This window comes from Nyctereutes procyonoides, unplaced genomic scaffold, assembly GCF_905146905.1.
Source record: "Nyctereutes procyonoides isolate TBG_1078 unplaced genomic scaffold, NYPRO_anot_genome, whole genome shotgun sequence".
Lineage (NCBI taxonomy): Eukaryota > Metazoa > Chordata > Mammalia > Carnivora > Canidae > Nyctereutes > Nyctereutes procyonoides.
In genome coordinates this window covers 51,260,780-51,332,868 of record NW_026575133.1, presented here as the reverse complement: position 1 = coordinate 51,332,868, position 72,089 = coordinate 51,260,780, and the positions used below count along the sequence as shown (strand labels likewise).

Here is a 72,089-nt window from a genome sequence, read left to right as displayed (position 1 = left end):
CTAGACGGGCAAAGGGAGCCCCTGTCTGGCACCTTCATGAGAGCTGGCTCATCCCGTTTCCTCCTCCCCACCCACTCACCGAGCCCGCAAGGAAGCCAGGGGGCTCTCCCAGTCTAGCTTCCAGCCCTTTCTTCGCAGCCGGAGCCGAGAGGTTCCTCCTAGGAACTGACCGATCTGGGTTCCCCAAACCCAGATTCTGCTCTCTGCTGAGAAGTTTCCCGTTTAGTCTAGGCATAGGCTCCTCTACACTAGCTCCTCCGCCGCCCAGCCCCTGTTCTTTGGACTGAGGTCCCCGCCGCGCCCCCCCTCCTCCACCCCCACTCCCCCCCCCTCCGCGCCCTCTAAGACTCCAGCACGCTCCTCCAATCCCACGGGTGCCCTGCTGTCTCCACCTCAGTTTTCCTCGTTGGTAGAGTGTAGAGTCGAGCTAAGGCCGGGCGGGATGGATAGGTTCGGGTTGCAGAGCAAGGGTTCCACCCCCAAGCTCCCAAGGCCTCTAGGAGCGCCCCCTTGGGCGGGGGAGTGACCTCCAAGCTCCCGCTTGTACCGTATTCACCGAAACACGAGCTGCGCGCAGCACTCTCTCCAGTCTTCCTTGCTTTTGAGAACCGTCAACACAAACCAAACCTTTCCGGATGGTGGCTGGGGGTTGAAGAGCAATTAGAAGGGTGCTGGAAGAAAGCGCCCCGGGAGGAAGGTGCGGGTTAAGCACGTGGTTTCTGTCGGGACCAATGAGGGTCGGCGATCTCATCACTCGGCCTCGCTCACCCGGCCGGCAGGGATGGCCCAGAGGAAGGAGCAGAGCTGGGTACCGGGCTTCTGCCCCAGACCTGGGGTCTGCGGTGCTTGCAGCGACAAGACGGGAAGCTCAGGGCGCCGCGATCCAGGGGGACGGGGAGCACCCCAGCCCGGCCTCCTCCGCCTTCGGGATGCTGCTGAACCCCGTCACCTCCACCCCCTTCTCGGTCAATGACATCCTGAGGCTGGAGCGCGAGCATATTGGTTCCGAGTCCTTGCAACTCCGGGGGGCACGGAGAAGCCCTGAACGTTTTCAGTGTCAGCGACTCCTCCCAGAACCGCGAAAGGCAGCGGTTCCCGGCACCTGCAGTGGCGGCGGCGGCGGCGACAGCGGCAGAAGGCGGAACGAATCGGGGTCTCCTCCTGGTGCTCCCTGCGAGACAGTCTCGCAGATGGAGGCGGAACGCGTGGGAGAGCCACGTAAGTGGGCGCGCTCAGGTCTGGGCTCCTACTTGGAGATCATGGCTGGTGGTGGTGGTGGGGGGGTCGTTACCAGGTGGCACGGGAATAACACGCATCTCCCGGTCTCTTCTGCTCCAAGGGCCTAGTCTCATTTTTCTCTTATTTGACAATTCCAAAAGGCCAGATCTCTCAGCCGCCTCTATCATCTCCTCCAGACAGCCAGTGTGCTTCCCTAACAAAATAAGGTCCCGGATCTTAGAGGTTCATAACTTCCACAAACTGTCCCGAGTCCCGTAAACGCATCACCCTGCTCACAGCCACACATCCCAGAAACTCCAGCTTCTCTTTCTTCCAGCGAAACCCTCTACAGTATCTTAGCTGTGCTCCATCACCACCAGTCTTCCCTGCCATGTCCGAGTCTCCCTACTCTAAATCGTCTGCCAGAAGTGTAGCCATCAAAGCAGCCGAGCGCCCTGCGAGTGGAAACTCTGCCGACTCTGGGATCAATCGCAGCCCTTTCTTTGCACTTGCTACCTGGCGTGGCCACCCACCCATTCCTCCGGCCCGGGTTCCTCCTCTGGACAATGAGAGGTGGCGACCAGATCAGGTAATGTCTGAGTCCCTCGGCCTGGACGGCCCCTGAGGGCGCTGGCGACAATTCCGCCGTGTCTGGGCGCAGGGTAAGGGCAGTTCCGGTTTCGCTGCTGTGAGGGGACGGCTCCGGGGAGTCTGAGCCCTGGTCTCCGAAAGCACAGCCTCGTGCACCGCCAGCGAGGCCAGGCACCTGCGTCCAGCGGCTGGAAGGGAAGGAGCGAGCAGTGAGCTGCGTTGCATTGTCTCCTGCAACCCAGAGCGCGTCCTCAGGACAGTTTCGGACATTCGGACATTCGAAGGGATGAAAAAGCCACTCTTCCTCTCCACAAACTTCTGCGCCTCTGTCTGCAGCTTCCAGATGAGCGTTGTGCGGTCTGTGACCCCCCACGAGGCCTGGCAGGCCGGGCCTCCTCCACCAGGCTGTGCCAGGCCCATCCGTTCAAGGCATTAACGAATAAGTAAAGGGGCTAGTTCCCAGTTATTCCTCGACTGGTTATTCATCTACTCCAGAAGCAGGGAGAACATTAAACTTTTGCTGTATTCACAGAGAAGCCTGCGGGTTTTCTGCAGTGGCCTCTAAACACTAATTCCCTCAGAGCTGCTCAGCCAACTTGGCATGCGCTCTGGCTTTGCTGACAAAGGGTCACAGTCCTTGGCCCACAGCTAGCAGCCAAAAGCAGGAGTAGTGGGTCCCTCCTCCCTGGCGAACCCTGAGTGGCATCTCTCAAGAGCTGCCTGCCGTGAACACCAAGAAGGGGCCAGCGCCCAGCTCCAGGAATGAAGCCCGAGGCCACTGCAACCATCGAACATCACTAGTGGACACTGCGCCCCTCATCTGTCCCCAGTCAAACCACCTTGATCTCAAGGATGCACCGAGAGAGGGGCTCCAGCAGGTGACCAGGAGAGTGCTGGGTGCTGGCATGCACCTGGGTATAGCCTGCCTGGTCAGGGAGCCTCAAACGGGGTCCTGCTTGTTCCAAAGAGTTGCTGAAGGTCACTGGTTACTTTTCAATTTGCTAAGAATAAAGCCCCAGCCCATATTTTTTGACAGATTTCCTCAGTTTCTTTGAGCACAGGTTTCTCTGAAGGAAGTTTGTATTTCCTCAAACTTCCAAATACCAAACAGTTCCATTATCTGCCTCCTGGAGACTGTGTCAATGCGATTGGGGACTTCAAGTCGGGTTCCAACCTACACCTTCTTTAAATTTTTTTTTATTTATTTATGATAGTCACAGAGAGAGAGCGAGAGCGAGAGCGAGAGAGAGAGAGAGAGAGAGAGAGAGAGAGGCAGAGACACAGGCAGAGGGAGAAGCAGGCCCCCATGCACCAGTAGCCCGACGTGGGATTGGATCCCGGGTCTCCAGGATCACAACCTGAGCCAAAGGCAAGCGCCAAACCGCTGCGCCACCCAGGGATCCCCAACCTACACCTTCTTTAATTAGGCTGTTCTTCTCCACCTTGCCACCAGCTTGCAGCCATTCCACGTTCCTGGTTTCTCCTGGCATGCTTTCCCATGAAAACTCAGCATTTCTTCTCTACGCACCCTTGGATTAAAACAGAATTTAGCCAAGACATAAGAGAGGGGGGAAGAAGAGAAGGAAAAGCTGTGTTTCCGGGGGCTTCAAGCACGGCCATCTCGGGGTGATCGGCTAGGTACGGGGGTGGGGGTGGGGAGAGAAAGTCAGAGCAAAACCAACGCTACCTGCTTACCGAAGAGACCCCAAAAGAGAAGGAGGCTGCTTTCTAAAAAGCCAAATATGAAAATAAATAAATAAAATAAAATAATTTTTAAAAAGCCTAATATGGATCTAAACTTTGTATATACATCCAAGAGACTCTAGGTTTCTGAGCCAAAAATCAGGAGTCAGAAAAATATTTCGTTTGCCTTTATTTTGCTAACTGGAATTACAGAGCAACATATCCAAGAAAGAGGAGCCGGGTCCTTGATGCCGGTGGAGCACTTAACGACCAAAAAGACGAGGGTGGGCGCAAAGGTGGGGTGAAGGTGGGAGATACCCGGACACCCGCCCCTGCGCTTGGATCGGAACACCCCGTGATGCTCGGAGGACCACCATGGACAGATAACCAGGGAGACAGGAACCCAGACAGGAATCCGCGGACAAGCACGTCACCAAGTTTTCGCGCTCTCTCTCCCTCTCTATCTCTATCTCTCCCTCTTTCTCCGCCCCCTCCTTCCCGTCAAGGGCAGTCCAAAGTCAACCTCCATCTAACAGTCCCCCACATTCACACTTGGTCCTTGCGGCAAAAGCTCCCCCAAACTCGACCACACTTTGGAATCGAATCGCCCCCACCCCCACCCCACCCATACACAGATATTCAAAGAAAATGAAGTTGTCTTAAACTCTTGGCCAACCACTTTTTGAGAAAGGGCTGCCCACGGGAGACCCCAGGGGGTCGCAATGTACATATGGGCCTGCAGGTACCATCGCGACAGAGGCTGGCGGTAAAGGAGCCTTCAGATCGCCCTGGGACGGGGGTGAGGGGTCAACAAAGGGGACTGAAGGAGGCGCGAAGTGAAGGCTACCAGGGGAGAGGGGCGTCCCTTAAAAACGCTGTAGAACTTGCTCAGGTAACCCCGAGGCTGGGCGCTGACGCTGCTCCTTCCTGTGCTTTTAGAGCGGGGCCTCCTCGCAGCCCCTCCCCTCCGCGGCGGGACCCGGGGGCCAGAGCGCGGCGTTGGCGACGTTGGCACCGGCGCGCGCGGGGACGGCACGGAGCAGCCCAAGGCGCGGCAGCGGCGGAGGCCGCGCGTGCTCTTCTCGCAGGCGCAGGTGCTGGCGCTGGAGCGGCGCTTCAAGCAGCAGCGGTACCTGTCGGCGCCCGAGCGCGAGCACCTGGCCGGCGCGCTGCAACTCACGCCCACGCAGGTCAAGATCTGGTTCCAGAACCGACGCTACAAGTGCAAGAGACAGCGCCAGGACAAGTCCCTGGAGCTGGCGGGCCACCCCCTAGCGCCGCGCCGCGTGGCGGTGCCGGTGCTGGTGCGGGATGGCAAGCCCTGCCTGGGCCCCGGCGCGCCAGCTTTTCCCGGGCCCTACGGCGCCCCCGCGGCTCCCTACTCCTCTTACGGCGGCTACGCGGGCGCTCCTTTCGGCGCAGGCTACGGGGGTGGCTACGCCAGTGCGCCCCCGCGTCCCGCGCCGCCCGCAGCCCTGGCCGGCGCGGGGTTGGGTGGGGGTGGCCCCGGCGGCACCTCGCAGAGCCCTGTGGCCGCCGCGCTGCAGGGTGTCAGGGCCTGGTGAGGCGCCCCGGCTCCGCGCTCCGGCCCAGCCTCTCCGCCCACCGGCTCCCGCGCTGGAAGGAACGGGCGACCCGAGGGCACTTCTCCCTGAGCGATCCCCGGGACTGCGAACTGCCCCCCGCAGGTCATCGCGCTGAAGGCCCTGGGGACATTCTTCTCGCCAGGGACCTGAAGCGCACCGGGCCTTCGCCGGCCGCCCACGAAGCAGCACCGGGAGGGAGGAAAGTCTAGGGGGTGCTGACTGTTTTGGGGGTCGGAGCAGTCCTGAGGCAGGTGACTTGTCGGGGCTCAAAGCCACGGTTTGCTGATAGGCTCTTCAAGTTCTGTGCAGCGGCCCGGGGACCTGGGCCAGGGGAGGGGGTGTGCGTGAATGGGGTGGGAGGGTGCTCTAGAGCACCTCAATCCTCCGTTAAAGGCCAGAGGTTGGGGAAGAATGTGAAAAGTTAGCCGCAGGAGGTGTGGGAACCCGAGTGATGAGCCAAGGAAGGGGGAGCATCCAGGGGGTCAGGGAGAGGAACCACTGTGTGAGCCAAGCCCACCTGGGAGTTCAAACTGCCCCCAAACCCACCTCCACCAACCCCAGGCCCCTCCTGGGCCCTGTCCTCTGGGGACCAGGTTACTCTCCTGCAAGGTATCCAGTACATTCTGGTTCTCCCCTTCAGGGTCACTGCGTTTTACCCCGTGTATACACCTCAGCACCTTGAGTACATACACTTCGTATATTTCTGTGTGTGTGCATGTGTGTAGGCCATTAGAATCTACCCACCTCTCACCTCCTCAACAACTGCGAATTAAAATAAAATAAATGAAGCCCAGAAGTTCTGACTCCTCGGGACCTACAGGCTTTCCTAGGGAGACAAAGTGGATGAAGCCCTCCAGATAAGTTGGTTACCTGATGTCTCCTCTCACACCCCCTCTCCCTCTGTAGTGCTCCTTTCAGAACATAACCCTTTTGTAAATTGTGCAGCAGGAAAGCAGACCCCCCATATGGGCATAAATCCAAACACCAAGGGTAGAAAGCCTGAACTTTAGGGAAATCATGACTCTCCACCCCAAATGTGTTTGAAATTATGCAAATTGAAGTCTGAAAACAAGCTCATTTTATTAATGGGAACAAGGGATCAAATAAACATCTTTGGCAGGCACTAGTAGGGAAATCATGCTCTTTTTTTTTTTTTTCTTGGATAACATTTTTAGGCTATGAAAACTCTGGTTCTTCACCCCTCCAGCACTAACTTGCCAAAAGTTAAATTCTACTTAAATTTGAATATTTAGTGTAAATGTACTCAACCTGCATGTTCTCATTTTTTTTAATGTGTCCTGGTTGTTTTCTTTAACGTGGGAAACAAGACTTCTTGGTCCTTGTAAACTGTACCTGACTATTGATAGCTTACATGTCTTCAAGTTTGTGTTTCAGCTAAAAACAAGACTACTGTTCTTTTTTCTTACTACCATTTCCTTACATTTTCTCCCCTTTTTATTTTCATCCTTTTCTCTTTGATTTCTCTACTTTTGCTGCTAGTAAAAATACATTTAGAAATACCCCACAGTGTCATGCAGTTATAGTTAGTGCTGAGCTCCTGTGGTTAAAAAGGGCAGTATGTATACTGTAAATTTGGAACTATCAATAAATATTCCTTGGTCAATTAAGTTAAGCTAAAAAAAAAAAAAGAGGCTAAAATCTCCATCATGAGGAAATGGCCATACAGTGTTATCATCCCTCTTTCACTTTGGGGAGTATTCCTTAAAATAGGGAAATACCCATGGACACTGGCCTTATGTTCATGACAGTTGACATTAAGTTCATGCTTCTACCGAGTAACCATCCTTCATACTCTACTGAGTAACCAGTCTTTAGTTGTTAAGTGTGTTGTATTAAATTTTTCCAAGATCAGATTCTAAAGTATCACATGTTAAGTTTTAAAAATCCTTTGTTGTTATTTTTTGGGTAAGGTTCTTGCCCTAGAAATGTAGGTCATCATCACATGGATCTAGCAAAGTCCTTGGCACCCAGTAGAAAATGAGGAAATGTGAGTGCCTGGTTGGCTCAGTGGTGGAGTGTCAGGCGTGATCCCAAGTCCTGGGATCAGGAGTCCCAAATCGGCGCCCTGCGGAGCCTGCTTCTCCCTCTGCCTAAGTCTCTGTGTGTACTCTCATGAATAAATGCATGTAATCTTTTTTTTAAAAAAAGAGTTTCTTCACCCCTTTGCCTCTTCTAACAGAAAAGTAACCCAAAAGGCAGTTAGTAGACATGTGATATTCTGAATAACCTTGCTTCCCAAGCTCCCTCCACCACCACATAGAAAAGCACAGGAGGAAGAACCATGGCTTGGTTAAGGCTGTGAGTGAAGGGGAAGGGGGCTTGGTTCAATCCATCAGTAAGTCAGTCATTGCTGAACATGTCTGGAAGGGATACAAAAGGAAATAAGCTTTGGCTGCTGCCCTTCAGAAATTTATTATCTGGGGTGCCTGGGTGGTTCAACGGTGGAACATCTGCCTTTGGCTCAGGGCCTGAACCTGTAGTCCTGGGATCGAGTCTCACATCGGGCTCCCCACAGGGAGCCTGCTTCTCCCTCTGGTGTCTCTGCCTCTCTTTGTATCTCTCATGAATGAATAAAATCTTAAAAAAAAAAAAGGAAATTTATTATCTGATTGGATACCAGAAACTAACACAGAAAGGTATCTAAAAATACAAGGAGGTATATGCGGCGTGTCAAGTAGAACAGACAATGCACCCTCTCTAGAAAGAAAGGGAAGGGGTGGGGGAGGAGTTGGGGGTGCTTGCAGGAGGTGATTAAGCCTCGTGATTAGTGTGGGAATGACACTGTTTACTGGGAGAGGTTCCAGGAAAGGTCGAAGACTTAGGAATGGAGAAAAGTTAAGTGGGCACATGACAAAGCCATGCTCACATTTTACAGTAGTGTGAGATACAATTCAAGGCTAGCTTCTGGGAATTTGTAACCAGCGTTCGGTTGGCTGAAGGGACATGGGTGGCGGGAGGGAGTGTGACTCTCCAGAGGTTCCGTTGATGTGTGACATTTGTGAGATTTTTGTAGCATCCACATTTGCCGGTCTAAACAACAACAAAATAATAATAAAACCAAAACCAACTCCTAAACTAATGAAACCTTGTCCGTTTGCAGTCCAGGTGGCTTTCTCTCTAGAGCCTGAAAGTCTGAGCGATGGCTTTCCAAAAGAAAAGTGGAGGGAAGAGGAACTCTCTTCTCCCATCTCCCCACTTTCTGGCCATCAAGATCACTTAAAAAAATGATCCTTCTCTCAGATCATCAACACCCCCCGCCCCCAGCCCCTCCAGCTGCCCATCTTCCGTCCTGTAATCTCTCCTTTGCACTGAAAGCTGCCCCTTTGTGTGTGCGTCTCACCGTCCCCAGCTTATCCAAGGTGGGGCCTTCCCCGGGGAGGCGCTCTGCAAGCAATCAGCTCTTATCTGCAACGTTCTGGCCCGTCACTCCAGTCACCTCTTAATGTTCACAAGTTTCCCAAATGGGAAGTAATTGACCTCTAAACAAAACAAAAAAGCTCTCAGAGAGATAGCAGAGGTTCCTTTCCTGACTGTCCCAGGGCTAGGGGTCTCACCTAGGCCAGGTGGAGAAGTCAATAAAATTGCAGACTTCCTGGCTCCCGGTCCTTGCTCCCCCCTCCCCCAGCCCCTGCAAGCCCTTCATCCCGATACCATCTGCAAATCAGACAGAGCCTGAGTGCAGTTCTGCATTTCAGAGTTGCCAGAGATTTCTGGTATTCGGTTTTTGTAATTTTATCATTGCAGTGATGTGACTTTGGAGGGACATATTTAAATCTTTTAAAATTCCATCTCAAAAGTGTTTACAATCCTCAGAGTTTATACCAGTTCTTTATTCTATCAGCCTACTAACTCACGTTTTTTTGTTTTGTTTTGTTTTGTTTTTGTTTTGTTTCCTTTTCACAAAACAAGGAAATTCTCGGTTTAAAAAGCTGTGCCTTCCACCTTCCCCCAGAGAGGACTCTTCAGAGAGATGGAAGGCAGTAGAGGAGCGCTGAGTCAAATGTTGTTGGACCTCATTCTGGTCCCACTTCAACGGGTAACACATTCTGTGACCTAGAGCAAGCCTGTAACTTCTCTGGGCTTCTGTCTCCTTATTTATAAAATTGAGGTAGTGGATCTCTGAGGCTACTATTCTAATTTTGGGTGGTTTCCTGTTAGTTTCAGATACATTTGGATTTTTTTTAATTGAAAGATAGACCATATCCAGAAGACTGCATAAAATGCATATGTACAGTTTAAAGAATAATTTTAAAGGGAACACAGATGTAACCTCTCAGGCAAGAAACAGGGAGTGGCAGTTCCCCAGCGGACCTTCTCTGCAGCCGCTTCCAGAATGCAAACCCCTCTCGCCTCCTCCTTCCCCAAAAGAGGTACTTGCTATTCCTACTTTTGTGATGATGATTCAGAGGCTTCTCTTTGTGGATTTACCCAGGGGACTCATTCCTCAACACTGTGGTTTAGTTTTACTTGACTTTCAGGTGCCTGCGTGGCTCAGTGGTTGAGCATCTGCCTTTGGCTCAGGTCTTGATCCTGGGGTCCTGGGATCCAGTCCCGAATAGGGCTCCCTATGTCTCTGCCTTTTTCTGTGTGTCTCTCGTGAATAAATAAATAAAATCTTTTTTTTTTTTGCCTGGCTTTGAATGTTACATAAATAGAATCATACTGCATGTATTCTACTGTGACTTGCTTCATTTATTCAACTTGATGCCTGGGAGATTTATCCATGCTGTTCTGTGAAGCTTTCCTCCTCCTCCCCCTCTTCTTTTCCTCCTCCTCCTCCTTCTTCTTTCTTCTAGTTTTTTAAATTTTACTTTATTATTATTATTTTTTGTATATTTTTATTGGAGTTCGATTGGCCAACATATAGCATAACACCCAGTGCTCATCCCATCAGGTGCCCCCCTCAGTGCCTGTCACCCAGTCACCTCATCCCCCTTCCCACCTCCCTTTCCACTACCCCTTGTTCATTTCCCAGAGTTAAGAGTCTCTCATGTTATTTTTTATTATTTTTTAAAAATAAACTCTACTCCTAATGTTGGGCTCGAACTCATGACCCCAGAGCAAGAGTCCCATACTCTACTGACTAAACCAAGCACCCCAAGTTTGTTCATTTTCATTGCTACATTGTATTCCACTGAACGGTTGTACCTCAGTATATGTATGTACTGAAAAAGTAGATGGTTTCCAGCTGGGGACTGTAACCAAGAATGCTGCTGATGGCATTTTTCCCGCAGGTACAGCTGGATTCTCCAGCTGGAGTTTGTCCTGGCCACTATGAACTGATGTGCAGGGCATGGATCCATCCTTTGACACACTGCTATGTGTGTTTCATAAGTATATCAGCCTTCCGCTGATATTCCCCTTTAATTTTTATATCATTTTGTTGTGTGCTCATCACCTCCATTGGCAGCAGAGTATATTCCTGTTTCTGATTCCACAGAAAGAGTCCAAGGGCCAGAAACTCAGACCAGACCCCGGGACTCCCTGCTTTCCGGCCCTGGGTGACTCCCTCAGAATACTCCTCAGAGAGTTCAGGTCCTTACACAAATCAAGTGACTGTTGAGTGACACTGTTTTCTTTATTCCCTGAGGGGAAAATGCCTAAGAGGCATAAAAGCCCTTTGGAACGCTTCCCGAGGGACTAAATACGAAGCAAGATGCCAGAGAGAGTGGGAAGCAGATGGAGAGATACAACTCTCAAGTCACTTGTGGGCAAACAGATATTTAAAGACTCTTGTTACATCCCCTCTGCCCATTTTTTTTAAAAAGTTTATTTATTTATTTGTTTATTTATTTATTCATTCATTCATGATAGACACACGGAGAAAGGCAGAGGGAGAAGCTGCAGGGAGGGGAGCCTGATGAGGGACTTGATGCCAGGACCCAGGGAATCATGACCTGAGCCAAAGGCAGACACTCAATCACTGAGCCACCTGGGTGGCCCTCCCTTTGCCCATTTTTTCCCTACACTTTGAACCCCCAGAAATGCTGTTTCACATTCAGGTGGCCAGCTCTGCGGAGTGAAAACAATTCAGCCCCAAACTATTTTTCCTTAGGTCCACCTCCCTCCCTGAGAGAGCTTCCTGGGAAGTCACTCTGCCTTCCTTCCCGTCTCTCTGTTTAGACTCCAGCAAGTCTCCCCACTCTCACCCCAAGAGAAGGATGTGGTCTTTAGGGACACAGTCCAGATTCCACTGTAAGGAAAGCAGATATGCCCAGCAGCCTTGGCCGCAAATCACAGAGCACTTGCTACCTCAGTCCCTCTGGGGCCTCTCTTATAAACTGGTCTCAGTCAGATGTGTTTCCTTCCCATCCATACCTGATTCTTCCTGTCACCAGCCCAGCTTAACTGCTTGAAACCCTAGGGCCCAGGAAATTGGAATCTGAAGTTAAGACATCAGTGGGCCAAAGGTGAACCTTTCCTTTGATGACACTTGTCTCCAGTCCTACACTGGGCCCCCCTGTGTCTCCCCTGGACGTTCCCCCATGAGTTAGGTCTCTGGGTAGCTGCTCCTGGAGCCTTGTGGACTTCCCCATCGTGATGTATGTTCTCTCTGTGTCTTTTGTCCCTTTCCAACAAAGAGCCTCCTCTCTGTGACAGACCTCAGTGTGTTTCCAATGCACCCTGTGCCTGTCATGGAAGAGGGGCCCAACGCCATTGGTTGATTAAGTGAATGAGTGAATGGTTGCAGTCTGGCTTCCTTGCATGACTCCACAAAGTCTGCATTAAAGACCCAATTTCTGAGCTGGCTCCTTGGTAATCAGAATCCTCTAAATGAAAATTCTCCAATGTGTGGATAGGGATCTGGTTCCTAGCAGGGGTCATCTTGGGCCATGATAACGGGACTCTCAGAATTTCTGTCAGCCCTAGATTATGGCCATGGGGAAAAAAAGAATTCCTCTGTTTTATTCTACTAGCCATTTTCCTATAGGTCAGCTTAACTTTAACTGGCAAGTATTAGGGATAATTATATCTAACACTGGCGGGGGGGGGGGGGGGGGGAGCGGGAGTAATCCCTGGGTGGCTGGGTGGTTTAGTGCCTGCCTTCGGCCCAGGAAGTGATCCTGGAGTCCTGGAGTCCTGGGATCCGATCCCCCATTGGGCTCCCTGCGTGGAAACTGCTTGTCTCTCTGTGTGTGTCTCTCTCTCATGAATAAATTAAAAAAAATAAAATCTTTAAGATTGAACACTGGGAGTATGGAATAGAAGGTCAGTATCACTTAAAGGAAATATTTATAGGATCAGAAACACACCAGGATGCGTAAGACAGAGTCCTTGCTTCAAAGAGGACATTAAACTCTGGGTAAGATAAGCACCTATAAAGCCAAATACTAAAGGAAAAACCTAGAATGGCTGTGTTATGCACATATAAATTATTCACTGAATTAATGGAACATTTACACTTATAATTCCTACCCAAAATATGCTTATATGGGAAGACATAACAGAGACTTCTAGCTCTCATCCAATATCCAATTCCCCCTTTTTTCTTAAGTAATAGAATCCCAGAGGTTTAGTTAATCACACAGCCTTCCAGATAAAGATTATATTTCCCAGACTCCTTTGCAGCTAGGAGTGGCCAAGTGACTTAAATTCTAGCTAAAGAGCTGTAAGCAGAAGTGACATGTGCCACTTCCAGGACACAGCCTTACATGGAAGGGACCTTCTCTCCACTTCCCTTCTCTTCTTGCCACTGGCTGAAATGCAGAAGGAATGGTGGGAACAATAGCATTTATCTTATATTATGACACAGCAACAGATGGAAGAAGCCTAGGTCCCCAGCATCTTATCAGCTTTGCTCTGCTTACACATCAGCTACTATAGAAAAGAAAAATAAGCGTTGGTCTTGTTTAAGCCAGTTATGTTGGCTTGTTATTTGGCCACTGTTATCTGTTGCAGCTAAATGGGTATCTCATCTAACAGAGGACACAGGTAATTAGAAAGCTAGCTGACACATGTACAGAAGCTGTTTAGAGGAGAAATAAATCAAGCCAAAGTAATCTGGGAAAACTTGAGTGAAGAGAAGGAGCTTGAGATAAGCCCCTTGAAAGGGTGAAAAAATTTGGATGGAGGGTGGGGCTGGGGGTGAAGGGGGCGGCGTGGGGGGAGGCTGGGGAATCTACATGGAGGAATGTAGAAAGGGATATACAACCCAGTGTGTGGGAACGAGGACTCTGTGAGGAGGCCTGGAAGGCAGCACTCTGATTGCCCACAGTCACGGCGTTCAACTGGCCTGCCCTCTCCCCGGCTGATGCCATCTGCTCTGAAGCCTTAACTGCCGTCTCTGTGCAGGGACCTGCCAAATCTCACACTTACATATCCAGCTCTACTATTATCCAGGATTCCAGATCCAGATTGCCTGTGCCTTCCCCTGGCCACCTCTATCTGAATTTTTCCCAGACATTTTAATCTAAAACCGAGCCCATCTCTGCACCATCCTCCGGCTCGACTCTGCCTTTTGCCTCTGCTGTTCATGCTGCTCCACCCTTGATCCAGGCTGACTCTCCATTGTCCTATTTCACCCTCTGCTCCCACCAACTCTATTCTAGGTTCCCACTGCTATTACCTAATACCTAAATTCAGATTATCTGTCTCTTGGTCATGCACAATTGCCTTCTAACTGGTTTCTCTGCCTCTACTCTCTTTTATCCTGGCCATTTTTCATGCGGCTATAGAATTTTTTTTAAAAAACCAACATATGGGGACGCAGGTGTGACTCAGTGGTTGAGCATCTGCCTTTGGCTCAGGGCATAATCCTGGGGTCCTGGGATCGAATCCTGCATCAGGCTCCCTGTAGGGAGCCTGCTTCTCCCTCTGCCTATGTCTCTGCCTCTCTCCATGTGTCTCTCAGGAATAAATAAATAAAATCTTTTTTTAAAAAAAACAACATATTGTGTGTTCCTTGATGAAGAATTCACTTTTGAAACACAGTCCACATTCTATAACCCAACACATGAGAGCCTCCAGAACTTAACTCTTACTTACATTTCCAGCCTCACTTCCTGCCGGTTCTTCTACACACCTTCTGTTGTACTCAGCCAACTATTTTGGCTTTCCTAAGCACACTAGGCGTGGCTCCTCTTTTGGTCTCTGAGATCCAGCTCAGAAGCCACCTCCTGGAGGAAGTGAGGGTCTCTAGTCAGGATTTCCTGGGTTCTCACAGCTCATGGTTTATCTCATTTTAACCCTCAAATTGCACTTGGTTGTTTCTTTAATTGCTCCCCAATGAGAGCATAAGCCTCTTGAGTGAAGGAATAAATTTCATCCAATTTATTTCATTTTTATAAATTTTATTGAAGTATATAACACATACAGAGAAAAGTGCATGGATGCCATACGTACATCTTAATGAAATTTTACAAAGTGAAATTCCCATGTAATCAGCACCCAGATCATGAAACAGAACATTAACACCCCTTATCCCCTGCTCAGAGATCTCTTATTTCTTCTTGATCTCACTGATCCCAAAGGAAACTACTAGCTTGACTTCTAACTTCATAGATTAATATTGTCTGTTTTTGAGCTTTACCTAAATGGAATCATATGGTATATATTCTTTTGCCTGGTTTTCTTCACTCAACATTATGTTTGGGAGATGCATTCATATTGTTGCAGGTAGTGGCAGAGTGCTCCTTCCTATTGTTTAGTTTCCCATGGTCTGGATATACAGTATAGATTTATTTATTCTGTGAGTGGACATTTGGGCTATTTCCAATTTGTAACTACAGTTGACCCTTGAACAATGTGGGGGTTAGTGGCACTGGCTTCTCTGCATAATTAAAAATTTGTGCTTAACTTTTTTTTTTAAGATTTACTTTTTTATTTTAGAGAAGGAGAGATGAGGTAGTGGGGGAAGCGGAGGGCAGAGGGCGAGAATCCTAAGCAGGCTCCATGCCCAGTGCAGAGCCTGGCATGGAGCTCGATCCCACAACCCTGAGATCATGACCCAGGCTAAAACCAAGAGTTAGACACCTAACCAACGGAGCCAAACACAGGTGCCCCATGTGTAACTTTTGACTCCTCCTCAAACTTAACCACTGATCAGAAGCCTTCCCACTAACATAAACAGTCGATTAACATATATTTTGTATATGTAGTATACGCTGTATTCTTACAATAAAATGAGCTGGAGAAAAGAAAATGTTATAAAGAAAATCATAAGACAGGGTGGGAGTATGGGTGAAATAGGTGAAGGGGATTAAAGGTACAGTTACCTTGATGAGCACTGAGTAATGTAGAGAACTGCTGAGTCACTATATTGTACACCTGAAACTAACATAATGCTATATTTTAACTACACTGGATTTAAAATAAAAATCTAAAAACAGAAAACCATAAGGCAGGAAATGCACATTTACAGTTCTGTACTGTAAAGAATCCATGTATTAGTGGACCTGCACAGTTCAAACCCATGTTGTTCGGGGTCAACTGTACCATAGTTAGTGCTACTATGAAATTCTTGGACATGTCTTTTGGCAAATACATGGGCACATTTCTGTTGGGTATGTTCTAGATGTGAGAATTCCGGGCCATGAAGTGTGCATGTGGTCAGGTTTAGTAGAGTCTACTATTAATCCAAAGTAGTTGTACTAATTTACATTTCCACTAGGAGTGTTTCAAAGTTCTGGCTCCTCCATCCCTTCAACACCTCTTGTCAGTTTTCCTTTTACTCTACTTTTTTTCTCTTTTCTTCTATTTTTTTTTTGTCTAGCATATGGCCATCCAGGCTGGTAAGGTGTGATCCATGAATATTTGTACAGTTGTGTGGAGCCATTGGAGAAGTGGAAGGCCGTTGAAGGGGTGCCTAGTCAGTGGGCAGAGACACATACTGAATGCCCACACTAAGTGCCCACACCACATGCTTGGGAGGCCTTATATCATTATTTTTTTAAGAATTTGTTTATTTGAGGGACGCCTGAGTGGCTCAGTGGTTGGGGGTCTGCTTTTGGCTCAGGGTGTGATCTTGGAGTCCCGGGATCGAGTCCTGCATGGGCTTCCTGTAGGGAGCCTGCTTCTCCCTCTGCCTATGTCTCTGCATCTCTCTCTGTGTGTATCTCAAGACTATATAAATACAATCTTTTTAAAAAATGAATTTATTTATTTGAGACAGAGAGCGCAAACGTGAGTGGGGGAGTGGTAAGGGGAGAGCAAGAAGCAGACTCTGTGCTCAGCAGGCAGCCTGATGTGGGGCTCAGTCCCAGGACCCTGGGATCACAACCTGAGCCGAAGTCAGATGCTTCACTGACTGAGCCACCCAGGCACCCCAGGCCTTATATCATTTAACCATAATCACTCCATGAATTCTGGCCTCCCAGAAGTCCCGTAAGCTGCCAAATTCGGAAACTGAGGCTCAAAGTGATTAAGAAATGTATTCAAAATCACCGACACGAAAGATAGAGGTAGGGCTTGAAGGCCTCCGAAGGTCATTTACTTTCCATTTTATTCTGTTGCCATCCAGCTGCAAGACTGGCCCTTGCGCCTCACTGTTTTTGAACTACCTAAGCAGGCAGCTGTCTTTGCTAGTGTCTGAGCTTCCAACATGCGCTCTGACTAGTCTGGTGTCTTCCTGAGTCTGATATTTCCATCCCAACCTCAGAGAGCATCACCAGAGGGAAAAGGTCTGGCCGAATGAGCACCTTCAGATGTTGGAGATGTAAGAGATCACAGAGATTCACTCCCATGGGGTCCTGCTCTCTACTGAGGGACATTCGCATTCAAAATCGGTCCTGTAAACTTGTTACATAGAAGCATTGCATACAACCCAAGAACAGCTGGAGATGATGGCACCAGGGGAAGAATCCCCAGCCACTGCTTGCAGCACCTAAACTGACCACCAGGGGCCGCCATTGCTTCCAGTTTCCCATCTTGGGGGAAAAAGAGAATTCTCTAAATTCCTTGGGCCTCCACCCAGAGCATTTGCTTTTGGCTTTAAGCGATGTTTCAGATTTCTTTTTCAGGTCAGGCCCTTTGCCTTCCTGTTTGGATGTTGACAGCTGGGAGTGGACAGAAGGAGGCTGAATCGGTAGATTGAGGGCCCCGGAGACACCTGCTGTTGACCCCGGCTTCATTGTGACACATACTAACACTAGTGATGCTGGTGCTTGTGAGATATGTGGAGTGTTTTCCACGCACAAACGTCCTCCATAACTATCGCCTCTTGGTTAATCACCACATGTGAAAGTACTGTTCTCACACAGCTAAAGAAACTAGAGAAAGGCGAAGGACATAGTTTGTGGATTAGGGTCTGAATATAACCCTGCTGCTCCTGTTTACAAAGCCTCTGTCCTGGTTTGCACTTGAGTGTCTAGAATACAAACGTATGGGTTTGGGATACTAACTCGAAAGGGCTGGTGAAGCAGCAGGTACTGCTAGGAGATGAGCCTGCCATTCTGCCCTCCTTCCCTCCTCTCCAACTTCTGACAATTTTTGTTGAGCTCTCACTCAAAAACCCAGAAGGGAAAGTGATCTGATCGGTTCCTCCATGGTGAACCATTCTTGATCTAGAGCAGAGGTTCCTAACTCTTCCTGAGTTGAGAACTGCTTTGAGAATCCATTAAATTGATCTACTGGATCCTGGCTTAGCTCGGCCGCAGTGATGGACGGTGAAGTGCATCACCTCCCCTGGCTTCAACTTGATCTTGCATGAAATGGAGTTCGTTAAACTGATGGTTATCTGTGACTCGCTGGGTTGTAAGTGGTAGAAACCCAACTCACACCAGCATGAGCAAATAAACCCAAAAACCCAAAAACAAAACAAAAAAAATGCAAATCAAGGCCATTTCTTGGCCCACATGGCCTAATGTCAGGAAGGTTTAAGGTGAAGCTGGCTGAACCCAGGCCTTTGAGTTCATCCACAATCTCCGCCTCCCCATCCACCTCTCATCTCTGCTTCTCTCGGTGTGGTCAGCTTTGCTGTCTTCGGCTGGCTGAAACCATGACTCCTCAGAATCCTGTCCTCACCCTTCCATAACCAAGGAGGAACTGGCATTCTCCCACCAACTCCAAGTGGAGGAAGAACTAAGCACCTCTGCATCACAGCAGGTAGCGAGCACCAGGCAAGATAACAAGGACAAGAGTGCTTTAGAAAAGTCAAGCTCTGGGACACCTGGATGGCTCAGTGGTTGAGCATCTGCCTTCTGCTCAGGGCATGATCCCAGGGTCCTGAGATCGAGTCCCACATCGGGCTCCCCGCAGGGAGCCTGCGTCTCCCTCTCCCTGTGTCTCTGCCTCTCTCTGTGTGTCTCTCATGAATAGATAAATAGAATCTTAAAAAAAAAAGAAAGAAAGAAAAGAAAACTCAAGCTCCTGGGTAAGAGGCACTAAGGAGGGCACTTGATGGGATAAACACTGACTGCTATACTATATGTTGGCAAATTGAATTTAAGTTTTAAAAAATCATCAGCAAAAAAAACCAAAAACAACAAGAAGAAAAAGAACCCAAGCTCACCTGCTGAATATCTTCTCTCCAGGGTTATCTCCAGGGCAATTCCTTTGCTGGTATTCTTGAAGTGCAGATGTCAGTAGTTCCTCCCAAGAGTAGGATTTACAGGGGAGAGGGCAGACTGGCAGTGCGATGTGTGCACACCCTCTTTTCCTGGGCCTCGGCCGGCGGAGTAGGGAGGGTGCCCCCATGTGTCCACCAGCTCAGCCCAGAAAAAGACTTTGTCAACAATTCCATCGTCTGACCTCAAACCAGAGAGGGTTAAGGAGTAAGAAGGAATCTGTGAAGAAGTCAATTTCCATCTGGAGATCATCATTGCATGAGTCCTGGCTATATTGCCCCCGGGTACATGGTCATCCTAAAGGTTGGGGCTCTATTCCGTAGCCTTTGGGGCTCGGAGGTGAGGGGAGCTGCTGAGAGGGAAGGGAAGCAGACAGCTGAGGACCAGCCTTGTGTAGGCAGCGTGGAACCAAAGCAAGTCCTGGCGTGTGTGCTCCCTCCCACCACTTACAGAGAGGGGTGGTCAGGTCAAAATAAGGCTACAGCAGCCAACAGAGGACCACCAGGCCTGGAGGTTGGTGTGATTGGTCTCAGGGGGTCTCCAGCTGCCCCAGGGACAGTGGGTGTGTGACTTGCCCAGGCCTGCGGTTACTTCCTGGTGTTAATGCGCTTAAACCTCTGACAATTTTGACCTTCTTGAGTGGAGCCGTGTCCTTATCCTTTCCGGACTCTTTTTTGTCACTGCTCGGTACCCACCACCTACAGCCTAGGGACAAGCCCACGGGCGCATGCGTATCACAGCCTGGCCCACACGGGACCCCAGGCCCTGCTCCACAGTTAAGGCTATTTTGAGGTCAGGAGGATATTTCTCTATCAGTTTCATCTCTTCGCCCCTAAGGGTAAGAGCTGCTGCTTTAAAGGACTGTGATGAATAGGATCCCACGAGAGCAAGGCAGGTTAGGAGACCCATAGTCTGGAAGGATGCTGAAAGGGATGAGCTCTATCTACTTCTCCAGGACAGGTCACACAACTCCAAGGTGGCATTAGTGGTAGGACTGCTGCCTTGGGGGTGGAGGGGTGTCTCCACTGCCCCTGATTTGCATTTGCTGCCTCAGAAGTGATCATGTGACCCTCCCAGACCCAATGAAATGGTGCAAAGTGATACCTACCTCAGGGGGATCAGTCTGGGTCACTTTCCTTAGATTTATGGCTGGTGGAAGGCCTAGCCTGCTGCCTCTTCTCTCTGTCCTGATGAGGGAGGTGACCTGACCCCCTGGAGCGTCAGCGGCTATGTTGGCTGGAGCTCTCCTTGGTCTGGACACTGACCTGAGTGCTTCAAGTCCACACCCTCTATTGGATCTGCTGGACATTTCTGCATGACAGGCAGCTATTAACCATCCCTATTTGCCAGGGGAGGTAACTTAGGCCAAGAGAGGCTAAGAACCTGCACCACTAAGTGGCAGAAACTCAGCCTCTTAGAGCCCGAAGCCTACCCTATAGCCCCATACCTGCCATTCCTTTGCAATACCTCCTGCATGGGCTCTCTTCTCTTGCTTCCCTCTCGCTGGGTCGGTCTTGAAACTGGTCTCCTGATTCCCTTCCTATACTTTGTCATTGTTTCCACCAGCACTGTCTCTTTTTTAAAAAATTTTTATTTAAATTCCTGTTAGTTAACATATTGCTAACTGTTTGTTTCAGGCGTACAATATAGGGATTCACCACTTCCATACAATACCTGGTGCTCATCCCAAGTGCCCTCCATCATCCCCATCACCTCTTTCCCCCGACCCTCTCCCCCCTCCCCTCTGATAACCATCACTTTGTTTTCTAGAGTTAGAGTCTATTTCTTGGTTTGCCTCCCTCTCTCTTTTTTTCCCCTTTACGCATTTGTTTTGTTTCTTAAATTCCACATATGAGTGAAATCATATGGTATTAGTCTTTCTCTGACAGGCTTATTTACCTTAGCATTAAACTTTCTAACTCCATCCATGTCGTTGCAAATGGCAAGATTTCATTCTTTTTTTTTTTTTAGATTTCATTTTTTTTTTAGATTTCATTCTTTTTATGGCTGAGTAATATTCCATGGTTTACTACATCTTCTTTATCCATCCATCAGTTGATGGACTCTTAGGCTGTTACCATAATTTGACTATTGTAGAAAATGTTGCTATAAACATCAGGGTGCATGTATCTCTTTGACTTGGTGTTTTTGTATCCTTTGGGTAAATACCTAGTAGTGCAACTGCTGGGTCATAGAGTAGCTTTATTTTTAACTTTTTGAGGAACCTCCATACTGTTTTCCAGAGTGGCTGCACCAGCTTGCATTCCCACAACAGCGCATGAGGATTCCCCTTTGTCTGTATCCTTGCCACCATCTGTTGTTTCCCATGTTGTTAATTTTAGCCATTCTGGGAAGTGTGAGGTGATATCTCATGGTAGTTTTGATTTGCATTTCCATGATGATCAGTGATGTTCAACATCTTTTCATGTGTCTGTTGGCCATCTGTGTGACTTCTTTGAAGAAATGTCTATTCAGGTCTTCTGTCCATTTTTTTTCCTTTTTTTTTTTCCTGTCCATTTTTAAATTAGATTATTTGCTTTTTGGGTGTTAAGTTATATCAGTTCTTTGTATATTTTGAATACTAACCCTTCATCAGATATGTCATTTGCAACTATCCTCTCCCATTCTGTCGGTTGCCTTTAAGTTTTGTTGATAGCACTGTCTTTCTGAAACACAAATCCGATAATATGACTTCTCTCTACTCTAACACTCTCCCTAACTGCCAAGTGGCTTGTTGTGTATAGACCCCCTTGTGGCAGTTAAGTCCGCTTCTTGCTTACTGTCTGCCTACTCCAAACCTCTGGATATGTCCAGGCCCCTTTAAAGGCCTACCTTCTCCATGAAGCCTTCCATCCTGAAGCTGCCAGTCTTTGAAAGTGAGTTGAAGAGGCCCCTTGTTAAGTGGTTTTGAAACCAGGTCATGAAACACTACAGAGGTTCTCAGGATGGCACTGGGACAAACAGATGCTGGGCATGGGCTGGGGAAGGGTCACCAGCTCCCTGCCTCTGCTCAGCAGCCAAAGATTCATCTTTATCTGTCATGTATCTTGGATCCATGTAAAATGTCATCTGAAAAGGATCCTGCGGCTAATATACTAACACATATATTATAATAATATAGTGATAATAGCATAATAAACAGTATCCAGCCCAACCTTCTAATTTTACAGATATGGAATCCCCACTGCACCTACTGTTCACTATTGATTTGACACCTAGTGAGTACTATCCCCTGCAAGTTTGTCTTTTCCTGTACATGTCTAACTCCTCAACTAGTGTATAAACTCCTCACGGGCTGAGACCAGGTCTTATACTTGGTTATTTCCAGGGACTAATAAGGTTTAAGAAATGTTTATTTGTTATGACTGTTTTCTGCTTAGGATAGTTCCCTAAGGACATAAAACTAAAGCCCCACCTAATACGTCCTTCTCACTCCCTTCCCAGAGTTATGCACTCCCTCTTTAAGTTAGTGTGAATCATTTCTCTGAGGTTTTTTTTTTTTAAATCACATATAAAGGTAGTCTTATGCCACGTGATCTATTGTTTCCTGAGTTTCAAAGGTAATCTCAGAGACACATATGAGATGAAGTTGGCTTTCTCATGCACATCCTGGTTCCCGGTTGGATTCGAAGCTCCTAGAAGACAGACAGCATGTTCTGTAACTCCCCCTCCAACACACAGCCCCTCTTCCCAATTCACATCACACGCTGACTCCAAGAACAGTTTCTACTCCACCTTGAGGAAGTGGCTTTGTCTCCTCTGGGGGACCCTGCTGGGAGTGCTGCCAGCAAAGTGTAGTATCACCTATTGGTTAAACACCCGGGATCCCAGGCCAGGCTACTTGGTGTGTATCTCGGCTTGATTGTCACTTTTTAGCTGAGTGTCTATAGCAAAGTTAGTCAACTTCAGTGTCCCCTGGTTCCTTTTTCTGTTAAGTGTGTGTATGTTGGGGATGATATTATCTATTCATTAGGGTTCTTGTGAAGGTTAAGTGAGTTAATATAAAAAAAAAAGTACTTCAAACAGCACATTTTAGGTGTCAGGTAAGTGTTGGCTACCATTGCTTTGGTGCGAAGCCAAGGATTTCTGTATTGCTGAATTTCACTTGTTTAGAAAGATCTACTTCATTCAGTTTCTATGCAATGCAAGGTCACCCTAAAATGGCTGGACATTAAATGGTCCAGCCTCCTCTGTTGGCACTGAACCAGCACTGGAGAGAGTGGGTATGTCTGTCCGTCAAGACCAGGTATGTCTCCTGGACTCCTTTCTCTCTTGTTCTCTTTCCATACTTTTTTTCCTGCTCAGAGCTCAGATGGCACCAAACGGCTTCCATCCCTGAAAGAGGAGGAATGTGCTGGACCCACTGTGCTACTGAGCCTAGTTTCTCAGGGGCCTTGAGCCAGACTCTGCAAGGAGAGGCCAGTCTTCCCAAACCAGCCTCATCTCTTGGAAACCCTGAATGAGCAGGCCCCTCTGCCACCCCGCTCCACCCCCTGCCCTCCGGTGCCTCCTCTAGCTGGGGTCAGTCCTGGCCAGAGGTCTCTGGGGAAGAAGCGGTGTCATGCTTGATTTGACCCATCAGTTTTTCTACTTACCAATCAGTTAGTTACCTGCTAGCTCTGACAAGAGGATACACCAACAGGTTTTTTTTTTTAAAGGCCTTAACATGTCCATTAACACATTGTAGAATTAAAACAGTGGTAAGGGGACTTCAGTTATACCTATAATGTTTTATTTTTTTTACAAAATATACGAAATTAATTAAATTATAGCAATTATCTCTGCATTTTTGACCGTTTAAAACATTTTATAATTAAAAAAAATCACATGTGTTATGAGACAGAAATAAAACTGATCTACACAGAACCAAGTTCTGACTTGGTTACTAATGTAGAATTTTAGATGATGAGTCATTGAGATTCTCTGAACCTCAGTTTTCCCAGTTATAAAATGTTGGTTGAGGTCTCTTAACATCCAGTTCTGTGAATTTTTTTTAAAAGATCTTATTTATTTATTCATCAGAGTCACAGAGAGAGGCAGAGACATAGGCAGAGGGAAGAGAAGCAGGCTCCATGCAGGGAGCCCGATGCAGGACTTGATCCCTGAACCCCAGGATCATGTCCTGAGCCAAAGGCAGACGCTCAACCACTGAGCCACCCAGGCATCCCAAGTTCTGTGAATTTTTAAATAGGAATGCCACAGTGCTTCCTGGTTCTGGACATGTCTCTCTTTAGCATACCTGTCTCCTTGCCTTCTATATTATTCTACTTTTGCCTCTGTCCTCTCCCTGTGCCCCTTGAGAGGAGATGGAAACCAGGATAAATACATAAGTGGGATGAGCGGCTTTGCTGATGTACATGGGGACACTGTGGGGTGGTCTAGAAGGGTCCGCCCTTCCTTCCCTGTATGATCGAAATGGCCATTTTCCTTATGAATAGTGAAAGCACCAGGACGCCCTTGCCTCCCACAGGGGCAGGACCTGCCTCAGGCCAAATAGGAACCCCTGGTTGAGTGACTCAATCTCTGCTCAGTGATCTGCAGCTTAATTGTCCCAACTAATTTCCAGTAAAGTGTCTGTCAGAGAAGCTCTAGTCAGCGGGTCTGGAAGAAAGCAGTTGTCTCTGTGGGACAGCCTCTCTGGGTCCCCAGGCCCTGTCCAGTCCTGGGGCTTAGGAGAACCCTCTGGATTGCTGAGCAGAGTCTCAGCCCCCAGTCCTCACCCCACAGAGCTGCGCATCCATCCCACCGCCAGGAAGTGGCCCTGCCCCCTTCTCCTTCCATCATCGCCCTGGACACCACCACTTTGGGGGTGCCATCTGTGACAGCCTGCTCGGCTTGAGGGGGGCACGGGGAGCTGACGGAGTGGGAGAGACGACGTGTCAAATTGCTTCCGGCAGCTAGGGGTGTGGGAAGGTCAGAGCCTCCCTCCCTAGACAAACAGCCCCCCGCGTGTCTCCCCGTGGGGGCCTCCGCTAAGCTGTTGAGCAGACCAGGGCACAGGGGCCGCGGCCACCCAGCTAGTGCGCAGGGGACCTGCTGCAGGCGCAGCCCCACCGCCTGGGCCTCGGGCTCCCCAGGATCGGCTGCGCAGCGCACAGGCACAGGCGAGGTGGCCAGGGTCACCCTTAGGAAAATACTCCGGGCTTCCCATTGCCCTATAAATCTTCCCCGGTGGCTTTTCTTGGGCGATAAGCACTGGTGAGGGACATAAGGAGGTTGGGTTATTACCTGCTAGCTGGGTTTCCCCGAGCCCTAATCCCTTTCCCCTACAGAAAAGCCAGTGGGGAAAACTGGCATAAACAGCCACAGAGTTGGAGGAACAGACCTTTTTATTTTTGTCTTTTTTCTTTTTTAAAGATTGTATTTATTTATTCATGACAGACACAGAGACAGAGGCAGAGACATAGGCAGAGGGAAGAGAAGCAGGCTCCATGCAGGGAGCCCGATGTGGGACTCAATCCCAGGTCTCCAGGATCATGCCCTGGGTCAAAGGCAGGTGCTCAACTGCTGAGCCACCCAGGCATCCCAGGAATAGACCTTTTTAAAAAGTCTTAGTCTTTTAAAGTCTTAAACTTTATTTTATTTTATTTTTTAAAGTTTTATTTATTCATGAGAAACACAGAGAGAGAGAGAGAGGGGGGCGGAGACACAGGCAGAGGGAGAAGCAGGCTCCATGCAGGGAGCCGGACGTTGGACTTGATCCCGGGTCTCCAGGATCAGGCCCTGGGCTGAAGGCGGTGCTAAACCGCTATGCCACTGGGGCTGCCCAAAGTCTTAAACTTTAAAAATTAAAGTCTGACTCAGTCATGCCACTGTGCAACCGAGGGTAACTTAGTGTGTCACCAAACTCACATATCATTTTCATATCAACACACAAAAATAATCTTAATCCAAACACTACCTAGAAAAATGTAGGGTGCCTAGTGGTATCAGTGGGATGTCAATACTGTTGAACCACTCTGGGAGCAGGTGCCTATGTCTAGGCTAACCTTGTAGAGGGTGGTTTGATTCATCCCTTTGACTCTCTTTTCAGTGCCCCGGCCTATAATGCTCCCATGGGAACAGAGAGAGAGAAGCAGGGGAAAAGGGTAGGAAGAGCAAGGATTCTGGAAGAAGCTTAAGAAGATACCACCAGCAGAGGCTACCTGGCTATTGAACATCTGCTCTGTGCCTAGTGCATGGCCTGCACAAGAAGGCACTGGCTTTGGAACCAGAATCACCTGGGTTAGCTCTGAGAACCTGACCATGTTACCTTCAGTCTCTGAGCTTTAGTCTCCTTATCTGTAAAAAATGATCCCTGGTGGGTCGCAGTGCAGATTAAATGTCTATAATGAATCCATCCAGAGTAAGCATTCAGTGTATGCCAGTTTTCTGCCCGCTTTCCTGGTGTGTGCGGGGTGGGGGGCGGGGAGAATCTGAGACATGGCCCTGACCTTCTGTAAGCCTAATGATGACGATGAAACTGGTAGGGTGAGCATACATACAATGATTATATACACCAAGGCAGTAGGGAATTAAATGCTCAACCGAGCAGCTGAGTCACTTGAGAACACTGAAGAGTCCTACACAATTTTTGGGGGTGGAAATCGAGCCAGTGAAGATAAACAAGAGATGAAAAATGTACCCAGAGCAAGACATAGAGGCTTGGACACAGGACTGGTAGGACAGGAGTGGAAACCCTGCCAGGAAGAGTCAGTAGAAGCAGAAGAGAATGTCGGGGAGGCAGGGGGGCAAGAGGAGCCAGGAAAGCCGAGGCCCACGTGGGAGGGGTTGGAAAGCCTGGATAAAGAAGCAGGAGATTGAGTCTGTATGAGGCTGACAATGTGGTGGAGGAGAGGTACCCAGGACTAGACCAGAAGCGTGGTCATTTATTCAACACACTCTCCTGCGCCTCTCTGATCCTGTTTTATTGGCGACTCCTAGATCCAGAATGGCTGTTTCTCAGCCTCTTTGCAGGGTGCCTGGACAAAGCAAATTTGACATAATGAGGCTACACCTGAACACGATTTGTAGAAATGAGCCATTCCTGGACACTGTGCATGCCGGGCTCTGAGGGTCTTCGTTATGAAAGGTCACCTTATTGCTCTCAACAATCTTTAAGGGGATGCTGTTTTTGCACCCATTTTGTGTCAGGAAATTAAGCATGCTCAGAAAAATTAGGTAACTTGCCCAAGGCCCCACAGATAGAGCCTACTCCATTGGCCAATGACCTCCTTCCAAAAAGGCAGTCCCCACCCCAAAGCTGTTGTAGGATTCTAAGACACCCTGGAAGCTGCTTCTAAATTCTTTTCTCCACTAGGGCAAAAAAGGTCTTTAGTTCTATGCAGGGAAGACATGAGGCTGGGGAAATAAACAGGACCCTGTCCAGTAAGATTTGGACCCAGGATTTTCCCGTTCCTGTCCAGAGCAGAAGGATACTGAAGGGAAAAGTCTGAGTCCCAGCTTCACTGAACTTCCAAGAACATGGAGGAAAGCGCTCTCCCACCCCTCCATGCCCACTTAAAGCAGATTTAAGAACTGCTGGCGCGGGGCACCTGCGGGGCTCAGTGTTTGAGCATCTGCCTTTGGCTCAGGGTGTGATCCCAGGGCCCTGGGATGAGTCCCGCATGGGGGGGCCCCACAGGGAGCCTTTTTCTCCCTCTGCCTGTGTCTCTGCCTCTTTCTGTGTCTCGTGAATAAATGAATAAAATCTTAAGGAAAAAAAAAAAAACAAGAATGACTGGGTCTGTACCCAGGAGGCCTGTTTTATATTGAGGATGGTAGGAGTCTCCACCATGAGAAATTCAGGCAGTCCCGCCTACTGAGGCACATCTAGCTCCATTAGGACTGAGGACTGGAACTGGAAGCTGGGATGGGGGAGGGGCTGAAAGAGGAAGGGGGAATAAGAGAAAGAAGATCCTACCCCCAACTATCTCCAGTTATGTCTTGAGCAGGTGGTTTATAGGCAACAAACATGGCACTGAGACATTTACCTTGAAGCTCTGCCACCAGCCAGGTTAGACCTCAGGATTGTTCCTCAACCTCTCCCACCTCCATCTGGACCGCTACCTTCTTGGAAGTCAGATGAACCTTGTTGGCTGATGCAAGGTGCATAGTCCTTTTGGTGGTGGTGGTGGTGGTTATGGTGGATTGGTATGGTAGTTATGGTCGACTTCTCTTTTTTTCTTTCTTTATCTTCTGGTCTTTCAGAATTAGCAAAGCCAACACGAAGTGACTTCATGGGAAGACATACATGTTGATGTATTGAGCTAAAGCATAAGTTTGGTGGGGCTACTCCCAGAAGGCCTTGAAAGATTTTTTTTTAAGATTTTATTTATTCATGAGACACACACACACACACAGAGAGAGAGAGAGAGAGAGAGAGAGAGAGAGAGAGAGGCAGAGACACAGGCAGAGGGAGAAGCAGGCTCCAAGCAGGGACCCCAGTGTGGGACTCGATCCCAGGTCTTCAGGATCACACCCTGGGCTGAAAGCAGGCGCTAAATCGCTGAGCCACCCAGGGATCCCGAAAGATTTTTTTTTCTAATGTATTTATTTACTTGAGAGGGGAGATAAAGAGAGCACGAACAGGGGGGAGGGGCAGAGGGAGAAGGAGAAGCAGACTCCCTGCTGAGCAGGGAGCCTACCTCTGGGCTTGATCCCCCTCCCGGCTTGATCCCAGCAACCTGGGATAGTGACCTGAGCTGAAGGCATATGCTTAACTGACTCAGCCAACCAGGTGCCCCTGAAACATGTTTTAAAAGAAGAATGTGTGCTGTGAAAGTGATGCATGCTAACAAAGCATTTTGTATTAATCATGTTTTTTATTTTCTATATTTTATGATAGCTGGATGCCTTGGGGCCTTGCAGACCTGGGAGGGACAGCCCCTCCCAGGGTTAGCTCATTCCTGGGAATGGCAGACAACTTACCTGCCAGCATGAAATGCAAACCAACCAATCCTGAGCCCATATCCCCAGCCACCTCTGTTGTCTAGCTGTCACCACCAAGCCAGTAGCCCCCTGCCCCAAATCACCCCAGGGCCAGGTACCAGACAATTAGAGACCACCCCCCTAGCCCAGACCCTGCTGAAAATGTTGAAACTATCCAACGCTAAGGCTTTTCCATTCCTTCCCATAAAAACCACAATAAAGGCTGGAGTCCATACGTCCTCCCTTCCCCTCCCCACTCCCCCCGACTTTTCTGCCTCCTGAGTCTGGTGTTTCCCTGTGTGGCCCTGCATGGTGTGTCATGGTTCCTGCTTCTAGGGAACTGTGAGTGTAAACTTCTTCCTTCACGACAGTCATTTCTGTGTCTGCATGTGCTCCCATACATACTTGCTTAAAACAAATCCTGGGTACATTTTAAAACACATTTTACACAGGACAATTCTATTAACTCTGCTCCCACTTTCCCCTCGGGATGGTAGCAGTGGAGGCAGGTTGGGGTGCGTAGGAGGATGGAAGGTGACACAATGCAAGTGTTTGTGCCAGGAGCTCATGAGCCTGGACTTCCCATTATGGTTTCGTCTCTGTAAACCTCAAGTTCTAGCCTAGACAACCAAAAAATTATATTAGATGATTCTAAACTCTCAGCATCTTTGGATCTTGAGGGCTTCTAAAATATGTTAAAGGAGCAATATATGCATGCTTATGCCATTGTATGAAGTTGGAAGAAAAAAAGAAGATACAAAATTATCCTACAATAGAATATGGCAGAAGACTGGAAGAAGAAAAGGATGGAATTATGCTTCAATTTTTTTAAAGTCTCAAAATTCACATCAAAGCAGAGCTGGTAATCATCTCTTCATTTCTGCATCCTTTTATAAATGCCTCTGTATTCCTTTCTAGAGGTTGGAAATCCAGAATGGGTGTAATTGGGCTAAAATCAAGGTGCCAGCAAGCTGTTTTTCTTCTAGATGCTCTAGAGAAGAATCTGCTTCTCACCTTTTCCACCTTCTAGAAGTTGCCTGTGTTCCTTGGTTCAGGATTCCCCTTCCAACCTTCAAGTCAGCAAAGGCCAGGTGAGTCTTTCTCACTTCCCGACACTGTATCCTTGCTTCTGTCCCACATCTCCTTCTCTGGCCCTGACTCTCTTCCCTACTTCTTTGACTTGTAAGAACTCTGTGACTGCACTGGACCCAGGGCCCTTGCCATCTCAAGGTCAGCTGATTAGCAACTTTAAAACCATCTGCAACCTTAATTCCCTTTTGTTATCCATGTAGCATGTTCATAAGCTCCAGGAATTTGGAGTGGGACATCTGGGGAGGGGGCATTACTTTTCTCTGAAATTCTATTGCATCAGAAGAGGCCTGCCGCGCCTCCTTTGTGCCTTCCTGATTGCCCTTGCTCATCGTCACCCAGTTTAAACTGCAGACATGCTGAGGGAGGGCAGAGCTTACACTGTGATTTGCCTTGGAAACTGGTGGTCCCTTATGGATAATGTTGCCAGCCTATGAGATGCTTCACAGTGCCTACAGCCGGACTTCCAGCCAGCAAACATTTATTGAGCACCTTCTGTGTGTCAAGATCTAAGCCAGGTATCAGGGACAGTATAAATAGGAGGATGACATAGTCTCTGCACAGGGAGCTCATAGTCTAATAAAGGAGAGTACCCATCCACATAAACATCCCAGATACAAAGCATGAAAGGAAGGCCATGTGAAGCAAAGTGAGGAGAAGTGCTGTGAGCAGTGTCCCCATTCCGAAGGGACATCTGAGACCTGAGGTGGTGATGCTGGAAGAGGTGAGCCCAAGCTCAGCTTCTGCTCTACACTTCTAATTTTTTTTTAAATTATAAATTAGCACAGGGAAATGATCACTGTTCCACTCCCCTTTCCTCCCCCCTCTTAATCTGCTGTCTCCACCTTATTGATGACAGGTATGTGAAAATGCTCAAATGTAGAATATGATCTAGATAACTTGTAGCTATTTTTTTACACAATGGGCTTATTCTATGACATTATTTTGCAAGTTGAATCAGTCTCTGACCAAATTGAGGATATTTTTCCAAGTAGTACAATGCACATTTGTATATTTCTAGGCTAAGTCTCTAAGCATGGAACTGCTGTGTCAAAAGATACGCCCAGTTTAAATTTTGACAGATTTTGACAAGTTGTCATCCAAATATATGAAGCTGATTTCCTCTCCCTCCAATTTGGTATGGAAACCGAACCACTGTTCCTTCACACTCCCCACCAAGGCTGGACATTACCCATGTTCTTAACTTCTGCCAATCCGATAAGTGGAAAAGGGGTATCTCAATGTGGCTTTAATTTGCATTTCTCTAATGATGAGTGTGGGTAAACCTTTTTTTTTTATACATGCCTGTTTATGTTTTAAATCTTTGAGCCATCTGGGGTTTATTTTGTTATAAGAATAGAACTTTATTTTTTCCAAATGGCAGTACTAGTTATTAAATAATTCACATTTCCTCCACTGATTTGAAATGTTATCCGGATCTTGATTTTAAAAATGAAAGGAGGCCACGTCTACCTCCACTTCATACTATATGCAAAAAAAATTTCAGAATAGATCCTGCATTTAAAAGTGACATATAGAACTTTTAGAAGATAACACAGGAGAGCATCTTTAGTAGTAGGGATAGGCAAAGAGTTCTCAGGAATGACACCAAGAGCAAAATATGTAAAAAAAAATTAGTAAATTGGACCCTATGAAAAACAAAAACTTTTGTGCTGTGAAATATTCTGTTTAAAAGATGAAAAGACAAGCTACAAGTCAAGAGAAAAATCTTTGCAAACCACAGATTCAGCAAAGGCCCATAGAGAGAATATACAAAGAATTATTAAAACTCCAAAGAACTGAACAGATATTTCACCAAAGAGAAGATACTCCAAAGAACTGACCTTATATGTCACCAAAGGGGACATATGGATGGCCCAGAAGCACATGGAGAGATGTTTGATACTATTAGCCTCTTGGGAAATGCAAATTGAAAATTCAAAACCACAGTGAGATATTACTACACACCTCCTAGAATGGCTAAAATAGAAGGCAATGATAATGCCAAATGCTGTCGAGGATATGGAGAAACTGGAACTCTCAAATATTGCTGGTGGAAACCTAAAGTAGTACAACCATTCTGGAAGATAGGTTAGCAGTTTCTTATAAAACTAAACATGCAATTACCATGTGTCCCAGTGATTGTACTCCTAGATATCTATCATGAAAACTCATTTTCACACAAAAACCTATATTTGGATGTTCATAGCACTTTCGTTCATAATAACAAGAAAACTGGAGACAGATCCAACTGTCCTTCAGTGGGTGGATGGTTGAACAAACTCTGGTAGATCCCTACAGTGGAATACTACTCAGCAATAAAAGAGTATTAATGTTTTTAGAAAAGATTTCATTTATTCATTCATAAGAGACAGAGAGAGAGGCAGAGACATAGGCAGAGGGAGAAGCAGACTCCCTACACGGAGCCCAATGCAGGACTCGATCCCAGACCCCGGGATCACGCCCTGAGCTGAAGGTAGACACTAAACCACTGAGCCACTCAGTCGTCCCAAGAGTATTAACTATTAATATATGCAACAATCTAAGTGGAAAAAGCCAATCCCAATGATAAAAAAGCCAATTCCGAAAGGTTAATACCATATGATGTTTGATTCCACTTATGTAACATTCTTTGAATGGTAAACCTACAGAGATGAAGAACGGACTAGTGGTTGCCAGGGGTCAGATATGGAGAGAAGGGGCTTGGATACATAAATACAAAGAGAGAGCACAGGAAGTTCTTTTGCTGTGACAGAACAATTTTGTGTCTTGATTGTGGCATTACAAGAATCTATACATGTGATAAAAACAGCATAGAGCTACACACACACACACATAAATGAATGCAGGTTTTTTAAAATGATGAAAATAAAGTCTGTAGCATAGTTAACTATACTACAGTAATGTATTGATGTCAGGTTCTTGGTTTTCATATTGTACTGCAGTTAGGTAATATGTCATCATTGGGGGGTACTAATTTTGCAAAACCCTTGTGAATCTAGAAAAAAAAATTTGACATAAAAAATGAGAGAAGAAAATCACTTTTGTCAAAGGCCTTCCCATTGTACAGGGCGGTTCTTTTTGGCGGTTGTTTTAGCCATAATAACAAACACCCTCTCTCTCTTCCCCAGACACACAACATGACACCCTTTTGAAGTTTCCAGTGGAATGCAAGTCGCCTTAGACCAGGTACAGAAAAGCTGCATATATAAAAATAGTTCAAAAGAACACCAGCATACCAGATTCACCAACTGTTAATATTTAACCTGTTCATTTTATCATATGGGATCTATCTCTCAATCTGTATCATTGTTTTGGAATCATGTGAGGGGTAAGGTTCATCCATCGTGAGCCTCTGCCCCTAAGTACTTGAATGTGTATTTCCTAAGAACATTGTCTTATATGATCACAGTACTGAGTACTGTTAACTTTAGTAAATTTAACACTGATTCAAAACTTTAATCCATCCTTCTTATTCCACTTTTATCAGTGGCTTCCATGACCTCCAGCACAGAATCTAGCCTGGGATTAGGAGCAGCACTTGGTTGTCCTGTGTCCTTAAACGCCTTAGTAGGGGCCACCTGGGTGGCTTTAGTGGTTGAGCGTCTGCCTTTGGCTCAGGTCCTGATCCCGGGGTCCCGGGATCGAGTCCCGCATCGGGTTCCCTGCAGGGAGCCTGCTTCTCCCTCTGCCTGTGTCTCTGCCTCTGTGTGTGTGTGTGTGTGTGTCTCTCATGAATATACATAAATACAATCTTTTTTTTTTTTTTAAGAGAGCAAGCAAGCCAGCCAGCCTTAGTAGACCGAGGTGTGCTATCAGATTTTCTTTGTCACGGGCCCCCAGAATTCGCATCTGTAAACTGGAATCGGGAGTGACTTCCCCAGCCTTTGTCAGCAAAGGCGCTTGAACGATCTAAATGGAACATCTCTCTCCTGCATCATCCTTCCCCCGAGGGTCTAAACTTCCGTTGCGGGTCGGAGCAGGAATTTGGGGAGGAATCGTCTGGGGAAGAGGTGAGGGAGACCGCGGGGGGTACTCGCGCTCCCGCCCCCCTCACCTGGAGCGCCCGGCGGCCAATCAGCGGCGCGCTCCGGGCCCGGCGGCCAATCGGGAGGCGGCGCGGCGCGCTCCCCCGGGGCTATAAGTGCGCGCGGGCGGCGGAAAGTGAAAGTGGTGCGGCCGCCGCGGACGCCGCAGACGCCGGGATGCTCAGGGCTCCGGAGCCGCGGCCCAGGGCGGCGGGGGCGGCCCCCCAGCCCAAGCCGCTCACCTCCTTCCTCATCCAGGACATCCTGCGCGACGGCGCGGAGCGGCGCGGAGACCACGCGAGCAGCCCGCAGCCCCCGCGCCCGCCGGACCCGCGGCGAGAGGCGCAGCCGGAGCCCGGGCGGGGGGCAGGCGGCGCCGGCGCCGGCGCGCCCGGGCACGAGTGGAGCGCCCGGCCCCGCGCCCCGCGGGAGGCCGACGCGCCCGCGGAGGGCGAGCCAGGTGAGCCGGCGGGGCTGGGGCGGCCCGGGGCGCCCGCGGGGCGGGGGCGGGGGCGGCCGGACGCAGGCCTCGCGGAGCTCCGGCTGCAGGGATGCGGGCCCCGCGGCCGCCGGCCGGCACCTCCCCGCCTCCCGCCATCAGCGCGGCGCGGGACTTGTACCCTCTGCTCCGTCCCCAGCCCCCGCGAACCAGCTGGAGACGCCGCCGCCCGCGCCCGGCCGCCGTGCGACCCTCGACGCGCGCCCGCCCTGCGCTCCCTCTCGGCAGCTACAAGTGCACCCTACAAGTAACCGATGGGGCTTTGGCCAGCCGAGACCCCCTTTGCCTCCCAATTCCACCGGCGGTGAAGAGCTAAATTTGCAAGGTCCCTCCGGCCTTTGGGAAATAGGACACCGTTAGAACACTTATTTTTTGTTTGTTTGTTTTTTAAAGAATGTATTTATGTATTCATGAGAGATCTAGAAAGGGAGAGAGAGAGAGAGAGGCAGAGACATAGGCAGAGAGGGAAGCAGGCTCCACGCAGGGAGCCTGATGCGGGGACTCGATCCCAGGACCCCGGGATCACGACCTCAGCCGAAGGCAGATGCTCAACCGCTGAGCCACCCAGGCGCCCCGTTAGAACATTTTAGAGTAGGCTTATTTCCTTGCCTGTCACTTTGGATGAGGCATCATAGCGGCCTGTTTAGAAAAAGGGGGACCAAAGCCAGAAAATGAACTTGCCCATAGCCCCCATCACCCGTCCTATAGCGCAGACTCCTAAAGCACAAACCCTCTGCCGCGGAAAGTCAGCACTGATGATGCCTTTGTGTCTTGCATTCCCAGCTGTCTGATTCGCGTCTTCCCTGCCTTGCTTGCTTCTTCCATCGCTTCGCAATCAATGCACACATCCAGGACCCTGTTCAGTTCTCCTGGACGGCATGGCAGGAAGCTCTATCTACCACTAGCCGCTTCTGACTTTGGGTTCTTGATGACTGTTAGAAAATAATACATAATATACATATTCACTCACTCCCCACTCAGGAGAGTTCCTTAGTCATGTGAAAAAAGTGAAATGTATCCAAGATGACAGTGGGCTGTTTGTTCACTCACCAAAGAGATAAGGGTGGATTGAATTCTGTTCTCTTCCCTCTAACATGTAACCTTTTCCTTCCCATCCCTCCTTCTCCCTTCTCCTTTCCAGATAGACACTTTGAGACTTATCTGTTGGACTGTGAAAACAGTGCAGGCTCCTTACCAAGCCTTCCGCAAACCTCGAAGCAGCCACAGAAGCGCTCCCGTGCTGCCTTCTCGCACACTCAGGTCATTGAATTAGAGAGGAAGTTCAGCCACCAGAAGTACCTGTCAGCCCCTGAAAGGGCTCACCTGGCCAAGAACCTCAAGCTTACGGAGACCCAAGTGAAAATATGGTTCCAGAACAGACGCTATAAGACCAAGCGAAAGCAGCTCACCTCGGACCTGGGAGACCTGGAGAAGCACTCCTCCCTGCCTGCTCTGAAAGAGGAGGGCTTACCCCAGGCCTCCCTCATCTCCATGCATAACAGCTACCCTTACTACCCCTACCTGTACTGCTTGGGAGGCTGGAACCCAGCTTTCTGGTAATGCTGGCTCAGATGACAATCATGAGTGATCAAACACAGCCTTCCCCAGGTTGCGTCTCTCGAAGGCAAAAGGGGCCAAGCTCAGGGAGGACTGAAGAGGTCTACAAGAGGTGTGTGTCCTGAGGTGGTTGGAGGTTTGCATGGGCATCCCAGAGCCCTCAGTGATGGGCCAGTGAAAGATGGGGGACCGCGAATAATATCCAAATGGTTCTCCCAACACACAAATGTGGGATGTTTTTTGCTCTTAGGGACCTCCTTGAAATCAAGTGCTGTTTCTAGCACTTCTTATGATTTTATATGAGCTGTCTGCTTCTGATTGGGGTTTCAACCCCATCTTCTTGTATAACCGAGCATCAGCCCTGAAAGTGCAAACCTGAAGGGAAAAAGGACATCCGAGACAAGGGTGTCACCTCCTGAATTACACTTAAGTTCAAAAACCTCTTGTTGGCCTTGGATTACGATCAAGGTTCCTCTCTGTCCCTGTAAGAGAGAGGGAGACACCTGCCATGCTCAGCACAGACTGGCATGGGATACGGAGATGGGGAGGAGGAGATGAAAATATAAGCTTCTTCTTATTCCTTTTTAAATAACACGCCAACCTAAGTATTTACAGGGTGGCCCGAGTAGAACAAGAAGCATTCACTCTGGTTTTAGGACAAGCTGTATAAACAGAAATGTACTGCAAGGGGTGGGCCAGAAGACTCTCCACATGTCTGAAACAACGGCCTGAAGAGAAGTCTCTGCACTGCGGCTTGTTGGCTTGTTTTGTGTGTGTGTGTGGGGTGGGAGGGTAATTACATTTTTTTGTTAATAAAGGTAAAAACACCTCCTCTGGACCTTTTTTGCCCTAGACCTGAGAATTGGAGTGAGTAGTTTCCTGGAGTTTTCAGGCTGTAATTCATATTACACCATGACAGGTCACATACTTCTTTCCTGTAAGCTCCTGCCTTTCCCTCCTTTTATTTTTTGTTCATTTTCCGCAACAGTCACCCACTGATGGGCTTCTTTTCAGTCCAGACATTTAGGCTGGCTGCACACCTCACATACACCTTCCTTATTTAGCCTGCGATCTGGTCTCCCCCCCCCCAAAGCTTTATCTCTCTTGGGGTTAAAAAGGGAAAAAAAGTAGGGTGGGGGGAGGATTCCAAATTGGCTAAAAGACACATTTTTTTTTAAAAAAACTAGCAATTCTTATTTTTTCTTTAAAACCATACATTAAATCCCAAATCCTATTTAAAGACTTGAGAGCTCTAAAAGGTCACCGCTGCTTTTATAAGACTTTCTGGTGGCTCTGTTGTTCTGGTTCAAAGTCTGACAACCCTCTGGGATCCCCGCAGGCAGGGGAGTTAAGAGGTACCGGGCTTTCACACACGGGGAGAACACAGTACAAAATGAAGGGTCAGGCACGGTTGAGCTGTCCGGTGGAAACGCAGGGGTCATGGGCAGGGCGTGGAGAAAAGCCAGGCCGAGCTCAGGGAGCTGGGTCCCTGGCTGCAGGCTGGGGGGGGGGGGGGGGACAGCACTTTTCCAGAAGGGGCTAGGGAAAAGGAAACAGTTTTCAAAACATAGCATTATGGTGGCCTCCCTCACCAAACAATGAAACTGTCCAAATACGTCGGAAACTGTATTTAATGCCTATAAAAAATGAGTCCCCCAAGTGAGTCCCCTGGTGACTTCAGCGACAAGGAGAAGAGGGCAAAGGAGAAATCTGGCCATGCTTGTTTTTACCGGATTGTCTAAGGTGACCTGGCAGAATGGAGACATCAGAGTAAAAGAAGCCAGTTACTAATGAGGTACCCTGAGGCCTGGAAAGCTCTTGATCCCACTACTTAATTCTGTTTAGTGAGAAACCATTCAATTTCCTCCTATTAAAAGGGCCGATTTACTCTTGGTGGCAAAACTGCCAGAGTTGATAGAAAGTTGGCCCGTTTCACCCTGTTTTCTACCATTTCGGCTCCGTATTGAAATACTGTTAAACGCTCGGCTGCTGATAAGTACCAGGGGGTGTAGACGGCAGACTGGCCTAGATGGCTGGCTCCTGTTCACTGGGCTTTAAAGAGAAACATTTGGCACCCACTCCCTGCTTGGGACCCTCCATGCCCCCCCCTCCAGTTTCAGTCTTTCCCCCTGCAATTCTGCAAGTATTAAACATTTTACTGTGATGTGTATTGTATTGAAAAAAAAAAGTCTTTGTTTAAAAGTATTTGGTCTATGAGCCCATCTGGCTCTTCCTCCATTGGAGCTGGATACTCGCCGGTAGAACAGCACTTGCAGAACTCGTGTATGGGTACCTGATAGGGGAACTAGAGGGCCCCCCTGACCACTTCACCCCCAGACAGCCTGCTTCCCTTCAGTGAGCTAGTTTGGATTCTCCACCTGCCTAACAAACCCTGGTCCGGTCTCTAGCATGAAAGCCTGGGACTTGAAGTACTGAAGTAGTAAGAGTACCTCAACCCAACTTTATTTTTCTAAGTATTTTTTTGCAATCTATGAATGTTTTTAACATAAAGTCCTGTGACTTTATTAGGCGTATTTGCGTGTGGGCTTCTGTTCCTAAAGGCTGCATGCTTTTGAGCTTACATGTTTCTGCTTACCTTGTTCTCCCTCACTCAGCCTGCCTGACAAATCTAAGGAGACCACATAATCAAAAGCAGTGGCTTAGCCAGTGGCAAATGGTGGTCATTCTTTTGTAAATGCACTGCACACACACACACACACACACACACACACACACACACACACACCCATTCCTGGCAAATCTGTGGAAGGGAAAGAAATATTTGCCTTCCATTTAAAAATCACCTGCTCCATCTCTACTGTTTAAATAGAGAATATTTACATGTATTTCTGGAAGACCCCGAAGGAACCATGGAGAGCACAGCAGTACTTTTAAATTCCCCTTTCAGGGGCATCTGGGTGGCTCAGTTGGTTAAGCGGCTGGCTCTTGGTTTCTGCTCAGGTCACATCTCAGGGTCCTGGGATCAGCTGAGTCTGACTCCTCGCTCAGGAGGGAGTCTGCTTGAAAATTCTCTCCCTCTGCCCCTCCTCCCACTCACTAGCACTCTCTCTCTCTTTCTCTCCCTCTCTCTCTCTGTCTCAAATATTTTAACAAAAATTTTTAAATAAAATAAATTTTCCCTTTCACCTCCCACCAACCGTTCCTACTTTGCAACCCTCCCCTGGCTCTCTGGTACATGCACCTCCCTGGAAATGTCACCTTCATTCAGGGCAGACCTCTTGGAAGCAACACCTCTGAATTGGATTCGCCAAGTATTGAAAGTAGGTTTAAAATAAAATATACGGATAACACATCCTTCATCTGCCTGCACTTAAACCTTCATTATATCCCACAAGCAGAGTGTCTCATGCACCTGATTACCTGAGAGAATTGACGGTTTTCTCCCCGCAATGCCTCCTTCAAGGAAATAGAAGCTTAACGAGTAAGGTGCTTACTCTAGGTAAAACATATCATAATTTCAAAGTTTGCTCTAATCCCTTAAGTACATTGTACACACAGGTGGGGCCTCCCCTAGCATGTTGGCATCATGAGATTTAACTCTTTGCGCAAATCCATAGCCAGACTCCCCTCCCCTGGAAGGCCATTAGCACTCAAATTACAAAGGCTCTTGCAGTAAATTAACAGATGTGGATTTTTTTTTTTAACCATTAAAAGTAACTAATCCAGGAAATTAAACAAAAATCTCTCATCTCTGGAGAAAGTTCTTTGCCTCCTCTTCTTTGTCACTTTTCCAACTTTCCTTCAATATCTGCTAATCTCACACCCATCTGCTTCCAGCAACTCTCCGGAGCATGCCTCATGTTTTGGTATCTGGAATTCCTTGGCGATCTCTCTCTCTCAAGTTACCTCAGGTGCAAATTGTTAGCATCACCAGCTTTGTCACCGGTGGTCCCACTCGTCCTCCCCAGGAAGGCCAGAGCTGCCAGAACCAGAAACGAACGTTAAGAGATCTCTCCACAGCTGACTAAAATGTATTCCTTCCAACTACAGAGTAAGTCCTCTTTCCAGGGTGCTGTTCATACTACACATCTTAAAGCTGGCCTCTGAGGGACTGGTGAAGAGGAAGTCACTTAGCTTGGGTGCCCCGTGATGGAGAGTTGCAGGCACAAAGTTTATTGAGAATGCACTGAGGAATACACCCAAGAGGAAGTGAGGAAGGCAGAGTGAGGAAGCTGCCCCCCAATGCTTGCAATGCTGGTGTGACTGAGGCCTCACCCAGTACTTCTTTTTCCTTTTAAAGATTGTATTTATTTATTTATTTATTTATTTATTTATTTATTTATTTATTTTTTTATTTAGGAGAGAGAGAGAAAGAGAGAGAAAGCGTGCATGCTTGTGCATGTGTGAGACAGGGGAGGGGCAGGGGGGAGGGAGAAGGAGAGGATCCCGGGCAGTCTGCTCGCTGAGCTCAGAGCCACATGCGCAGCTAGATCTCATGACCCTGAGATCATGACTTGGGCCACACTGAGAGTTGCAGACTCAACTGACTGAGCCACCCAGACGCCCCTCACCCAATACTTTTTAAGAAGCTCCAAAGCCGATGTGTCCCAGATTGAGGAAAGAGGGTGGGCACTTGTTTCCCAGCATCAAGACACTTCCTGAAAGTGGAGTAATCTGGACAAGGCAGCTCCTTTCTGGCCACTGAGAGACGCAGCGTGAGTCTTTAGCATCAATATTCCCAGCTGCCATGGGGGTGCATCTCCCCGATACTGGGGCCTCAGTGGAGCACTCTGGAATTCACTGTGAGACATGGGATCCTTCCCTTGGTTGTTCTCAGGGCCAGAGTCACCACCATTCTTCGCAATGAGGAAATCCAAGTCGAAAGGGTCAGACAAGGCTTAGAAGCACCGAGGTCTCCACTGAGACGTCCAGACTCTGTTTCTCCCACAGCCATCACGCATGTGTCACCAGGGCTTGTTTTTCAAAGCCAAGAGTTATTTACTGCCCAAGAAAAGGGCCGGAATGATAGTCCCAGGATACGAAGAGCTCCTAGTTTAGTCATAGATTTGGCCTTCCTGCAAACTTTCCCAGACAGACTACCCCATCAAAAGTCTGAGAGGAAAAGCAGAAGAATTTTAGTTTCCATACCAGGTCTTCCTCTCACCTCTGCAAAGGCTTCAGATGCTGCCTTGACTTATTTCCTGAGCTCGGTCTGGGCCTGAGATGGGGTTTAAGAGAGATTTAGGATAGATCCCCCATGTGGCCTCTTCTAACTGGGCAGGCACCACCTGTTCCCAGCCAATCCAGGGACAAGCATAGCCCTTAAAGGGAGATAACAGGGTACAGCACGGAGGAGGGATGACACAGAGGAAAGTCCCGTTTTCTCCTTGGAATGACTGAAGATAATTCTAGAAGTTTTGGTGGTACATGGGGAGTAAATGCTGATTTTGCTCTCGTGAAGGTAGCAGTCCAGCAGCACTGAGTCTCAAATACCAACGCCCTCATGGTCTCAGTTACATCTGCTCCTTGGGCCCATGTTTGTCAGCATTGAATGATAGAACACCCTGAGAGTCTTTTTTTTTTTTTTTTTAAGATTTTATGTATTCATTCAAGACAGAGAGATACTGAGAGGGAGAAGGGCAGGGGAAGGGGCAGTGGAGAGGGAGAAGCAGACTTCCCACTAAGCAGGGAGCCCCACACAGGGCTTGATCCCAGGACCCCAGAATCACAACCTGAGTTGAAGGCAGACACTTAACCATCTGAGCCCCCCAGGCGCCCCCAGCATGGGAGTCTTTATAAAAACACCAGCCGCCCAGCCCTACTTCACAGCAGTTGCACTGTAATCTCTAGAAGTAGGGCTCAAACATCAATATTTTTGAACACTGGGCAGCCCCGGTGGAGCAGTGGTTTAGCGCCGCCTGCAGCCCGGGGCGTGATCCTGGAGACCCTGGATCGAGTCCCACGTCAGGCTCTCTGCATGGAGCCTGCTTCTCCCTCTGCCTGTGTCTCTGCCTCTCATTCTCTCTCTGTGTCTCTATGAATAAATAAATAAAATCTTTAAAAAAAATTTTTGAACACTAATGTTGGAGGTTACAAACCAGTTGCTTAATTTCTTTTCATCTGGTTGGCTTCCTTAGCCTGACAGGTGCCAGGGCAAGAGAGAGCTGCCTGAAGGAGCCAGCCAGGAAGGGAAGAGTGGTTTGGATTCTTTTTTTTTTCTTTTCTTGATCTTTCTTTTGACAGAGAACAAACAGATGTTCAGCTTTTCCTTACTTTCTTCTGAAACCTCCTCCTCTTGGAATTTCTGACATCATCAAAAGGCCCTCCGTAATCCGGGAAAGCCCAGCTCATTCCAATTAATCCCTCACTCAAAGCTGAAGAGACTCAAACTGCCTGGGTGTTTGGCTAACCTGGTAATCCACAAGCACTTATTACCCATCTCCGGCCCAGGTCCACCCAGACTGACAGGACACCGCGCCTGCGCATGAAAGACAGGAAAGAAAATTCCACCCTTGCCTCTTGCCAAGGAGATCTCACCTGTCCTGGAAGCACAGAGCTCTATTTGTGCGCCGCAGGGAACAGTGGGTGTCATTTAACATCTGTCAATTAGCGTCACGCTTCCCTGACAACTCATCTATCAGGATTAAGTAGAGTCTTAACACTGACATAACATTTACACTTCCTTCTGCCAAATTGGTAATATTAAGCTTTTTTTTAAAAAAAGTGTGTGTGTGCAGAGATGGCTAAGGTGGAGGCTGCTTCAAGGGTGAGGGAAGGAACATCCCTTGCGACAGCAGTTTTTGACTTCACGTGCCATAAATGCAGAGCTGGCGTCAGAACCCCAGCTTGAAGCCAGGATAGCTTAAACTTGACCTAAACAACATCTGAAAATGGGAGTTTGGAAATGAGTTCGTTCTGTCGAGTTCTTTTATGGAGAAGAATGCAGGGAATATTCATAACATGAACTTGGGGGATGGGGAAGAAGTGTCACTCTCTCATGGAAAAGTTTGGAATCTCTCCCTCACTCCATGCCGAGAGCTTGTTTATACTTAGATCCTTGATTTTTTTTTCCTCTTCAAGGAAGATCTGACTCATCAAAGGCTCATACGTGCAGGTTCTGTGCCTTGCAAAGTGAGGTGTGGAGAGGGTACTGAGGATTGCCACGGGCGAAGGAGAGGCACTTATTTGGCTCTCGCAGAGCTATAGTGGCAAGGACCACATCTTCCCACGACAAGACCCAACATAATGGAGATGCCACAGGAGAGGCTTCCAAGTGGGATTAAAGAAGCGAGACAGTCACAGAGGATGCAGAATTTTCCCTTGTCGGCTCCCTCTGTGAAATGAACAAATTGTCAGAGTATATTGATGATGGAGGATTAGGACAAGGGTCCTGGGATCCTCAGTGTGACCCACACAAGTGATTTCTCTGGTTTTAAATTTTCCTTACCTTATTAATAGGTAAGTGAGACCTATTGTCAATGTTTTAAAATGCAACAAGAAATCCCACTGGGGCACCTGGGTGGTTCAGTTGATGAAGCATCTGCCTTTGGCTCAGGTCATGATCTTAGGGTCCTGGAGTCGAGCCCCTCATTGGGCTCCCTGCTCAGCGGAGAGCCTGCTTCTCCCTCTCCTCCCTACTCATGCTCTCTTGCTATCTCTGTCTCTCTTTCTCAAATAAATGAATAAAACCTTAAAAAAAAAAGAAATTTCACTGGAAGGAATCCTTCAGATAGAGAAGGGCATGGGAGCGGGTAACGGGTGATGGCCTGCATAAGGAAAGACACATGAGTGACTCCAATGGTACAGATGTCAAAGTGCGGCAGCCCCTTTATTTCCAGAATCTCTACTCCAGAAATGCCTTTGAGACCTTGACTGAAATGTGTGGCCTGTTACTGAGCTGTTAAGTTTTCCTTCCAAGCCAGCTGAACTGCATGTGAAGCAAAGGCGAAGAGGGAGGGACGACAAAGAGTGGGCGGTGGCAGGGAGGCCCTGGATGGGTGGTTTTCCACGGCCTGCGGAAGTGCCGTCCTGCACGTGTGAGCTCACCACCCCTCTCACTGGCTCCTGATTGACCCTAGAGTGAAGAGATGGCTACAGGTCCCGGAGATGAGGTTTTATTGCAGAGACCAACTGGGAGCATGTCAACTTTGGCATCAAGAAAGGAACAAACCTGGACCCAGATCTGAGGAAAGGTGTTCTCATTACAACCCAAGTCGGTTTTATAAAAGCTTGTGTAGGCAAACACCCCAGAAGAGCAGGATGGGTTTCCACACAAAAGGGCCAGCTTCCCACACCGAGAAGCAGTTTGCTGGAGAATGAGGCACATGCTACAACAGGAGGCCATGGGAAAGGACTTAAGAAAGCTAGCTGACCATAAGCTCCTAAAAAACAGAACCAATCTGATCTTGGACAGCAACCAGAAATATATTGTGTCCAGGGCAATGGAGCTAAGTATATACCTCCTTACTCTGCACTCAGCTGAGAGAAGTTTGACACTGATCAAGGATGAACAGTGGATGAACCAATGAATGAGTCCAGACCTCATCCGGAGTACTAGGTTTGCTTCTGAGCCTGCTACTTGGAGGTAAACTGTAGCAAGTTCAGAAAAGCATAATTGAGGGGCACCTGGGTGGCTCAGTGGTTGAGCATTGCCTTCAGCCCAGGGCGTGATCCCAGGGTCCTGGGATGGAGTCCTGCATCGTGCTCCTTGCAGGGAGCCTGCTTCTCCCTCTGTCTATGTCTCTGCCTGTCTCTGTATGTCGCTCATGAATAAATAAATAAAATCTTAAAAAGGAAAGGAAAAGCATAATTGAGACGATGTATGGGGTTTGAAATGTCACATGAAGAGGAGCTGAGGACACTATGAATATTTAACCCAGAAGAGGAAATCAGGGCCAGGGTGGTCAGAGAAGGGGGAGAGAAGGATTAGACTTCTTCTGTATTGTCCTAGATGGAATCATCAAAGTGACATAGAGCTCAGATTAGCAATTTCTGAAAAATCACTGGGTTGATAAGGATTATCTGTCACTGGGGAGGTGACAATTATTTGGCAAGGAGGTAATAAGGAAGAGCATGCATGGTACAACTCTAATATCCTTGCCAGCCCTCTGGTTCTACAATTCTAGGAAGAAGTATTTGGTTCTTAATGGTCTACAACCTACTAACCTTACTTCACTAAGGGCCAATCTTCCAGATCTTCTGAGTTTCAGCTACTCCTTTACCGAGTGGAGAAAATTAGTCCTCAATCAAATCAGTTCCACAGGTCCCATCTCATAAGGGAAACAAACAATTGTGGGATTTCAGGAGCAATGGAAATCTACTGACTGATGCTTGTAATTAATATCTGAAATTCCACCCTTTGAGATTCATTCTTGAACCTTTGGAACCCATCTCCAGCTAAAATATGAATCTTCCTAGGGCACTTGAGTGGCTCAGTCAGTTAAGCATTTGACTCTTGATTTCGGCTCAAGTCATGATCTCAGGGTCGTGAGATCAAGCCCCACTTTGGGCTCCAAGCTGGGCATGGAGTCTGTTTAAAATTCTCTTTCTCTCCCTCTACCCCTCCCCACCTCAAAAAATAAATAAAATGTGAATCTTCCCAAGACAGCTAATGAATTAAATTTGGTGAAGTCTTTTTCCCCACATCTGAATAAGCTTATTAATTTTGGACTTGTGATACTAAAAAAGAGAATGGAAAGCATAAGAAAGAATGCTGGGGGCTTGAAGAGAAAAAAATAAATTTCTATTTCTAAATTTCATCTAAGTTTAGCACTGTCCACACTGATTGCTTTATTGCTTGGTCCTACATCCAGGGCTTAAACCATTGCATTCTTTTCATGGAAGACTTCTGACTTTAGACCTCAGAGCATGCATATTGTTGCCTGAGAAGTGGCTGTCTAGAGAAAGGTAACATTGCTCTAGAAGCAAAATGACCAAGCAATGATGAGTTCTTTCTATTGTACCATTCATGTTTCTTCCTCCCTGAAACTCAGAAATCAGTAATCCAGTGAATATGGAAGGAAACAAAAACATCTACATATTTATTTTAATTTTAATTTTTAACCAAAAATGTCATAACCCTAAGCCTTTTACCTAACTCAATAATTGCTTAGATTTCTCTAAATGCAGTGTGGTTTAATAAACATGGCATGTATTTTAGCCTTAGGACTGACCTGTAACCCTGGTTGTATCTTTGTATTAGCTGTGTGACCTTAGGCAAGTTATTTGATATTGTTGAGACTCTGATTCTTGTTCTTTAAATGGAAGTAATAATGGCTCATTTATAGGGTTGTTCTGGGATTAAGTGAGATAAATTAAGCATACATTAGGTCATTAAGAATTATCAGCTGAAAAAAAAAAAAGAATTATCAGCTGACTTTCCTCTTTTTGAGAGTACATCTAAACACTGATTAAATGTATGCTTAAAATTTGCATACTATAAATAATGCAATGGTCACTTAACATATTTCTTTATTTTTTAAGATTTTTATTTATTTATTTATTTGAGAGAGAGAGAGAGTACATGTACATGAGTAGAGGGAGGGGCAGAGGGAGAAGCAGACTTTCTACTGATCAGGGAGCTGAACCTGGTGCATGACTTAAGCCAAAGGCAGACATTTAACCTATTGAGCCACCCAAGTGCCCCAACATATTCTAAATATGCTTCTCCATGAAGCTACATAGCAGATTGTGTTTGCATTTGCATTTTTGTGGCCTTTTAATATGCCAGTGAGTTACTACTCCATAATATATAATCACCATATTACTGGACATTGAAGTTCTAGGTAGATAGATAGATAGACAGATTTCAAAATAGGCTGGGGAAAATGCATACTGAGGTTACCACAAAAGGAACTGAAGATGATTTTCTAAGATGTAGTAATTTCTTCTCGGCTGAGCTATAACTCCATGGGATTCCATTCCATATGAGGTCTTTCCCACAGGGGAGGAACTATGGTCCCTGGGCTTATATCATTAGAGGTGGAGGACTAGTGACCAGGGTTGCTTGCTTCATGCCCAAAGCAGGACTGCACAAATACAGACAAAGAAAATAAATCAACAAAAATAGCTAAGAGGCATTTCTAAACATGTCCAGCTGCAAAAAATTTATGGCTATTAGCTCTTGGAAAAGGTCATTTCAGATAAGCCAACTATTTTTTTTTTTTAGATAAGTCAACTATTTATACAGCAAACAAAAATGAAACTTATATTGACTGGTTTTCAGTTGATTATCCCCAGTCCTAGGAGAAGCACTAAGTGGGAAAAAGCCTACCTAACCACCTTGCTGTTTGCCAGTGCTCATTCACGAAAGCCTCCCAAAATTTGGACAAGAGAGAGAACCTCTGAGAAAGCTGAAGTTCAGTGTTTTATGGCCATGTAGACCTTCCCCCCGCCCCCTATTTCTTTTTATTTCTTTCGAAAAAGAGAAAAGAGCTGGGCAAGCTCTTGCATGGCCAAGGTAAATCTCTGAGTACTGAAGGGGAGGTAGTAACTCCACTAGCAAGGAAAATAGACTTCTTTGAATTGATCCAATGGATGAATCTACTGCTCAAAGGCTGTGTGCCCTTAGGAAAGTTACTCACTTCCCTTTACTGTGATGTCTTCATCTGTACAGTGGTCTTTAAGGTCAGTCTGTATTTAATGATTTCTCTTCCATTTTTGAAGCTATCAGACCCTTCTCGTGACCATAAGTTTGAATAAATTAAATTGTCAAAATTAAGTTTGCATATAAGATGTCATTCAAGCAGATTCCCAGTAATATGTCACAACATTCAGCCCAATGTAGGTAGTGTTAAATTTGCACAAACTAAAAAAAAAAAAAAAAAAAGGTTTGTTTCACATGATTGTTGATAGAATCAAAGAAAACAATGCTGCTAGGGTCATTTGAGAACTATAAAGGAATCCTTCCTATAATATGTGTAATGCAGATGCTAGCTTAACTAGGATCTCCTGGCCCCTTGAGAGCCAGATAAGCTGAGCTCCAACTTCCATTCATGCCCTGTCAAAATCCAAACCTTCAGCAAGATGGTTGCTAATTCCTAGTGGGTTCATTTCATTCTCAGTTTCCACAGGTGCTATGTCTATTCACTGCAGAAGTGAAATTCAAGTTCTCTCTTGAATTCCTAAAACAAAACACAACTTTCACACAAAGCATTTGTAAGTGTGGTAGGCTACACTGAAAATTAGTTAAGGTAGTGAGGGGCCAAAGGTAAATGTTATTCCACAACAACATGAAGATTTTCAAATTAAACATCAGAAATCCCTAATCTTAAATTGTGGAATTTCTACTGGTTGTTTTATCAACTGTGGACAGCAATCTCATTTCATCTGCTAATTTCTCCTTTCTTTCTCTTTTCTTCCCTCTCTCTGGATGCTCCCTCTTGGAAACAGAGAGAGACTTCTTGTTTAACCAGGGCATATTGCCACAATTTGTGTTGCCTTGTCTCATGCCTTCATGTATTTTCCCAAATAATGGCATATTTTTCCATAAGAAGAATTCTAGTGCCCAATAATGATAGCTATCCATTTGCATTACATATACAATTCATGTTAGAAAACTTTCAGATAGAAAAGTTAAGGCAACTTAAAAAAAGAATCTTTTCAAGCAGTCTTTAAAATGGCTTTAGCTGTACCCAGTGGTAGACAAACAGTGAACAATTAATTTAGAACCTCTGATTATATAAAGCTCTGAGCTAGGCCTTATGAGTCAAAGCAGTTTGAAATACAATATGAAGGCAAAAGACCCAGAATAGCCAACACAATACTAAACAAGAACAAAGTGGAAGGACTGACACTAACTGACCTCAAGACTTAACTATAAATCTGTAAATGATCAAGATGCTGTGGCATTGGCAAAAAGAATAGAGACCTAGATCAGTGGGACACTATAGAAATCATAGAACTAGATGTATACAGTCAGCTGATCTGTGATGAAAGTCAGTGGAGAGGGAATAGTCTTTTCAACAAGTGATGCTGAAAAGATTAGATGTTCATAAGCAGGTAAGATAAAATAAAACAATCTAGTTACAGACCTTACACTTTTCAAAAAATTTACCTCAAAATAGATCATAGATCTGAATATTAACTGCAATACTGTAAAACTTGTGAAAGGACGTGTAAGAGAAAATCCATGTGATCTTGGGTTTGTTATAGGATTTTAGATAAACACCAAAAGAATGACCCATAACAGAAAAAACTGATGTTGGATTTTATTCCAAAACATGTGCTCTGTGAAAAATATTAAGAGAATGAAAAGTTAAGCTACAGACTTGGAGAAAATATTTGCAATCATATATTTGATAATGGACTTGTATCCGAAATACACAAATAATCCTTAAAACTGAACAGTAAGGAAATAGTTTAAAAATGGACAAAATATTTGAAAAACTACCTCACCAAAGATATATAGATGGAAAATAAATTTATAAAAAAGATGCTAAATTTAATTTGTCATTGAGGAATTGCAAATTAGAGGCACCTGGATAGCTCAGTGGTTGAGTGTCTGCCTTCAGCTGAGGTCGTGATCCTGGGGTCCTGGGATCAAATCCCACATCAGGCTCCCCCCAGGGAGTCTGCTTCTCCTTCTGCCTATGCCTCTGCCTCTCTCTCTCTGTGTCTCTCATGAATAAATAACTCAAATCTTTAAAAAAAGGAATTACAAATTAAAACGAGATTCCACTAGACACCTATTAAAGAATGCGAAAATCCAAAAAACAGACAATATCACATGCTGACAAGGATTTGAAATAGTAGGTGAGAACTTTCATTCACTCTTGGTGGCAATGCAGAATGGTACAGTTACTTTGGGAAATAGCATGGTAGTTTCTTGCAAAGCTGAACGTGGTCTTACTATATGATCCATCAATTGCACTCTTTAGTATTTACTCAATTGATTTGAAAATGTAAGTTCACACAAAAACCTGCACATGAATATTTATAGCAGTTTGATTCATAATTGTCAAGAGCTGGAAGTAACGAAGTTGTCCTTCAGCGGGCGAATAAGTAAACTGCAATATTCTCACACTATGCAATCAGAAAATTATTTAATGACAAAAAGAAATAAGCCAAGCCACAAAAAAGACGTGGGAGAAACTTGAATGCATATTGCTAAGTGCAAGAGACCAGAGTGAAAAGACTATACATTGTATGATTCCAATTCTATGACATTCTGGAAGAGGCAAAGTTATAGAAATAGTAAAAGATCAGTAGTTTTCAGGGATTCAAAGGAAAGAAAGAAGAATGAATAGAGTACAGGGAATATTTAGTACAGTAAGAGTTCTTTATGATACCATAATAGTGGATTTATGACAGGGATTTATCAAAACCCATAGAACTTCACATTACAAAGAGAGACCCTTAATGTATGTAGGTTTAAAAAAAATTACTTATAAGGTCAGGGTATCCCAGGAAGGAATGCAGATTGCAATGAGAGATTCTAACTGTATTACAAATGTATGAAACAACTTACCAAAGGAGGAGGAGTGGGGAAAGTGCTGACCTAAGTAGCTTGGAAAGGAGTGGAAACTAATGTTAAAGACTGGGTGTGGACAAAGTTGTAAAGGAACAGAGTTTTTGTATGTTATTGAAGTTAAGCTGGTATAAATTCAAATTAGAGTATTTTACATTTGGGGTGTTAAATAAAATTCCCATGGTAAGCCACAAGGAAAATATTTATAGAATATACACAAAAGGAAATAAAGGAATCATTATTTCACTACCCACACAAAAAAATCAACTAAACTCAAAAGAAGAGAGTAATGCAGGAAACGAGAGACAGGAAGCTGCAAGGCACATAGGAAAAAAATAGCAAAATGACAGTATTAAGTCCTTCTCTATCAGTAATTATTTTAAATTAAATGATTGAATTCTCCAATCAAAAGCAGAGGTTGGCAGAATAGATTAAATGACATAATTCAAGAATATGTTTTCTATAAGAAATTCATTTTATATCCAAAGGCACAAATTGGAAATGAAAGGATAGTGCAAGATATTCCATGCAAATAGTCATGGAATAGGAGGAAGGCTAAACTGATATTGGATGAAATACACTACGAATCCAAAAAGCAAATAAGAGGCAAAGGACATTATATATTAATAAAAGTTTCAATAGAGCAAGAAGAGAAGGTATAACAATTGTAAATACACACCTAATAACTGTAGATATGAAACAAAAATGGACAGAATTGAAGGGAGAAATATGCAGTTCCACAGAAATAGAGATTTCATACTCCTCACTAAATAATGGGTACAACAATCACACAGAAGATAAGTAAGGAAATAGAGGACTCAAATAATACAATAAAACAACTAAATTTAACAGACATATACAGAACAATGCATCCAACAAAAATAGAATACACTGTCTTTTCAAAGGCATGAAACATTCTCCAGAGCAGGCCATATGTAGTTCACAAATTAAGTCTCAACATATTTTATTTTATTTTTTTGGAAAGACTTATTTATTTTAGAGATAGAGAGAAAGTGTGTGTGAGCAGGGGGAGGAGCAGCAAGGGGGGAAAAAAGCAGACTGCCCGCTGAGCATGGAGCCCAGTGTGGAACTCAATCCCATAAACCTGAGATCATGACCTAAGCTGAAACCAAGAGTCAGATGTTCAACCAACTGAGCCACCCAGATGCCTCCCAACAGGTTTTAAAAGACAGATATCACACAAAGTATATTCTGCAACCACAACTGGATGAAGTTGGAAATCAATAACAGGAAAAAAACTGGAAAATTTGCAAATTTTTAGAAAATAAACAGTGGATCACAAGAGAAATTAGCAAATCTTTAGAGACAAATAAAAACAAAACACAACATACCAAAATGCATGGGATGAGTGAAAGCAGTGCTAAGGGGGAAATTGTAGCTACAAATGCTTAAATTTTTTTATTTAGAAATTTTTAAATTTACATTCAATTTGCCAACATATACCATATCATCCAGTGCTCAGCCCATCAAGAATGCTCACATTTTTAAAAGTAAAGATCTCAAATCAACAACCTTAAAGAACTAGAAAAAGAAGAACAAACTAAACTCAAAGTTCGCAGAAGAAAGGAAATAATAAAGATTAGAACAGAAATAAATAAAAAAAGAATAGAAAAGCAATTGAAAAAAAATAATCAATGAAGTCAAAACTGGTTCCTCAAAAAGATCAACAAACTTAACAAACCTTTACTTGAATTGACCAAAAAGAGAGGAGACTTAAATTACTAAAGTCACAAAGGAAAATAGGAACATCAATATTGATTCTACAGAAATAAAAAGGATTATAAGTACTATAAGCAAGTGTACACTAACAAACTGGATATCCTAAAGTGAAATGAACAAATACTTAGAAACACAAAACTTACAAAGACAAATCATGAAGAAATAGAAAATCTGAATGGGGCACCTGGCTGGGTCAGTGGTTGAGCATCTGCCTTCAGCTCAGGTAGTGATCCTGGGGTCCTGAGATCAAGTCCCGCATCAGTCTCCCCACAGGAAGTCTGCTTCTCCCTCTGCCTATGTCTCTGCTTCTCTCTGTGTCTCTCATATATACATAAATAAAATCTTTAAAAAAAAAGAAAAGAAAAGAAAATCTGAATAGACCTATAATTAGCAAAGAGATTGAATTGGTAAACAAAAATCTCCTGACAAAGAAAAGCCCTGGACTTGATGGCTTCACTAGTGAATTCCACCAAACATTTCAATGAGGATTAATACTAATCTTTCTCAAAATCTCCTCAAAAACTGAAGAGGAGGGACACTTCCTGACATCATTCTATGAGGCCATTATTTGAACTGATACCAAAGCCATAAGAAAAGAAAATTACAGACTAATATCCCTCATGAACATTAATGTAAAACCCTCAAAACATATTAGCCAACTGAATTCAGCAGCATATATTTTTTTCAGCAGCATATTAAGAGGATTATACATCATGACCAAGATTTATTCCTGGAATGCAGAAACCATACTATATACAAAAATCAACTAATTGTTCTAGAATGAAGGGGGGGAAACTACACATGATCATCTCAACTAATACAGAAAAGGCATTTGACAAAATTCAATACCTTTTCATGATCCAAACCACTCAAAAAACTAGGAATGGAAGACCAATCTCAACATAATAAAAGCCATATATGAAAAATTCACACTGAACATTATATTCAATGGAAAAAAGACTGAAAGTTTTTCCTCTAATATCAGGAACAAGGCAAGGATGCCTGCTTTTGCCAATTGTATTCAACACAGTAGTAGAAGTCTGAGCCAGAGCAATTAAACAAGAAAAATGGGGGGGGGGGGTGAGGAATGCATCCAAACTAGAAAGAAAGAAGTAAAATTATCTCTCTTCACAGATGACGTGATCTCTATGTAGAAAACCCTAAAGATTACACACATACATAAACACACACATAACTTGTTAGAAATAATAAATGAATTCAGCAAAGTAGAAGGATAGAAAACCAACACAAAAAAGAAGAGTTAGATTTCTTTTTCTTAAGATTTTAAAAAAATCATTTATTATTTTTTTCATGAGACACAGAGAGAGAGGAAGAGAGGGAGAGAGAGAAAGAGAGGCAGAGGCACAGGCAGAGGGAGAAGCAGGCTCCATGCAGGAAGTCTGACATGGGACTAGATCCTAGGTCTCCAGAATCAGGCCCTGGGCTGAAGGCGGCACTAAACCACTGAGCCACCCGGGCTGCCCAAGAGTTAGATTTCTATACACTAATAATAAACAACCTGAGAAAGAAATCAAGAAAATGATTCAATTTACAATAGCATTGAAAAAATAAAATACTTAGGAATTAAGGAAGGAAAAGACTTCTATAATGAACACTACAAAATGTTGAAAGAAATTAAAGCAGACATAAGTAAATGAAAAGACATCCCATGTTCATGGACTGGAAGACTTCATATTGTTAAAATGTATTTGATACCACCCAAAGTGATCTACAGATTCAGTGCAATCCCAATCAAAACTCGAACAAAGTCTTCTTCAAAAATAATTTAAAAAATTAGTCCCAAAATTCCTATGGAATCTTAGGGGACCCATAGCCAAAGCAATCTTGAAAAAGAAGAACAAAGTTGGAGGACACATATTTCTTGATTTCAAAATTCACTACAAAATTACAGTAATCAAATCAGTGTGGTACTGCCATAAAGACAGATACACAGAGCAATGGAATACAATAGAGCTCATAAATGAGCCCTTGCATATAAGGTCATATTATTTTTGACGAGGGTTCCAATACTATTCAATAGGGAAAGGTCAGTCTTTTCAACAAGTGGTCCTGGGAGAACTGTGCAAAATAATGAAGTTGAGCCTTACCTAACACCAAATATAAAAATCAACTCAATATGGGGGGGATCCCTGGGTGGCTCAGCGGTTTCGCGCCTGCCTTTGGCCCAGGGCGCGATCCTGGAGTCCCGGGATCGAGTCCCGTGTCGGGCTCCCGGCATGGAGCCTGCTTCTCCCTCTCCTCTGCCTGTGTCTCTGCCTCTCTCTCTCTCTCTATGTCTATCATAAATAAATAAAAATAAATTAAAAAAACAAAACAAAACAAAAATCAACTCAATATGGATCAAAGACCTATACAGAAGAGCTAAAACTATAACTCTAAGAAGAAAACATAAAGCAAAATCTTCATGACATTGGATTTTGCCAAAGATTTCTTGCATATTGACACCTAAGATTGGGCAACAAAAGAAAAAATACACAAATTAGGCTTCATGAAAACTAGTGCATCAAAGGATACTATGAACAGAGTAAAAAGACTATCCACAGAATGGAAGAAAATATTTGTAAATAACATATATGATAAGAGAGTAATAAACAGAATATGTTAAATTAAAAAAACACAGAAGCCTCCTAAAACTCAACAACAGCAAACAACCCAGTTACAAAAATGGGCAAAAGACATGAATAGACATTTTTCCAAATAAGATATGCAAATGGCCAACAAGTACATGAAAAGATGCTCAGTACCACTAATTATCATCGAAATATAAATCAAAACTACAATGAGTACCACCCATTAGAATGGCTAAAACAGAACAGAAAAAGAAAAAGAAAATAACAAGTATTAGTAAGGATATAGAGAAATTGAAACACTTGTGCAGTGTTGATGGGTTATAAAGCACACAGCCTTTGTGGAAAACAGTACACAGCCTTTGTGGAAAACAATATGAGATTTCTTCAAAAAATTAAAAATAGAATGACCATATGATCCAGCAAGTCTGTAGGTATATATCAGCAAGAACTGAAAGCGGGGTCTTGAATACGTATTTGTACACCCATCTTCATAACAGCACTATTCACAATAGCTAAAATGTGGAATCAATAATGAATGATATAAGCAAAATGTAGTATATATGTACAGTGGAATATTATTCTGCCTTAAAAAGTAAGGAAGTTCCGACACACGCTGCAGGATAGCTGAACCTTGAGAACATGATGCTAAGTGAAATAAGCCATTCACAAAAAGACAGATGCTGTAGGATTCCACTTATATGAGGTACCAGAATAGTTGAAATCATAGAAACAGAAGGTAGAATGGTGGTTTCTAGGGGCAGGGGGAGGGAGGAAGAGGGGGTTAGTGTTTAAGGACATAGAGTTTCAGTTTTACAAGATGACAAGAGTTATGGAGATGTATGGAAGTGATGGTTGCACAATAGTATAAATATACTTAATATCACTGAACTGCATGCTTAAAAATTATTAAGGTGGTAAATATGTGTATTTTACCACAATAAGGACATTGAAAAAATACATTTAAAAATACTAAAGGCAAATGAGATGCACATAGACTCTATGTTCTTATTGATAAAGTTGCTTCCATGGGGTACAGTTCAAAAATGCCAATGCTGCTGTACAATGTGTGCTGGAACTGAGCAATTAAGTGAATGGCAGGTGGTGGGAGCCAGGTTTCTCACTGCTGGAGTTAAGAATTCCCCACTGACAAGCATAGGGAAGAGGCTGAAATGTTTCATGCACTAATTCATTGACATTGGAAACATCTCAGTAAGATCCATGTTCAGTCTACTGTACATTCACAAGATTATATATGGAAATATTTCTAGACATGTATGAGTTGGTATACACACATATATTTTTTTTGCCATGTCAGCTGAGAGGTCCTGAAAAAAAAAAATGACACTGAAATAGCAATAAGCATATCTAGCATCCAGATTTTGGTTTCGATTGCCATTCTCCAATAAAAAGAAACCAGGGCCCCTTGGAGAAATGGCTAATTCTAGGACAGGAACAAGAAAGATATGAGATGAGCCTGGAGCATCCTGTAGTACCAAAAAGTAAAGAAGAATTAAATAAAACAAAAAAACCCCGCAATGATGGTGGTATATCAAAAGGACACAGGATCCAACTGAAAGAGCTCCCAAATGGCCAAAGCTGGACCAATAAAGTAGTAGTGGTAGTGACTCAAAGTATGAAATAAATATACAGGAGTTCATATCGATAACAGTAAATGATTGATTGAATGAATGAATGAATGAATGACTAGGTAAATAAATAAACCAATGGGGAAGAAGAGAGAAATCTCCTGTGCAGAAGAATTCCATGCTGATATTCAGCCCTCAAGGGCGGGGTGGAGCACAACTCCCTGCTCCTTCAGGATAAGCTTCAAATAATGACTCTTTCTCAAAAAAGTGCAGTTTGGAAAGGGGGCAGGGGGTGACTCCGCACGGGAGAAACGTGACAGGCGCTACTTCGTGCACATGATCTAGGTCAAGGTCAACAGTCCTCAGTCACGTTGGCAGTAGCTACTTCGGATATGATATGAAAATGGAACTTGACCACCTCCCTAAAACCCATCATGCCAATCTCGTGAGAAAAACATGAGACAAATTTCCCTAGAAGGGCATCCTACCATCTACCTCATTAGTTACCCTCAAAACTGGCAAGATCATCAAAAACAGGGAAAGTCGGAGAAACTCACAGCCAAGAGGAGTCTAAGGACACATGAGGACTAAATGTAATGTATCATCCTGGATGGATCTGGAACAGAAAAAAGACGTTACGTAAATACTAACAAAATCTGAAAAAAAAATATAGACTTCAGTTAATGATATATCAATGTTGGTTCACTAATTGTAACACATGTCCTAAAGTAATATAAGATGTTGATAATGGGGAAGTGGGGGTATATAGGAACTCTACTACCTTCTCCATTTTCCTGAAATATAACACTGTTTCAAAAATTAAAGTCTATTTAAAAACACAGTAAACATTTATTGAATGAATGAATGAATGAATGAATGAATGAATACTCGACATCAAGGAAATTACACTCTCTTGGAAGGACAAGACATCACACATGAAATATCAGTCTGTCTGGCCTGGGTTTCCCATAATTGGTAATAAAAGGTAACCTTTATAAAATGCTCATTATGTGTTTAATAATAGTTCACATGTATCATCCTATTTAATGCTCCTGAGGAGGTGCTATTATTGCCATTATAATTACTTCTGTTTTACACGTAAGGAAGCCGAGACTCCGAGAGCTTAAGTAATTTCTCAAGTCATACAGATAACAGCAGGATATGAACTCACCCATTCTGATGACAAAGCTGGATAGTAACTTGCTTTGTGCCGAAAGGAGCAGTGGAAGGGGTTGGAGGCTGAAGGAGCAGTGGAAGGGGTTGGAGGCTGTCTTCCGGGAGCCAGGCAGTCTTCGTGGCAGCGTAGGGGTGGGAGCTGAAATAAGCCAGGCGGTAGAAGGAGATCATTTAAAGCAGAGAGAAATCTGTGAGCAAAAGCTAGTGGGCTGATATGGCTCAGGCCTCCAGAGTGCAGAGGCTGGCCTCCTCCGTGGCCTCCTGGATAATGCGCCTCTCCTCAGCTCTGCTGGGTCTCCTCAAATCCAGAGCAGGGTGGTTTTTGCCACAGCTCTGTCTAGCTGCTTCAGGAGTGAGGCTCACATCTTTCTATCATACCAATGTGGAAAGATATGCATCATACCTGCAAACCTACAAATACTTCCAAGAAATCAAGATTACACACACACACACACACACACACACACACACACACACACAAGCCACCTGCATTCCTAAAAGTGCTACTGTAAAAGAAGGAGCAGAACAAGGACCAGCTGTCCTGGATAGGGGCTTTCTGTGCAGGGTGCGGTGCCTGCTAAGCGGCTAGACTCTCACTCTCAGCCCCGGGGGGGTCAGGGTTAGTGTGGTCCCTTCCATAGGTCAGTACCCTCAATCCCCAGCCTTCCTAGAACATGCTTCTTTTTCTACTGTCTTAGAGCCACCAAGTTTTCCCCTCTGACGTTGGACTGTACCACTGGGAATCTGTCTCTTTTCAAAAGAAACCATTTGCTGTGTGTGTCCCAGAGACCACAGCTCTGCAGTTGAGAGAGCCAAATGTTTCTATCCATGACAGCCGTGCAAAGGAGCTTCACCTGGAAAATCCTTTGCTTAGTTTGCATTGTCCTATAGACACTTCTGTGAAATCAGATGGCCTTTCCTCCACAAATCACCCGAAGGAGTGCCATTCTGCTACACATCAGTTACTGTTCCTCGGTCTTGGGCCTAAAAAAAATTGGAAAAGTTGATCTTCAGTCCTGCTGTCTGACAACTAACACCTTGGAAAGACCAGGGTTCTCATGTCACCCTGGTGGTCCCAAGACCCTCACCAGCAGGGATCTGCTCAACTAGCAGCCCTATAGGCAGGGCCTCCTCTGAGCTCCAAAACAGCCACATTACTGGCTGGGAGCTTTATTCCCCGGGAGGAGGGACTGCTGTGGGTAAATTCCTTCTTAGATTATAGGCTTCTCTACTCAATACCCTGTAATCTTGATAGCCTTTGTACCCGGTGCAGAATTTGCACAGGGAAAGCATTGGGAAGGGCCGTTCAGAGACGAAGGTTGCTGCGCGCCACTACTGGAGCTCCAGTTAGCTGCTGGGCCAGGCACTGGGAGCTGAGAAGGACAAGAGGACCAAGGAGATGCAATCCCTGCCCTCTGACTGACAAGTCCAACATTAACTGCAATCATCAAACCAGACTCTGAATTATGTTTGTCTTTGGCAAATAGTATTGTAAAAGGATGCGACAGGTGGTCTCTACAGTCATTTTTATCATCATCATTCCCTGATTCTCAGATGGACCTGTGTTCATTTATTGACCAAACATAGATTAAATACTTACTATATGTTGCATCCTATGTTAGGTATTTAATTTGCGCTAATTTATCCATGACAGTTTACCAGATTGGAACTAGATGCGCAACCCAGGGCCATGAAATAGAACAAAGCTCCCTGGCTCACAAGGAAAAGGACCCCCCACTTTGCCTTTTTAAATGAATGCTTCGAACCAGCCGAGTTACCCAGGCAGAGCTAGGAGATTCTGGGACCACTTTGAATATATGCACTATTTGAAGACTCTTTATGGGACCTTGAATGCTTGGAAAAGAAAATCAAGCAATCATTTCCAGTCTGGTCTCTAAATCAAGACAACCCAGAAATAGAATCTAGGAGCCTTGGGTTCCCAAGAAATGTTACATTTGCAAGGTTCCACACCTCCCATTGACCCAGAGACTGCCAACTCTCCCATCAGAGTGAAGTAGCAATGTGTGGACAATGCAATCTCTCATCCCTGGCAAAGGACCCTGGCAGGGATGTGCTCAGCTTTCAAAACACTTGTGCTCCCTTTTAATTACTGTGCCTATCAAGAGCTCTCAGCTCCCACGTGCCAGGGTCCTTATAATACTGGACTGTTCTCCAGCTAGCTGGACAGCAACAGAGTAACAAACAAAACTGCTAACCTCAGCCCCTCAGGGGAGCAAGGGTTCCAGCTGACATGACCAGTCCAGCAACTGTTACTGTCTTGCTATTTTCAAACCAGGGCCTGCTGCCACAGATCAAGAAGAAGGGCTCTCTGCTGCCCTCTTCTCCCCCAAAAAAGTAATTTGCTAGGACAGGAAAAGGCTGCCATAAAACTCCCTGGAGCTCTGGGAAAGAAGAGTAGTAGACTTCAGTCATTCAAATCTGTCTTCTTCTGCTATTGCAATCAAAACCTAGAACCTGAAAGAGGACACCAAGTGAATTCTGACAATGATGTGGATCTGCCCGGGAGACTTTAGCTCACATATTTCCATGGCTTCTCAGAGAAATGATTAAGGTCCGAACCTGATGTGAGTGAATGGGTCCTTAGATTTGGGATTCTTCTCAATAGAAGGAAAAAGACAATTGGAGAAAACAAATGTCCCAGAGGTTTATAGTCTTATTTGCTGAAATACAAATACATTTGAAGAGCTCTCAGTTTTCCTTCAGAGCAAATGTCAGCACTGGAGCCCTCAAATCTGTAAGAACAGGAGAAACCCAAAGCCTCCCTAGGAGGCTCCTTGGGAAGGTCAGACAGAAATAATCCCTAAAGTGAGGAGCTACAAAGCTAGTCTTCAAAACCACTCTCTGTTAGTGTCAGATTGTTATTTGTAATCCTCTTTCAAGACTTTAAATGCAGCAGCCAAAGTATTGTTGCCAATGTGAGTGTTTTGTGGAGATGGTTTCTTTGTACTGATATTGCCACATATGGAGAGTGGAGGCTGCATAATAGGAACTTCAGAGATGAGCTCAGCCCTGGAACAGAATTGGGGGTGTTCCATTCTGCTCCATACTACTCTTCTTTTATCTTTCAACTCTGCAGCTAACACCTGCTCCCCTGGCTCAGTCAGGTTTCAACTCTGACCCTTGTACACCCTGAGCTTTTCATGTACCCCAATAGAAACTAAATCCCTGAGCTCTGCTTTTCTGAACTTTTAAGGAACTAATAAAAGTAGCGAGTTTCTACTCTGTTTGGGTATTAATTCCTGTTCCTTGAACTCCAAATAACACCAGGATAATCTGCTATTAATAATTGGAATGTATAAGATGATTTTATATTTTTAATTGTCTTCATATAAATTCTTTTTGAGTGCCCCAATTATCTATGAAGAAGATAGAGCAGATATAATTAACATCATTAAAATTAGATGTTACTACCAACACTATTATTATTATTATTATTATTATTATTGCCATTTAACAGAGGGGGGAAACTGAGGCTCAGTGGAGCTAGAACTTGGCTAGGATTACACAGTAAGTCAAGTTTGAGGCCAGGAGATGAAACTCTTTGAGTCTAGCAAGTAACTAAATACAGAAAACCAAACCTATGTCTTTGTGAAAAACAGTACTGAAAGTTTATAATAGATTGGCCCTGCTCCTTTTCCAGAAGGTCTGCTTTAATTCCCAAGAATGGGTTCCACCCTGATGACCACCTGTTGGGATACCATGGAGGAGGTTCCTGCATCAGATAGAAGACCAGATAATCTCAACAATGAAGTCTAAAAAAAAAAAAAAAACAATGAAGTCTCTTCCAACTCTAGGATTCCGTAACACTATGTAAACTGAAATAAAACCCATTTCACAAAGTAAAACAGTAAGCACTCTACATTATCAGGTAGACAGCCAGTGGTTACACCAATGGCTCTGTACTTGTAGTTACAAAAACTCAGGGTTTACGTCATGATTTCAAACTAACCAAGAATCCCAGTGTGAACCAACCAGTCTGCACTCTGAAGAAATAATGTTTCTTGAGCATGTAGATGCCTTTGTAATTAATAACAGAAATGTACTAAAAATTTCAGTGTGAAAAACAAAAATCACATGATGGTCTTTTTTAAAGAAGATTTTATTTATTTATTCATAAGAGACACAAAGAGAGGAAGAGGCAGAGACACAGGCAGAGGGAGAAGCAGGCTCCCTGCAGGGAGCCCGATGTGGGACTCAATCCCAGGTCTCCAGGATCACACTCTGAGCGGAAGGCAGGCGCTAAATGGCTGAGACACCCAGGCGTCCCACATGATGGTCTTAATAGACGCAGAAAAAGAATTTGACAAAATTCAACATCTTTTTGGAGGGAGAAGGAGCAGAGGGAGGAGGGAGAATCCCAAGCAGGCTCCATGCTCAGTGCACAGCCCCACATGAGACTCCCCTGGGCTTGAACTCACAACCCTGAGATCATGACCTGGGCTGAAATCAAGAGTCAAATGCATAACCAACTGAACCACCCAGACACTCAACATCTTTTTATGATAAAAACACTGAACAGCTAGGAGTAGAAGGGAACTTCCTCAATCTAATAAAGGGCATGTACAAAAAACACATAGCTAATACCATACTTAATGGTCAAAGACTGGATGCTTTTCCCAGGAAAAGATCAGGAAAGACAAGGGTATCTGCCCTCATAACTTCTATTCAATATTATACTGTGGGTTCCAAACAGTGCAGTTAGATGGGAAAAAGAAATAAAAATCATCCAGATTAGAAAAGAAGAAGTACAACTATCTATATTTCCACATGTTATTATCTTATATATTAAAAACTCTAAAGAATCCACTAAAAATTATTAGGACTAATAAACAATTTCAGCAAGTTTGCAGGATACAAAATCAATGAACAAAAATCAATTGTATTTCTAGATACTTGCAATGAACAATCTGAAAATAAAATTTCAAAAACAATTCTGTTTACATAGCATCAATAGGAACAAAATACTTAGGAATCAATTTAACAAAAGAATACTATAAAACATTATTGAAAGATATTAAAGAATATCTAAATACATGGAAAAACATCCCCTGTTCCCCCGTAAGAAGACTTACCATTGTCAACATGGTAATACTTTCCAAATTATTTTGCAGTTTTAAGGCATTCCCTTACGAGAACCCAGCTGATGTCTTTGTAGAAGTTGACAGGATGATTCTTAAATTCAAATGGAATTGCAAGAGATCTTCCATACCCAAACAATCTTGAGAGAAAGGACAAAGTAGAAAGACCCACATTTCTCCCCAAAAAAGTATACAAATCAATAATAAGCAAGACAGTGTGCTACTGACATGAAAATAGACATATAGATTAATGGAACAAAACTGAAAGTCCAGAAATAAACCTATACATCTCTGTTCAACCGATTTTTGACAAGAATGCTAAGGCCATACAGTGGGCAAAGAAGAGTCTTTTGACAATTGGTGCTGGGACAACTGAATAGCCACATGCAGAAGAATAAAATCAGACCCTTACCTAACATTATATACAAAAATTAACTCAAATGGAGCAAAATCCTAAATGTAAGAACTAAAACTATGAAACTCTTAGTCGAAAACACAGGGTAAATCTTTGTGACCTTGAATTTGGCATAGGATTCTTAGAATGCCAAAATCACAAGAAACAAAGAAAAAAGTAGATACATTGGACCTCATCACAAAAACAAACTTCTGTTCTTCAAAGAACACCATTAAGAAAGTGAAAAGACAACCCACAAAATGGGAGAAAATATATGCAAACCACGTATGAGACTTTTATCTACACTACTAAAAAACCCTTATGACTCATTAATTAAATAATACTCCAATTTTTAAAAAAGACATAGAATCTAAGTAAACATTTCCCCAAGACAGATATGCAAATAGCCAATAAACATATGAAGAGATGAGCTTGACATCTTTGGTCCTCAAGGAAATACAAATCAAAGCCATGATGTGATACCTCTTCACATGCACTAGAATGGTCAAAATTTTAAAGTTAGATAATAGTAAATATTGAAAAAAACATGGAGAAATCAGCACACTGCGGGTGGAAAATAACATGGTGCAGACACTTTCAAAAGCAGTCTGACAGTTATTCAAATGATTGCATACAGAGTTACCAAATGACCCAACAATTCCATTCCTAGGTATGTATGTACCTAAGAAAATGAAAATATATGTCCACACGGAAGCTTGTATGTGAATATTTAGAGCAGCATTACTAATAATAGCCAAAAGATGAAAACAATCCAATTATCCCTCAGATGATGAACAGATAAACAAAATGTGGTATATATATATATAGTAAATTCCATCATACCATAGAAATGGGATGAAGTACTGATATATGCTACAACATGGATCAACTTTATAAAAACATTATGCTAATTGAAAGAAACCAGTCTATTGGCTTCTATTATATAAAAAGATATATTATTTTCCAATATACATAAAAGATCTATTCTATTATTCCATCCATGCGAAATGTCGAGACTAGGGCAATCTATGGAGACAGAAAGTGGATTAATGGTTGCTTAGACCTGGGGGAAGAAAATGAGGAGATGAGAGGGTAATAGCTAAAATGTATGAGGTTTCTTTTTAAGATGATGAGAATGTTTTAAAGTGGTGATGGTTGCACATATCTGTAAATATACTAAAAACCACTGAATTTGTACACTTTAAATTGGTGGATTATATAGTATGTAAATTATGCCTCGATAAAGCTGTTTTTAGAAAAGAAAAAATAAGAGTAATCTTTGTATTATGTATTTTCTGAATTGATAGATTCTAAAGTATACCCATCATCATAAAAGAATCCACAAGGTTTTTTAACATTAAAAGTCTTTTTTGCTTGAGTCATAAAATAAAAAGTAATAAATTGGCTTTATTAAATTTAAATATCTGCACATCAAAAAATCTTATTAAGGAAATAAGAAAGCAAACTATACAATGGGAGACAATATTTGCCATACATATATCTGACAAAGGACATCATACAAAAAATATAAAGACTTCTTACGACTCAATACAAGAAGACAACCCAATGAAAAAAGGGTAAAAATGTGAATAGACAGTTCACAAAGAATACATGCTGATGGAAAGAAACTCAAGGAAATATGCATAACATTACTAGTCATAAAGAAATGTGGAGTAAAACCACAATAAGAGATGATCACATACCCAGTAGTGCTCATGAGGATGTGAACAACCAGAACTCACACACTGCTGGTGAAAATATTAAATGGTATAACCACTTTGGAAAATTTGGCAGTTTCCTATAAAGTCAAATGTACATTTAGCATGTGATGTAGCAATTTCACTCTTAGACATTGACTCAAGACATATGAAAATATATTTATGCAAAGACTTGTATAGGAAAGTTCATAGCAGCTTTATTCATAATAGGGAAAATGGTGGAAGAACTCAGAAGTCCATCAGTAGGTCAATGGGTAAAGGAATGCAGTATATATATCCAGGGGAAGGGTATTCAGCATTAAAAAGGAAACAATTACTGTTGATTCAGGCAACAACATGAACGAATCTCAAAAATATCAAGCTGAACAAAAGAAGGGATATTTGAGAAATGTCTGTACTTTGCACAATTTTGCTGTCAAAACTGCTCTGAAAATTAGTCTATTAAAAATGTTTAATGTGTATATTTTATTGTTTATAAAGTATATCTCAATACAGTTGACTTTTAAAGTGTCTTTCTTACTCAAGAACATTTACTTTTCATGGATTGGCAGAACAAACATTGTTAAAATGTACATACTACCCAACCTACATACTTAATGAAATTCTGATCAAAATACCACCAGCATTTTTCATAGAGCTAGAACAGATATTTCCCAAAATTTGTATGGAACCACTAAAGACCCCGAATAGCCAAAGCAATCCTGAAAAAGAAAAACAAAACGGGAGGTATCACAATTCCAGATCTCAAGATATATTAAAAGCTGTAGTGATCAAGACAATATGGTACTAGTACAAAAGCAGAGACAGAGATCAATGGAACAGAATAGAAAACCCAGAAATGGACCCTCAACTCTATGGTCAACTAGAACAGAGCAGGAAAGAATATTCAATGGAAAAGACAGTCTCTTCAATGGTGTTGGGAAAACTGGACAGGGACATGCAAAAGAATGAAACTGGACCATTTTCTTAAACCATAAACCAAAACAAATTCAAAGTGGATGAAAGACCTAAATATGAGATAGGAAACCATCAAAAGCCTAGAGGAAAACACAGGCAATAACCCCTTTGACAATGGCCATAGCAACTTCTTACGAGATATATCTTCAGAAGCAAGGGAAACAAAAGCAAAAATGAACTCTTGAGACTTCTGCACAGCAAAGGAAACAACCAACAAAACTAAAAGACAACCTACAGAATGAGAGGAGATATTTGCAAATGACATAGCTGATAAAGAGTTAGTATCCAAGATCTATAAAGAACTTATCAAATATCCAAAAAACAAATAACCCAGTTAAAAAAATGAACAAAGGCCATGAACAGACATTTCTTCGAAGAAGTCATACAGTTGGCCAACAGACACATGAAAAGATGCTCACCATCACTCATCATCAGGGAAAGACAAATCAAAATCACAATGAGGTATCACCTCACACCTGTCAGAATGGCTAAAATTAATAATGCAGGAAACAGTAGATGTTGGTGAGGGTGGGGAGAAAGGGGAACCCTCTTCCATTGTTGGTCGGAGTGCAAACTGCTGCAGCCACTCTGGAAAATAGTATGGAGGTTCCCTAAAAAGTTAAAAATAGAACTACCGTATGATCCAGCAATTGCACTACTAGGTATTTACCCAAAGAATACAAAAATACTTGGATTTTTGCACCCGGATGGATATATGCACCCCTATATTTATAGCAGCATTATGAACAATAGCCAAATTACAGAAAAAAAGCTTGAATGTCCATGTCCATCGACTGAGGAATGGATAACGAAATTGTGGTATATATAATGCAATATTACTCTGACATAAAAAGGAATGAAATCTTGCCATTTGCGATGACATGGGTGGAGCTAGAGTGTTTTAGGCTAAGCAAAAGAAGTCAGAGAAAGATAAACACCATATGACTTCACTCATATGTGGAATTTAAGAAACAAAAAAAATGAACATATGGGGGGGAAGAAAGAGAGAGGGAAACAATAAAATAGACTTAACTCTTGAGAACAAACAGTGTTGCTAGAGGGGAGGTGGAGGGGGATTGAACTATAAATGGGTGATAGGGGTTAAGGAGGGCCCTGGCTGTGATGAGCACAGGTATTGTGAGTAAGGAATGAATCACTATATTCTATACCTGAAATTAATATTACACTGACATTAACTAACTGGAATTTCAATAAGAACTTGAAACTAATTATATATATAATATTTTTTTTTGCCATTACCCTAGGCCAGGAGTCAACAAGCTATGGTCCCTGGGGCTGATCCAGCCCACCATCTGGATGTGTATGGTCTTTTGGCTAAGTATGGTTTTTCTACTTTTTTAAAAAAGATTTATTTATTTATTTGAGGAGGAGGGGAAGAGGGAGAGGAAGAGAGAGAGTCTCAAGCAGATTCCACGCTGAGCATGGAACCAGACCTGAGGCTCAATCCCATGACCCCAAGATCATGACCTGAGCTGAAACCAAACGTCGGATGCTCGACTGACTGTGCCACCCAAGCACCCTTGGTTTTTCTAATTTTAAATGGCTGAAAAATAGCAAAAGAATATACATACAATATTACATACAAAACTGATGTGAAGTTCAAATAATAATATTTTATTGGAACACAGCCCACCTCATAGCTTTCTCACTACAAGTTGAGTGAGTTGAGTAGTTGCAAGACACCCTGTGGCCCACAGAGCCTGAAATATTTGCTGCCTGGACCTTTCCAGAGAAAGTCTGCTGACCCCCGTCTAAACAATAATCTCTTCCCAACAACACCATCCCTTCGCAGGCTATAAAGAAGCAAGATTGCTTATTTATACACTTTTGCAACAAAAAAAGAGGCAATCTTTAGTGAGAAAAAAAACAAAACAGAAAAACAACGAGGTAAACCAGTAACAACATTTATCTGCCCAGGGCATGGCTATTAGAAATTACGAGAGTTCTTTCACCTTATGAGAAATCGTGATCAGGCTTCATAGATGAAACATTCTTCGTACCTCTTACTGCAAAGCCAGGCTGATAGACCACCAGCTGGCTGGACCTGGGAGGAAACAAATACCACAGAAGTGAATGCAGTTCCTCTTATGCCCATTGTTCTTGCCACCTTTTCTCTCAGGCCACTGTTCTTTTGACTCTCAGCACTTCTGAAATATAATCAGCCACAAGATGTCTTAATCTAGGTTTTCTGTGTCAGCAACTACCATTGGAAAAGATCCCATTTTTCCCATCAGCTCTCCTATGTCCAAGGGCAGGGGACAAGAGCAGGGATACCTTCTTTTTTTTTTTTTTTAAGATTTTATTTATTTACTTATTCATGAGAGAGAGAGAGAGAGAGAGAGAGAGAGAAGGCAGAGATACAGGCAGAGGGAGAAGCAGGCTCCCTGCGGGGAGCCTGATGCAGACTTGATCCCAGGAGCCCAGGATCATGCCCCGAGCAGGATACCTTCTTTCGCCTTTTCCCCATTCCACCTTGTCCCGTGTCCCCAGGCCCCAAGCTGCCCCAAGAGGCTTCAAGGGTCAGAAGCAAATTGCGTCATGTTGCTATCTGATTCTTCACCTCCACAATATGTTTACTTAAGGGTAACCTGTTAAATGAGCTTCCAGAGAAGCTGAAAGGGGAAAAATGATCGCGACACACAGCCTGAGAGGACGATCAGCTTTACCTCTGATGTGTTCAGGTGCTTACAAGTTCATTACTTACATCGGAGTCTCAGATCTTTTCTTTCCGTCTGATGGTGACTTTCTCACTTCACTGGCCACCTCTCAGAACAGGCCTGAGGGCTCTGATTTGGTTTTTCATCCCCTGAGGAGCAAGGCTGTAAATTTACCCAGATTTACAGTCAGAGAAGAGTGGCCTGCTCCAGCCTAGGAAGTTAAAACCAGAAGCCTCTACTCAGGAGTTTTCTTTGTGAGCAAATGACCATATCTCCACCCCGCCCTCTCCCCACACCTCAGGGCTCACAACATCTTGCCTCTTCTGAACCCACAGGAGGAAGAATTCAGGGAGGTGAGTGGATCGCTTCCATTGGCAAAGGAGGAGTAATTACAAAAGGTCAAATGTCCTTGTATGTATTCTGATGAAAGGTGACTTGCTATCGTGTGTACCTAATAAAATCTCTCTCCAGGAGAACACACTGAGATGGAATATCTTTTTTTTTTTTTTAGGATTTTATTTATTCGAGAGAGAGAGAGAGAGAGAGAGAGAGAGAGGCAGAGACACAGGCAGAGGGAGAAGCAGGCTCCATGCAGGGATCCCGACATGGGACTCGATCCCTGGTCTCCAGGATCATGTCCTGGGCTGAATGTGGCGCTAAAGCACTGGGCCACCTGGGCTGCCCTAGATGGAGTATCTTACTGGTCTGCCAGCCCTGGGGCATTGAAAGCAGAGGCCACTGTACCTTTAAGCAACATTTCTGAGAAATCCAGAAAAGGAGGACTTAGGTAGAAGGAAGACAACCCCAAACAGAAAGATTGCACCAAGGAGTAGGGTATTGGCTAAACCATGAATTTGAACCCATAAGCGGCACAGAAAATGCTTTTATTATTTCTGTAGGGAATACACCTCCAGTAAATCAGAATGAGAATGGGACTGTCTGTGGCCCCTGGAAGCCCTACCAGGCAGCCCCACCGCCCTCCTGTAACTGCAAGCCGGCCTATGCAGGGGGTGTGAGATACCCAGTGAAAGATCGATGTGCATACATCATTGCCATCTTCTGGACTTTCTTCTAACACACTGAAGTGCCGGTGTACAAGAAGGCCACATCCATATAGCCAGATGGATTTGCTCACTTAAGAGACTTCCTAGGGCAGACTTTTTGGCCGATGTCCTGTTGGGGTCAAAATCAGTGCAGGCTTTTTGGCGTCCTCTGAGTTTGCCCTTGGTTGGGGCGCTGCCTGTGGTGCATATATATATATTTTTAAATTTTTTTTTTAAATTTTTTAAATTTATTTATTTATGATAGTCAGAGAGAGAGAGAGAGAGAGAGAGAGAGAGGCAGAGACACAGGCAGAGGGAGAAGCAGGCTCCATGCACTGGGAGCCCGATGTGGGATTCGATCCTGGATCTCCAGGATCGCGCCCTGGGCCAAAGGCAGGCGCCAAACTGCTGCGCCACCCAGGGATCCCTATTTTTAAAGATTTTATTTATTTATTCATGAGAGACACACACAGAGAGACAGAGACACAGACAGAGGGAGAACCAGGCTCCATGCAGGGAGCCCAACATGGGACTCCGATCCCCGGGTCTCCAGGATCAGGTCCTGGGCTGAAGGTGGCTTTAAACCGCTGAGCCACCCAGGCTGCCCTCCGCAGTGCATATTACTGCAAAGAGAATCAGCGTGGGAAAGTCAGGGACCCCACCCACCGGCTTCAGTACCCCCTCCTCTGGGTGTCCTGTCCATTTCCTCTGGGTCTGGGAGGGCAGCTGAAAAGGGGGCAGGAACACCTCACAGATGATCATGAATTTGTGCAAACCTATTACAATGCAGAATCAAAATAGTCAGGGGGTAAATTTAGCCTGGGGCTCCCTCCTCTAACTTTGGTCATCTTTACCTCTTAAGAACTACCCAGATTTGCCTTCCTGGTTTAGGTGCTCCCACCCTTTGTCTCTTAATTCCAGTGTTTTTACTAAGCATAGCCTATCCCCAGGGCCCTTGGCTATATACTCACTTGCTCACGAGGGACTAATGAGAGAAAGATGTTTAGTGTGAAAGATCTCCGTGGTGCACTAAAGATCATCACCTCCGCCACTAGAGGAAGTGGTGGGGGCCTCAAGGCAGGGAACTCCCATCAAGGTCAAAGCTTCAGAGGAGACATTTGGAGCACTCAACCTTAACAGCCCTTCAAAATCATATTACAGAACTGACTGCCTAACCTGCTCAAACCGAAAGTTAGAGGAAAAATGGTAAGTAGTATCTCTCAAAGGCAGATGTGGGGCCAAGTGGCAGGGTGGGCACTTTCACATTTGTCTATACTTCATGCAATCAGGTGATGGGCAGCTTGCATTTAGTTAGAGGGAGCAGCTGGCTGTCAAGGCTGGGAAAAGCCTTTGGAAAATAAGGAGCCCCTACTTATTTCTCACAGATCACGTGGTTGGGGCCTTGGTGACTGGGGGACTCCCCGAGTCACCCTGCGGGCTGTTGCAGAGCTGAGTGGAAGCTGGGCTCCAGACACAAGAGCGGCCCTTCCTCCCTGCTAAGGGCTACCCCTCTCCCATGCTGGCATTCTGTGCCAAGCCAAGTCTGCATAAGACTCTGTGCTGTTTCTTTCCGAAGACCAGTTCTACGGCTGTCCTCTTCGAAAGTACCAGTAAGTTGACTAGATGATGAATTTTATCAAACATGCCTGTTTGTCAAAAGCCCATGCCTGTTGACCATCCATGGTGTGGGGATTCTCAAAAGTGGTTTCCCAACATGAAACAATTCATCCAACACTGGAGGGTTTTTCTGGAAGTGGGAATTGTGCACATTAATTGGTGTGGCATGTGTTTATGCTGTACATGTTCGGTGAAAGGGTCACATGGGGTTTGAACTGCTTTTTTCACTCTGCTGCGTGGGTTCGAGGTTTCTAGTCACCTTTCCCATTACACTCCTGGGGCAGAAACAAGCACACGTGATTGACTATGATTCATACTGATGGATGGACAGATTCAGGCTCGTCAGTGTGCTCTCCGTTCCAGTTTTCTGTCTGTCACTCATAATGACCCCTTTCCAGAACCATCTTTAAAAATGGTGATTATAATAGCTTTATTCATAATTGACAAAACTTGGAAGGAACCAAGGTTGTTCTTCAGTAGGTAAATGGATAAACTGGTACATCCAGATAATAGAATATTATTCAGCACTTAAAAGAAATGAGCTATCAAGCCATGAAAAGCCATAGAGAAACCTAAATGCATATTTCTAAATGAAAGAAGCCCATCTGAAAAGGCTACCAAGATTCTAGCCATGAGTTCCAGTATGTGGGGATTTTTCTCCACATGATTCTCCACAAGCAATTCTCCAATACCAGTTGGGTGTTTCACAATTCGACTCAATTCTGACACTATTATCTTCCTGGAGATAGCATCAGATTCCACAGGTGGAGGGCTCAGTCCCAAAGATGGCCTTCTGCTTCAGATGCCAATCACAAGTCCAGATTGTTACCTGTGCTTCTGACCAATCGGCTATACATCAGACATGAAGGTTTCCACCGCCCCTTTCTTACGTTTAAATTGCTAGAGCAGCTCACAAGGACTCAGGAAACAGTTTACTCACTAGATTACCTATTTATTATAAAGGCTATTATTAAAGGACAAAAATCAACAGTGAGATGGAGAGATAGGAAGGGTGAGGTTCTGAACAAAGGAGCTTCTGTACCCATGGAGCTCAGAGCCTGGCACAGTGGCATGTGGAAGCACTCTGGATCACCAACCTGGAAACCCTTCAAATCCCCACCTTTGGGGTTTTCATGGAGGCTTTACTACACAGGCATGATTGATTAAATCAATGGCTTTTGGTGATTGATTCACCTCCCAGCCTCACTCCCATAACTGCCCATTAGACATGTAGCCTCACTCCCCTCTGTTCCTAGTTGGTTCCCTGGCAAGCAGACCTTATCCTTAGACACTTTTCCAGAAGTCGCCTCATTAGCATAACAAAAGACACCATCACTGCTCTCAACACTTCAAAAATTTCAAGGATCTGACAGAAATGG

At 44.7% G+C, this 72,089-nt stretch overlaps 2 protein-coding genes across 2 annotated transcripts; both read left to right on the top strand.

Annotated features, from left to right (window-relative positions):
- The first annotated feature begins 929 nt into the window (after nt 1-929).
- Nucleotides 930-5,057, top strand: NKX2-6 (NK2 homeobox 6). Its single transcript, XM_055345984.1, has 2 exons — nt 930-1,218; nt 4,432-5,057. Exons 1-2 carry the CDS (start codon nt 930-932, stop codon nt 5,055-5,057), a joined length of 915 nt encoding a protein of 304 aa, XP_055201959.1.
- A 28,747-nt stretch (nt 5,058-33,804) lies between these two features.
- On the top strand, nt 33,805-36,216 carry NKX3-1 (NK3 homeobox 1). Its single transcript, XM_055300362.1, has 2 exons — nt 33,805-34,087; nt 35,268-36,216. Exons 1-2 carry the CDS (start codon nt 33,805-33,807, stop codon nt 35,684-35,686), a joined length of 702 nt encoding a protein of 233 aa, XP_055156337.1. The 3' UTR covers nt 35,687-36,216.
- The last annotated feature ends 35,873 nt before the right edge of the window (nt 36,217-72,089 follow it).

Excerpts from the sequence above, each read along its gene's own strand:
- NKX2-6 (XM_055345984.1), top strand. The coding sequence starts at position 930 with ATGCTGCTGAACCCCGTCACCTCCACCCCCTTCTCGGTCAATGACATC. Across the intron at positions 1,219-4,431 it reads GGAACGCGTGGGAGAGCCAC|AGCGGGGCCTCCTCGCAGCC; the intron begins GTAAGTGGGCGC and ends CTGTGCTTTTAG.
- NKX3-1 (XM_055300362.1), top strand. The coding sequence starts at position 33,805 with ATGCTCAGGGCTCCGGAGCCGCGGCCCAGGGCGGCGGGGGCGGCCCCC. Across the intron at positions 34,088-35,267 it reads GCCCGCGGAGGGCGAGCCAG|ATAGACACTTTGAGACTTAT; the intron begins GTGAGCCGGCGG and ends TCTCCTTTCCAG.